This window comes from Bidens hawaiensis, unplaced genomic scaffold (assembly GCF_021521415.1).
Source record: "Bidens hawaiensis isolate Kalapana, Puna unplaced genomic scaffold, B.hawaiensis_p1.1 tig00010780_1, whole genome shotgun sequence".
NCBI lineage: Eukaryota > Viridiplantae > Streptophyta > Magnoliopsida > Asterales > Asteraceae > Bidens > Bidens hawaiensis.
Genome location: NW_027491828.1, coordinates 548793 through 619703, shown reverse-complemented (window position 1 = coordinate 619703; position 70911 = coordinate 548793). Strand labels below are relative to the sequence as shown.

Sequence of the window (70911 nt, the reverse complement as noted above, 5' to 3'; positions counted from 1 at the left end):
TTCATCAAATTATTTAACATATATATATTTTTAAAATTTATTTTGCTTGAATTTGTTTTTCGAGATCCTAATATGTATTTTATTAAAACCCGAGTTCGTACAAAATAAAGTTTTTTTTTTAAATATATGAGACATAAAGTATTGATCTTATTTATCTAAGAATCGGATCCATTAATCTTTATGTTTATATATGCAAGTGAAAATCGATTGAAAGCTGCATATATCTAAAAAGACATAATTGTAACGATTAAATATATATAACACTTGCTTTGTTGACATGGTTTTTAGGCGAGTGGTGTCTCTGTCTTTGGAAGGATGTTCATTACTTACAATGGACGGTTTTGACCCTGTGGTTCTTTCATGGAAAGAACTCAAAAGACTTAGAGTAGTTTCATGTAACAACATTAAAGACAGTGCGATGTCGGCTGGATTAGCGACTCTTTTTTCTGTTCTTAAAGAGTTGAAATGGCGGCCCGATCCGAGGTCTATTTTGTCATTAGGTTTTGAAGGCACCGGAGTCTGGCAGAAAGGCGGAAGAAACTTCAAGATCTGATTTTTTTTTAATATTTTTGTTGAGTTATTAATAGGTCACAACACATAGTATGCTTGTTCTACATTAGTTGTCTTAGGATTTAGAGAACAAGTGTATTACATTTTGTTACTTTACCTTCCACTTATAATTCAAACCTTGACTACTCTTTTTGTTATGATTTACCGGTTGTAAGTTTAGGTCCGATACTTGTTTACGCTCGATGAATCATTGCAGCGTATTTATAGGTCACAGCAATGTTTAGTGTTTCAGAGATTAGGGTCTGTTTTTGTTTAATTACATCGTGTTATTCTTGTTGGGCTCTTTGTTTAGGCCCGGTTTGTTAGTTAAAGTCAAAAGAGGAGACGGTGCAGGGCGGCCCGGTTCTAGTTTTCTTGTTTAACTTATAAACCCAAGTTTTGTCTCTTTATATTTTCAAGTTATGTACTTGTAATCAATCATCCACTCAATAAAGAATACATGGTTGTCACCCGTGGTTGTAGATGCTCACGTTCTCGTTTATTGCTTTCTTTTGTGTTCAACTCATGTGTGTGCAGATCTTTTCTTATACTTATATTATGTTGGGTGTTAAAAGCTTTTAAGCATTAATGTTACAAATTTATGGATAGAATGATGCTACTAGTCAACTCGCCATAAATTTTTTTTTAACTTGAAATGAAAGAAACTGCAGAACTGGAAGCTTTAAGCAAGGATTTCGGCGACTTCAACTTCTCAGATTCGAATGACCATTGTTGTCGAGAATTATTTTGGTTTAGTCCTTGAAGAAGATAATGTAACGGATGCATTTCGGAAACCAGGATATTAGTTGTAAGAATGATTAGAAATAGGCTCCTCTGTTGCAATTTCTTCTATGACTAGGCCTTTTTGCGTTTCAATGAAAAGGAGGTCGATCATCTCTTCTTCGGTGTGTGTTGTTTACCGTTTGGAGTTCATTATGCACATGCAGCGCTCTTTCTCTATCGCCACCTCTAAATAGGTCGGAATTTATTCTTTGGATCCAGGAAAAGAAACAAACTTAAGATGAGTTTAATTTATCTACTGTTTGGTACACACATTAAAAGTCTCAAAAAATCAACCTGCTAATAATTGAAAATCTCAATACTTGCAAATATAGAAAATAGTGAATTAGATAAAGAGTAACTTAAATTTCTAACCATGACAACTTAATACTAGAAAACTCACCGGACCTCATTCATACCGCGTTAACTAACGAGAAAACGTAAAATATAGTTTATGTTGCGCATGTACTCTTTAAGAGTTTATGATAGAAACCTGTTTAAGCAAAATGAACCCAAGATATATGTTAGATAGGAATCAAGTACTTATCATTCTACCACCTCTTATATAATACGAGTAACTTATGAGGGTCAAGTCAAATACTTATCAATTGGGCGTGATATTTTTCTATAAACCCGAATCCAACTTAAAGCATGCTTGTGTATTTGAAGCGAGGTTGAGTACGGAATATAAGTTTACATATTTCCGAGTACGTCACACTTGAGTCGATTTCATATTTTGCGAGCCTAAACTTTATCATCCAATCATTAGGGGATCGTCGTGTTATATGTTCGATCATATATCTACCACAAAATTGGAATAAACTAAGATTCTAAAACAAGAGAACTATTGTTAGATTCATATATTTCAACGAAAGCTAACCTTTTGTTTTTTGCTATATTATTTTTAAAGTTGTACTAAACGAGAAGATATGAAACAAGCATAGAGCATATTGTTAAAAATATATGATTTTCTCAATTTAATATCAAATTCTTATCTAATGACATGGTTTTATTTTTGTTTGTTCCATGTACTTTTCTGGGCTTCTTTCATTGTTCCTGGGGTACTCAAGTTGAACACCTTAAGTTTGTCCAGCCCACTTTCAGTTCCAGACTCAGGCCCATTTACTGCATATTATTTGCTTCCTCCCAAAGTTACTAGAAGACGCTCCTGTTAGCTGTCATTGTGGAATTGATTGAAGATCCCTTGATTATTGGAATTTATTTGTGGAGATTGATTACTTTCCCATTCCATGCTACCTTATGTCAATTATTTAAGCAGGCCAGAGTTTGTTGCAATAAATAAGCGAGTATTACAAATCTCATTCTTCTATTTTCTTGTAATCATTGGATTAGAAATTATCCCAAGTATTTTATCACCCGACTAAGTTAGTCGGTTTTCTTGTTCTCTGTTTCTTGAACCATTGAATCAATAAAATTATCTTATTGTTTTTGACATGGTATCAGAGCCTGGTTAAATTGACCTCTATTTTTAATTCGGGTCTAAACAAATTGGGGGACGCCAATCGCTATTGTTTCTGGTGAAATCAATTCATTTAGTGACCGCTCAAATACTGATTTTGGATGTCTATTGAAGCCCTGGTTGCTGAAATCAGTTGAAGCACTGTCTCACGTTTCTATCTCTTCCGCTGCAACTTTGGTAAATCGTTTCTTTTTCTGCTGAAACTCTAGTAAACCATTGTCTAATCCACTGTAAGTTTTTTTATATAGTATAATTCTTTAAGTTCCGCCTTTAAAACGTTTTTTTTCCATATTTTTGGTTTTTTCGCATTATGGGCACTCCCGTTGGTAATGAAACTTTGATAAGTAAACTTGATGCTAGTGACCCGTTATTTCTTCACGCTAGTGACTCTAGTAATCTAACAGTCATTAGCATCAAGTTAAAAGGATCTGAGAATTACACCGTTTGGTCAAATGCTATGAAATTAGCCCTTCAAGTAAAAATAAAATTGGTTTTATTGATGGCACATGTAAAAAATCTACCACTAATAATGTTTTGGCAAACCAGTGGGAACGATGTAACTCGGTTGTAATTACATGGATTCTTAACTCTATATCTGATGAATTATATATGGGTCAAGTTTTTTCAAAATTTGCTTATGAAGTATGGGACGATCTGAAAGAAACTTATGATAAAATAGACGGTTCTGTGATTTTTGGTCTACATCAAAAAATTAACTCCTTAAGTCAAAACGGAACCTCTGTGTCTGAATACTATCATAAACTTAATACTATGTGGAAACAATTTGATCAAATGGTTCAACTTCCATCCTGTACTTGTCAAGCTTCAAAAGATTTTAATGATTTTAGCCATATGATAAAATTAATGCAATTTCTTATGGGTCTTGATGATGTGTACCAACCGGTCAGGACAAATTTATTAACAAGTGATCCTCTTCCCTCGGTTAAAACCGCTTACTCAATCATCTCTAGGGAAGAGTCGCACTTGAATTCTAAAAATATTTCAAAAAGTCAAACCCAACATGTTGGGTTCATCTAAAAAACTAATCAATTTTCCGAAAACAAGAAAAAGTTTAGAAGTCCTAATCCTAACCTGAAGTGTACACACTACAACAAGTTGGGACATACTGTGGAAAAACGTTACGAAATTGTTGGTTATCCACAGTATAGTAAATCAAGAGGGAATCAGGTTGGTAATTATGGAACCAGATCTGTCACCTCCAATAATTCTGCTTTAAATAATCCTGATCCATCCATTCCCACTCTAACCGCCGATCAAGTTTCTAGACTGTTGGGTCTCTTAAATGAAAGAACAGGTGAAGGCTCAAAAAATGCCAACATGGGAGGTAATATTCTTGATACTTTTTGTTCAAATAGTGACTTCAAACGTGTCTTTAGTTTTTCAAGTAATATTTCTAATACTAGTAGTATAAATTGGGTAGTAGATTCTGGTGCTAACCAACACATGGTCATGACAGAGAATGGTATTTTTAACAAAATTGATGTTTCTGAATTTAGTATTAAAGTCAAACACCCAAATAGTTCTCACGCTACCGTCACAAAAATTGGAAGCTATAAATTAAGTGATAATGTGATTCTGTCAGACGTGTTTGTAGTACCAGAATACTATGTAAATCTTTTGTCCGTTTATAAACTTGCCAAAGATAATAAACTAAAGGTGTTGTTTGATGAGAATAACTGTTATATTCAGGACTCTCTGACAAAGAACACCCTGGTGACTGGTAATCAAGTTGATGGTTTATATTTTTGTGGAGATACACCAAAGACAATGAAGGTGTGTTTTAATAGTCATGATACTTTAAATTTATGACACTCTAGACTAGGGCACCCTTCTGACCAAGTTCTAAATGTCTTAAAAGATGACTTAAATCTAAGAAATCTAACGGGTAATTTTCCATGTGAAGTTTGTCATAGAGCAAAACAACATAGGGCTCCTTTCCCTTTAAGTGATCACACATCCTCTTCCTTAGGTGAACTTATTCATCTTGATGTGTGGGGGCCCTATAAGATTCAAAGTAAAGAAGGGTATAAGTATTTTTTGTCCATTGTGGATGATTACACTAGAGCTGTGTGGGTTTACTTAATGAAAAACAAAAATGAAGTTTTTGACAACATTAGAAGTTTTCACAACATGATTAAAACCAATTTGAAAAAACCATTAAAGTTTTTAGAAGTGATAATGGCACTGAATTTGTAAACTCTCAAATGAATAACTATATTTTAAAAAATGGTATTATTCATCAAACGTCTTGCCCATATACCCCACAACAAAATGGAATTGTTGAAAGAAAGCATAGACATCTTTTGAATATTGCTAGGTCTCTCCTATTTCAAGGGGGTCTACCTCTTAGTTTCTGGTCTGAATGTGTTTTAACTGCTTCATATCTTGTTAACAGGACTCCATCTTCCATTCTGAATGGCAAATCTCCGTATGAACTAGTTCATGGTTTTAAATCCTTCCTTAAGCATCTTCGTAACTTCGGTTGTCTTTGTTTTAGTACGGTTTTATCTAATTCAGATAAATTTGGGAGTCATGCAGAAAAATGTGCCTTTCTTAGGCTACTCAAATAAAAAAAAGGGATATAAATTATGGAGCTTTGATAAAAAACAAGTTATTTTTTCTAGAGATGTCAGATTTTATGAAAATGTTTTTCCTTTTAAACATAATAAAACTCTTTATGAGCATGTGCTAAAACTTGATAATTCTATAAATCATGTAAACTTTTTTGATTTTTTGATGAAACCGAAGCTTATGAAGATGTTAATATTCCCAATGATGAAGGAAGGGTACAAACTGAGTCCACTAGTAATGATCAGCAGCCTACTACTAATGAAACTATAGGCGAGGCTAATGAAGAGCAGCCTAGAAGTGAAAGTAGTAGTTTTGGCGAGGCAGACACTACCGGTAAGAATTCTGATAACATAAGACCTCCTGAGGGAACTAGTGAACCTCCTTTAAGGAAGTCCACGAGAAACACTAATTTTCCAAAAAAACTTCAAGATTTCATAATAGAAGACAAAGTTAAATATGGTCTCGAAAAAGTTTTAAACTACTCAAACTTGTCTCCTGAAAATTTGTGCTTCACCTCCGTTTTGAATAAAAGTGTCGAACCTAGTTCATATAGAGAGGCTGCTAGTGATCCTAATTGGGTTCGGGCTATGAATGAAGAGATGGAGGCCCTTAATAGAAACAACACGTGGCAATTAGTCAATTTACCCGAAGGGAGAAAAACTATAGGATGTAAATGGGTTTATAAAATCAAATATGGGGCTAATTGTGAGATACAAAGGTATAAAGCCAGACTTGTAGCCAAGGGCTACAGTCAGAAGGAAGGTATAGACTTTGAGGAAACCTTTTCTCCTGTAGTAAAAATGATCACGGTAAAGTGTGTAATAAGTTTGGCCGTAGAAAAAATTTGGCCCCTTTATCAGTTAGACATCAATAATGCATTTCTATATGGTGACTTAAAAGAAGAAATCTATATGAGTCTACCAGAAGGGTATTTTTCAAAAGATGAAGCTAAAGCATGCAAACTTGTTAAATCTTTATATGGGCTAAAACAAGCTCCTCGAATGTGGAATGAGAAACTTGTAAGTGTTCTTCTTGATTTTGGTTTTACACAAAGTAAGTGTGATGATTCTTTATTCATTAAATCTACAGATTCCACGTTCCTTGTTCTCTTGGTTTATGTGGATGATATAGTCTTGACTGGTAATGATGTTTCTGAAATTAATAAAGTTAAGAAGCTACTTCAATCAAAATTTTTAATTAAAGACTTGGGTCTATTAAAATATTTTCTTGGAATTGAGGTAATTAGATCCTCAAGAGGCATCTGCCTTTCACAAAGAAAGTATTGTCTAGAACTTTTAGCCGAATTTGGTCTTACTGCTTCCAAACCAGTCAACACCCCCATTGAACAAAACTATTCGGTCACGTCTTTATGTAAACAAAACAATGAGTTTCTAGTAGATATAACCGGTTATCAGAAACTAATAGGGAAACTCATTTATTTATCTCACACTAGACCGGATATATCTTACTCTGTTCAATTTCTTAGTCAATTCATGCATAAACCCTCTAAAGGGCATCTTCAAATTGTTTTAAGACTTTTAAGGTACCTAAAAAGCTCTCCAGGAAAAGGAATTCTCTTTGAGAAAGGGACCTCATTTGATTTGACTGCATATGCTGATTCAGACTGGGCAAAATGCTTGGACTCAAGAAGGTCAGTAACCGGTTTTTGTATTTTTTTAGGGAAATCCCTAATATCATGGAAAAGTAAAAAAACAAAGTACGGTTTCTCGGTCTTCTGCTGAAGCTGAGTACCGTGCAATGTGTTCAGCTACAGATGAAGTCATATGGTTGGTGAATCTACTAAAAGAATTAAATGTTCAGACAACATTGCCAATCTCTTTATTTTGTGATAATTCTGCTGCAATTTCTATTTCAGCTAATCCGGTTTTTCATGATAGAACTAAACACTTCGAAATCGACCTATTTTCTCTAAGAGAAAAAATATCTTCTGGTTTTATTAAAGTCTTCAAAACCGAATCAAAAAATCAGTTAGCAGATATGTTTACCAAAGGACTCTTGGTAAACCATCATAAAAGCATGTGCAACTCGCTTAATTTATTTGATATATTTGGATATTAAATTGAGGGGGGGGGGGGTGTTAAAAATATATGATTTTCTCAATTTAATATCAAATTCTTATCTAATGACATGGTTTTATTTTTGTTTGTTCCATGTACTTTTGTGGGCTTCTCTCATTGTTCCTGGGGTACTCAAGTTGAACACCTCAAGTTTGTCCAGCCCACTTTCAGTTCCAGACTCAGACCCATTTACTGCATATTATTTGCTTCCTCCCAAAGTTACTAGAAGACGCTCCTGTTAGTTGTCATTGTGGAATTGATTGAAGATCCCTTGATTATTGGAATTTATTTGTGGAGATTGATTACTTTCCCATTCCATGCTACCTTATGTCAATTATTTAAGCATGCCAGAGTTTGTTGCAATAAATAAGCGAGTATTACAAATCTCATTCTTCTATTTTCTTGTAATCATTGGATTAGAAATTATCCAAGTATTTTATCACCCGACTAAGTTAGTCGGTTTTCTTGTTCTCTGTTTCTTGAACCATTGAATCAATAAAATTATCTTATTGTTTTTGACACATATTAATAATAGGACCAATGTATTAAAAAAATCTACTTATAGATAAAATGGTCCAAAAATTTATAAAGGAAGAATAACTTGTTGAAAAGAATAATGTGTTGTTAAGAATCATTGAGCATAATAGCATTATATGGTTCAATTGCTAGCAAAAGTAAACCTTTTATTTTATTTTATTTTATTTTATATATTAGAGTGATGATTTTGACAAAAAAATCATAAGTGTCACGAAAATCTAATAATTGGGTTTGTCCGTTTGTGAAATTTGGTCGCAAACAAAATCCATCGAAAATAGGTGTTTGTTTCTTGTATATATAATTACCATTTACAATGTTTATAATAAAAAAAATGTATATTGGTTTTTATTAATCTCAACTATTGTCTTTTGGTCGTTGACGGTCCCAACTAACGTTTGGCTCATGAATGTTCCAACTTTTAACGTATTTGTTCCCAAGACTAATGAAAAACTTTTTGGCCAGAAAAGTCACATTTTTCCTGAAAACACCACTAGAACACCGCCACCACCACCCGATTCTGACGATGGTTCTAGGTTTCCGGCGACCTCAATAATTGGGGCTCTTACTAGAAAAAGGTTCCTAAAGGTTCGATATAAAGTTACAAAGATGTTTGGGGCGAAAATGTTGAGTTTTTCAGGAAAAACTGTAAGTTTTCCGGGCAAAAACGTTTTTCAGGTGACCTGCAACTAACGGCGTTTGGATTCTGTTAGTCGCGGACCGTTGAAAACAGATACGTTAAAAGTTGAGACCATCAGAAGCCAATTCGTTAGTTGAAACCGACAGCGACCAAAAGATAATAATTGAGATTAATAAGAACCAATATATCTAAAAAAAGTAAAGTAAAAAATTAACTAAGATAATAATACATCATTGTTAGACCATGTGATGTCGATATAGTACTAGTGAGTAGTGATAACGATACTATATTGAAAATCTAGTCACGTAAACGACATTTAGGCATGAATATTTTTACTTTTTTAAACAAATGTTATGATTAGTGATAGTGAATGGTCATATAATTTTTTAATCCATTAACTATTTAAAACTATATACATAACTTTTATTATATATGTTCAAACAACTAATAGTAATTATATTTAAACAAGTACTTGGCAACCGAAATGCTGATACTACATGTGTCAAAATTGCTTACGAGCGACCAACATCACTACCACCGGCCATTTTCACGCTACCACCACTAGCCGTCACCACCACTGTATCTGTATTCCTTTTTCTCGTCTTACCCTAGTTACCAAACAATACAAGATTCATTTCATTCTTACATGATAACTAAACTATACGATGAAAATATAATTGTTCATTTAGTTCCTTATCTATTTCATTTACTCATGTATTCCATTCTATCACTCGTTTCATCATACCATAGCAAACACATACCTCTAAATTTATTTGATTTATGATTTGGTGTTAATTTTAATTCATGATTTCCTTTTCAATGTGGTATGGTGGTAGGAAGCTTGGGTTTCTCTATGGAGATCCAAGTTCAATCCTCACTTACAACACTTTGGGTGGACATGAGTGACTAAATGAAGAAAAACTGGGATCTTTGTTATCTCCAATTCGATCCTGAGTGCGTCTGGGATTTACCACTAGTGGGTTTTCCCAGGATGGAAATAACTTAGAGGCGCTTAAAGGCTCCGTACGCTGCTGAGTTGGGCCAGCCGACGGTGACTTTTTATCATTAGGTTACCCGTACAGAAGATCTAGGCATTTAATGTTTGTTGGACGTTAAAAAAATTAATTTATGATTTGATATTCGGTTGTTTCTATGTCAACTTAAGTGTCACAACATGAGTGGTGAACCATGATGCATGGGGATCCAAACATAAGACTGGGTGGCTAAGGTGGTACGTGGTGGAGGCTGCTCCCTACGTGGCTAAACATGGCTCATACAGATTCCTCCACGTGTACACGTTTAATCATTGACATCAACTTTACATCCATCCAAAATTTTCTCATTTTCCCATGGTTTCTTTTTCATAATACATGTTCGCGTTTATGTTCCCGAATAATAGTGCATACCATGACTCAACAAATTTAGTATGTACGTTTCTTAGATATTTTTTTTCTAATTTTGTATAGTATTTATTTTACATATATGAAAAAAAAACATAAAATATAAAAGTGTTAAGACTGAAAATACTAATATCGAAACGAGTAAAACACAACCGAATACTGTACTGATTATAGAGTTTGTAGTTGTATGGTGCCGGTTCATAGCTGGTTGTGAAAAATAATGAAATTGGAGAGTATAAAAGTGAATATTGGTACACCTATCGATGTTTGGTTGGTATACCGATATGAAACTGGTCCATGTTTAAGTTTATAAAAAAAATAGTGAAACTAAAAAGGGTAAATACAAGCCGAATGCCATATCAATTATGGCGAAATGCTACGAGGTTGAAGCTAGTAGTGAAAAGTAAGGAAAAAAATATCGAAAATGACTCGCGACAATAGTGAAAACCATAAAAATAAATATTAGTACTAGTACATACTTTATTTTAAATACAATTACATATTTATTTTCGAAAGACGCACACATGCCTCTTAATATCTACTTCTAAAGTCCACTGTAACTTGAACACACATCAATTTATTAATTTAACAAGGATAAATAGTTGGTGTACTAGACCAAGAGATATTACTCTTCAAATCCAATTTATAATTAGAAAATATAGCATAGAGAGTGAGAATTAATTATGCTACCTTAATATGCAAATTTTATAATCAAATGCTAAGTATTTAATAATTCATCATCATCATACTCAGTATATCCCACCAATAACAAAACTATGATAGGGTCTGAGGAGGATAAGATGTAGATAGTCTTACCTCTACCCCATAGGGATAGAGAGACTGCTTCCGGTGAGACCCCCGGCTCGATAGTAGTTTTGCATCAAGCCTTGGACATAAGGCACATAGCACTCAATCATCGGGACACCGGCTGATCGGTGCATGTACCCTTGTCTTTCGACTATCAACGCCACCACATGATGTCTGATTAACCTTCCGCCACTTTGAACGTTATTTTCACGAGATTAGTAAAATAACGTCAAAATTAGTGCAATTTCACTTTTGCCCACCCAAGGGTTCACACATATATACATTATATGCGCGCACTGCAATATATACATAAGTATTTAATAATTCTGTCTGAATAATCATCAAAACAATAAGAACAAAAGAAAAGCACTTAATAGGTGAATTATATATTAACATATGAATCTTAATTCATTGGGTATTTGGTTTCACATGATACACAACTATCTTTCATTATGATGATGTGGACTTTTCATTTGTTTATCGACAACAATTAAATTTGGACCCCCACACTTTTAAGGAGGAACCATATTCATATAGATATTTTAAAAATAGTGAGTTAAAAATATACTTTTAGAATTTAGACATACATGCCATTATTCTTTCAAGGATTAATTATATATTCTTTAGTGATGCATAATGTATGTAACACCAAATTAATTTCATACCAATTTGTCTCTCACTTTAGCCACAACTACACCGGAACATGAACTATCTTCGACTTTTAACCATCACTGCCTTTTAGTAAAAACTGCTAGATCTAGAGAGTTGAGACGGCGAATTCCAACACCACCATCATCTTTTGATCGAGTTATCGAACTCACACAATTACCCAACCAATTTTCTTATACACTTGTCCATTTCGCAATGAACCTCCTTCTTATAGACCTTATGGCTTCGATAACTTTCACTGGCCCTTTATAAAGAGCAAAGTAATAAGGTGGCGTACTCCCAAGCACCGACTTAACTTTACAAGAGTAAGTCTACCAACAAAATGAATTTTTTTTAGCATTCCAAGTACTTAATTAAGAGTCTTAACATAAGTGAACATGATTTTGTGGTAATGCTCATTCTACTTGACTATCGTTTTTCAAGTAGCTAGAGATTTCTTTTACAGATTCGTACCGTCCCACGGCTCTTTTAGAATGACTAGATGGTTCAAAGTTAGAGACTCTAAAAAACGGTGGTGGAAGGCATCTTCTCATCGAAATGGTGGTTGTTATGGAATTCCAAGAGTGAGGCTGTACTTCGAGCTAATGATCCACGAAAAAAATCTTATTTTACAGACGATTATTCATTATTCTTATCTTTAGATTCGTAAATATCGACGGGACCCAGTAAATGAAAAATCCACTATGTGACTCCTCAATTATGATAAGTTTTCATTGTATACAGGTTAATGTAAATGTTGTTCCTCAATAAGTAAACATGTCGTCATAACTTTAAACAATGAAAACCTTTTTTGTTTTAAAAAAAATAATAATAATAAAAGATGGTAATAAACAACTTTTGGGTAGGATAAGGTATAATAAATGTTCCCAAGAGATTATAAATCTTAAGTGGTCCAACACAAATTTGGTCATCTCAACTCTAGTCCATATATATCCACATGCAAACTACACCACAAATCATAAGTTCTAACGTTATTCCATCCTCTTTGTTTATATATATATGCACCATACATATATATCGTGTAGGACCCGACCCGACACTACCACTTCAAACCAATACACTACTAATTCTCTTTCTACATATATACAATAAACTTGTGTACATCAAAACTTGTATAAGAAGAAGATTTGCTTGTTAGGTTTCAAGAAATGACTCAACGTGTACCGAGTTGGGATTTGGAAGACGGTAACCCGAATCATCACATTTACAAGTAATTAATCTTGTCTTATCTCATGTCATTTATGTCTAGTTCAGTGTTTTATGTGTAGGTTATATGTATTTATATGTTAATAATGCTGATAGTTTAAGATTTACACTGTTTGATGCACGCCTTGAAAAATGAGGTTTAATAGTTTGGTTTAGAGTTTGAACTTAAAGCTAGTCGTGTAAACCTACACATGTATATAATAATGTTCATCAAACGTCTTTATCTGTTTTTAAAAGTATTTATAAGTAAAAGTTTTAACTGTTATTAACGGTTCAAATCATCAAAATGAACCGTTGTAACTGGTTTTGATGATATGGTCAATCTAGGTAATCTAGGCGGCTTGATTTATGTAAAATATATAAACGATTATACATCATAACACACACTATTTTTGTAAACACGACAATTCATAATAAACATTTATTTCTCTTCTGCATCTATTCGTATATTTGTATCATCAGACTTATTTTACAACACGTTATTAAAATAATACTCGAGAAAAGACAACGAATAAGGAAGTCCAAATAAAACGTTTATTGCAATCTTTGCATTTTTTATAGAAAATAATTTATTTATAAATTTATATATTTTTAAATTTAATTTACAGATTAGATTATGAAGTAGCAGAATTAACATGGGAAAATGGTCAACTCGCATTGCACGAACTAGGTTCCCGGCGCGTGCCGTCCAAACCCCAACCGATAGCCTCGTGGGACCCACCACGCGCCGCTGAGACACTCGAGGCTTTAGTCAACCAAGCAACACTCCAATCCTATTGCAAAACCGACAATCCGGTGACCGACGACGAGCTAGTCCCGTGGATGCACCACCGCCACGACACCACCATCGCAGCCGTTAACTTAAATGAATCCGCCCATATGACTTCCGATGCGCTTGTGCCTAGCTCCAACAAGGCAATTAAACGCGCACGTGATGTGGTTTGTTCCACACGCGCCAGTTCATGTAGTGGTAACCCGCCGTTTGTGGATCCTAGGGTGGCGCGTGGTAGTGGAAATACAACGGGCAAGGATGTGAGCGTGAGTGGGACTTTTGTAACGCGCGATACGTATGACGGTGATCAGGGTGGTCTGCGGTTGATTTCCACGTCAACGAGGTCGCCGGAAAATACTAGCTCCGGCCGAGACTGCTCGAACTCAACGTTTCTCGTCCACACTACAGGTCATCGTAGAACCCAGGTAACTTTAGGGGTGTCATTAGTGTCAAGTTGATAGGTTAATAAGTTATCGGTTAAAATGGGTAAATCGAACCCAACCTATATCATTATTCGTTACAAAGATTTCAACCATAATACGCAAACATATATAAAACTAGGTTGACCCGAGCATAATTTTAACCTATTTATCTAAAACTTAAAACGGTTTTTTAAACAAAACTGATATAATTTAAAGTCCTTTTTTAAAAAAAAATATATTGAAAAACGATTAGAAATCGCATGCTTACTTTTTTAAAATATAATAATAAAAGTTTTCTTTAAGTAGTTAAACAAGTTAACGGGTCGACTCGTTTTCATACCGTGTAACCTGAGCCATTTTAAAATTGGATCAATCTGAACGTAACCTGTTTTATAAACAGCTTGTATTAGCCAACCCAAACCTTATTTTCTTAGTCCGATTTCAGTCGCCCATGGGTAACTTAAGCCTTAAGGCAAATACGATTATGAGATGACGTGGATAATTGGTTTTTTGTCCTTTAACACGTGTTGAGTAAAATATGGTTTTAGTGTGTTTTATAATTGATTTATTTATTATTAATATTATTTTTATTTAATAGAGGGAGACAAAAGTTGTAAATGAAAAGGCAAAATCATCAATTTTAAACAAACGTAGGAGGACGGCGGCCGTACATAATCAATCCGAACGGGTAAACAATATTCTAGTATTATTAATAATATTATTCATATGTAACATTTATAACATCTTGTTGCTAACATATATAATTTTGTATTATAAATTTATTAGAAAAGAAGAGACAAGATTAATCAGAAATTAAAGACGTTACAAAAGTTGGTCCCAAACTCGAGCAAGGTACACTTAACTTGTATATTATTAGTAGGGAACCGTGATAATTCGATAATTTTTTTATAAGTGATATAAAAACAGTTATATGACATATGAATGCTGACTTATAGTATTTGACCCTTTAGAATGATAAAGCATCGATGCTAGATGAAGTAATAGAGCACATAAAACAATTACAAGTTCAAGTTAACTCGGTGAACATGATGAACATGTCACCGATGATGATATCTTTAGTGATGCAGCAACAGCAACAACAACTGCAACTACAAAAGTCTATGATGAACCCTATGGGAATCGGGATGGGAATGGGAATGGGAATGATGGGAGGCATGGATATGAATGCCATCGCTCCATCCAACATTCCAACTCGTTTTCACCCATCCGCTTTCATGCAATTGCCTTCTTGGAACAACCAGGCGGACCAAGTCAACACCAATTCTATGGCCGGAGGTGCCATGCCAACTTTTCTCGCATCCCGTCATCAGGTAATCCTAGACTAGTATATATTATAGCTAATTTAACTTCAAAATAAAGGTCTTCGTAGACTAGTAACATATTATAGCTTCTTATCTCATATTATGAAAAAATATGTTGGATAAATGTGTAATATAACCTAAGTCTTAAGAGTTCAAGTCCCGTGATGCATAAATTGTGTGAATTTAGGAGTAGTATTACACAAAGTATGTGAGTTCATTGTCTAAAAAAATCGTTATTAGAGTTTTGTTGCTTCGATAACTAGTACATGACACATCAAAATCTGTACATGTCTTGCAGCCAATGAGCATGGATTCTTATAGTAGGATGGCAGCTTTGTATCAACATACGCAAAATCAACCTTGTGGCCAATTTCCAAAGAACTAATGTGGTGCTAAGAAATAAAATTGATTTATACATCATAATGTTTAGATATATATAAAACAATTTTGTTGGTGTACAAATCAATTATCTCTTTTAATAACTATAGCTTGTATATAAGTACCCGGAGGTGATCTATACACCTCCAAAATATGTGTGGTGTGTGATATCATCTTGGTGATGTACAATTAATAATCTCCTTTCAACTTTGTAGCATTCTCATGTGCTTTATTTGTGCTTGGTCATTTTGAGATGGTTTGGTTTACCTTTGATGTACATATCCTTGTCACGTCTTTGGGTCTGGTTGTAACTTGTTAATATATAGTTTGTTTAACAAAGTTGATTAGATAAACGTTGAGAAAATAGTTAAGTTGTTTGACTGATTAAGAAGTTGTCTTCTAATGTGAAGGAACAAAAATAACTTTTGGTGATTATGTCTTGTAGGGAGGAGATTATATTAGTATCGGATTGTGTCAAATAGATAGCCCGAAGCCTAATAGATTCTCCACTGGGAAACCTTAATATGGCTCATGTCAGGGTTTGCTCTCTCACAGTTAAAATGCCTCCTCTCTTCATCTCTTCCCTCTCTTCTACCTTTCCGCTCCACGTTGGTATCTCATCCCACATGAGACTAAATGCCCTCATCAAGGATGCTTTAGCGACACAAGTTTTCTACTTTATGTATTGATTACAAGAAGTCTTTATAGCAACCTACTCTCTTTATCCGCGTGTTGCAATTTCTCATCAGTATTATCACATAGGTTGCATCAAATTATATAATTGTAGTCTCACAAGTTTGATCAAATTGAAGAAACACTAAGTGACCCGGGGCAGATTATAGATAATCTGGGGGTTAAGTAATGTTTCCCACGAGGATGAGGTCTAGCAGATAAGGTTGTTCTTCAGGGGACCTGCAAAATAGACACCGTAAGCTCGTCAATGAGAAGGGGGGGTTCCTCCTTGTGACTGTAACACCCCGACCAAAGGCGGATTATACATCGGGGCGCCACATATTGTTTCATTACTCGTGACACTATTTGGGTGTCAATATTTAATAAATACATTCATTTGCGCACGCGCAAGGTATACACAAGATAACATAAAGCAACATAATTCATTATATTATAAGGCAAAATATTCGAACAACAATAACTTGTCTTGATACATTTTAATTTAGGTCCAAAAGTAAAAACGTCCTACGTGTCCACAAGCTCCAAAACAGCTACTGCAAACCTGAACATGTGTTAAAATAAACGTCAAACACTTGCGTGTTGGTGAGAAATCAAGTTTAATACAATACATAGATAACAATAAATCTGCGCGCAACATGTGTATGTCTGGTTTTCAACAAGGGTGTAATCAGATCGGGATCAAGTCTAAGATTCATAGCTCATAGTCAATCTGTGCTCCCAATTGAGCATAAAACAAGAAAACTGTGCAAGTGTAAACAAAAGAGAAATCATAAACGATTGTTCTCCCGTGTTCATCTAATGGTACCATGAAAACTGCGGAATAGACCGACAAGACGGTTAATGATCCACACATACAAATAAACAGCCAAGTCTACGTCCTCAACACATGGGATACTGCGCGACTAAAGTTCATAAACAAGTTTAAGACTCTAAGTTTGTATGAACACATGAACATCCCAAAACATTAAAAATAAAAAGGGATTAGGTACGAGATTACTCACTTGATAAACGATGTGAAGATAGGTAAAGCAAGAACCAAACAAGCAAAGTTAACCTATAATTAAAGATTATTGTTTTAATGATTTGATTTAAGTCTTGATTATAAGTTAGCATAATTAATAAGTAAATTATTATATATAATATATATATATTACCGGAAAAGCAGGGCAGAACAGGGAGGAAGACGGAGGCAGAGAGGGAGGCGGCAGAGAGAGCAAGGAGGAGGTTAAATTAAGTGTTTGTGTGTGATGTGTTAAGAAAATAACATTATTATTTATAAGGAAACCCTAGGGAACACAATCCCTAGAAAAGGGGAAAAGATCTCCAAAAAGTAAAAGATTCCAAAAGCAAAAGATATCAAAAAGCATAAAGAAAACAAAAGCAAAAGATATGGAAAGATATGGCAGCTGCAGGGGACAAGGGAAAAGCTGACAGGGAACAGTAAAAGCATGGGCGGTTCAGATAAAGGTACTGGTCAAGCATGGAAAAGCAGATCTCAAAAGATAATGTCAGTCACTTTTTCTGTTAACCAATGGGGTTGGTGCGCATGCTGCGCCGAAAGTAACTTTTCAGACATAAGATAGGTTAGGTCAACAGCACAGAAGATAAGACATCACAAAAGCAAACGGCTAGATAAAACAGAAGAAAAGATACAAGTCTAGCGCGAGAAAGCTAAGGCGCGCCGCGGGAAGAATCACATTTCTTAGCGCGCCGTGGGAGGAACTACAATTCCTAGCGCGTCGCGGGAAGAACTATAATTCTTCGCGCGTCGTGGGATGAACTACGATTCTTAGCGCGCTGCGAGAAGAACTACAAATCCTTAGCGCGTCGCGGGAAGAACTACCGTTCTTAGCGCGCTGCGAGAAGAATTACAATTCTTAGCGCGCGGCGAGAAGAGTTCGTCTCGCGTATCGCTGGAACAGCTGGTCATCACGCAGGCTTCCTTGTAAGGAGTCTGGCGCGTGGAGCTGCGCAGACAACCTTAGGCGGGAAGAAACAAAGGACAAAAATAAGAGAAGGGGTTCAAGGCTTAAGGGCGGGACGGCGACAAGAGAGAAAGAAGGCGGAGAGAAGAAGAGGGGCGGGACGGAGGAAAGGAAAAGAGCGGAAGAGGCGGGAAGGAAAACATTATCATTAGAAATAAAGTATAAGTATAAATAAATATTAAATCATAAAAGAAAGAGATCGGATCGGAGAAACGGGTACCTGGGTCGGGTCGGATCGGGGCAGATGTCACAGTCTCCCCTACTTTAAGAAATTTCGTCCCGAAATTTATCTCGAAGTAGGTTGCGCAGAGAACAGGTGCGGGTACTTGATCTTCATTTGATCTTCCCTTTCCCATGTAAACTCGGCTCCGCGCTTGGACTCCCAGCGAACTTTCATGATAGGGATGCGACTGCGCTTGGTTTGCTTAACCTCGCGATCCATAATCTCAACAGGCTTCTCAACGAAATGCATAGATTCATCAACTTGAACTTCATCAAGTGGAATGTGAAGGTTCTCGTCAGCTAAACACTTCTTGAGATTGGATACATGGAACGTTGGATGCACATTGCTGAGCGCGGGCGGCAGGTCAAGTCTGTAGGCAACTTTTCCCACACGCGCGAGAATCTTGAATGGCCCAACATATCGAGGAGCAAGCTTACCTTTCTTCCCAAAGCGGACAACACCTTTCCAAGGCGACACTTTGAGGAGAACAAGATCACCAACTTGAAATTCGAGAGGCTTTCGCCTGCGATCTGCGTAACTCTTCTGTCGGCTTCTGGCAGTTAGCAGATGATCACGGATCTTGGCGATTTTATCGGTTGTCTCTTGAACAAGTTCGGGTCCTGTGATTTGAGTTTCACCCACTTCGCTCCAACAAATCGGGGAGCGGCACTTACGACCGTAAAGTGCTTCAAATGGGGCCATACCAATACTGGAATGATAGCTGTTATTATAAGAGAACTCGATCAAAGGCAGGTGCGAATCCCAATTACCTCCAAAATCAAGAACACAAGATCGGAGCATATCCTCAAGAGTTTGAATAGTTCGCTCAGACTGTCCGTCAGTCTGAGGATGATATGCAGTACTCATGTCCAAGCGAGTTCCTAGCGCAGATTGGAGAGATTTCCAAAAGCGAGATATAAAACGGCCATCGCGATCGGATATGATGCTCAAAGGAGTACCATGGCGGCATACAATTTCCTTGACATAAAGCTGCGCGAGATGCTCAACACGGCAGTTTTCACGAATGGGCAGAAAGTGAGCAGACTTAGTCAAACGATCCACTATTACCCAAATGCTATCATGTTTGCTTGCTGTCAAAGGTAACTTGGTAATGAAGTCCATTGCTACACATTCCCATTTCCACGTAGGAATTTCTGGTTGTTCAAGCAAACCAGATGGGCGTTGGTGTTCAGCTTTTACTTTAGAACAAGTCAGGCATCTAGCTACGAACACAGCAATATCCTTCTTCATACCGGGCCACCAATAAGTAATGCGCAAATCCTTGTACATTTTATCGGCGCCAGGATGAACGGAATATCGAGATTTGTGCGCTTCACTCAGGATATCAGCGCGAAGATTCTCATCAAAGGGAATCCAGATGCGATTAAGATAGCAGAGAATTCCACTCAGATTAGGGACAAAGTGCGCTTCCGCGTCACACGCTAACTCGGCGCGAAGGTTACCATTACTGATGGATGCGCGCTGCGCGTCGCGAATGCGTGATTCAAGATTGCTCTGAATCGGCGCAAAGTGAAGCTGCGTGCGCGGCAAGATACAGTTAAGCTGGCAGGGTTTTCGGCTGAGCGCATCGGCTACCACATTAGCCTTACCAGGATGATACCGGATCTCACAATCGTAATCGCTGATGAGTTCGTTCCATCGGCGTTGCCTCATGTTAAGTTCCTTTTGGTCAAAGATATGCTGAAGGCTTTTATGGTCAGTGTAGAGGATGCACTTAGTACCATAAAGGTAGTGTCTCCAGATCTTCAAGGCGAAAACAACTGCGCCTAGTTCGAGGTCGTGAGTTGTATAATTCTTTTCATGAACCTTGAGTTGCCTTGATGCGTAAGCGATAACCTTGCCTCGTTGCATAAGAACACAACCGAGACCTTGGTTGGATGCATCGCAATACACGACAAAATCATCATTACCCTCAGGTAGCGCAAGAACAGGAGCTTCACACAACAAACGCTTGAGCGTCAGAAAGGCTTCTTCTTGCTTCGAGCCCCAAATATACGGTTTACCTTTGTGCGTCAGAGCTGTTAAAGGCAATGCGATCTTTGAGAAGTTCGAAATGAAGCGCCGGTAATAACCAGCTAAGCCCAGAAAGGAACGGATCTCGGTAGGAGTGGATGGCGTAATCCAGTTCTTGATTGCTTCAATTTTGGATGGGTCGACATGAATACCCATCTTGTTCACAACATGGCCAAGAAACTGTACTTCATCCGACCAAAATTCACACTTGGAGAGCTTGGCAAAGAGCTGCTCGGTTCGAAGCTTTTGCAATACCAATCGGAGATGTTGCTCATGCTCAGCCTTGGTCTTAGAATAAATCAGAACGTCATCGATAAACACAATCACGAATTTATCCAAGAAAGGCCTACACACCCGATTCATTAGATCCATGAAAACGGCGGGTGCGTTGGTTAAACCGAAGGACATGACCAAGAATTCAAAATGGCCATAACGAGTTCGAAAAGCAGTCTTCGGAACATCTTCATCGCGGATGCGCAACTGGTGATAGCCAGAGCGGAGATCAATCTTGGAAAAACAAGAGGCACCTTGGAGTTGATCAAAGAGGTCGTCAATACGCGGTAAGGGATACCGGTTCTTAATGGTGAGTTTGTTCAACTCGCGGTTTACCGGTTTGCGGAGTCCGGGATGGTGATGCTGGGGATGAGCCGGGTGTGGAAGGCTGCGGATGCGCATAAGATCCCAATCGTCCTCGAATACGGTTCGAACTCTGTTCCTTACGGTATGCTTTCTTTCTTTTTGTTGATTTAGAATCTCTTCTAACTTTTTTCCTGTTTATTTTAGAGGGGAACGACTTGCAGTCGCTCTTGAACCCGCGGGAGGCTGACGGTCCCGCTCGGATGGGTACTCGCGCTCTAGACGAGAACGAGTTGCCCATCCTAGAACAAACGGCGGATCGGTTCGTGGAGGTCTATCCGCTAAGCCATGAGATCCTTAGCGCCCGTCGGCCAGGTAAGGCGCTATTCGACCCTCGACCCCTCAATGTTGAAACCTCTGCTGGAATTCCTCTAATCTTATGTTCTGATGAGGAATCCGCAGATGGTCCTCCGTTGGTGCGGAAGAAGAAGGCTGCCGGCGGGAAGGAGAAGGAGAAGGTGGCCTCCACTGCCGATCCGGCGCCTCGGTCTGATTCGGAGACCGAGAGCGAAGAGATGGCGGGGAATCCCGGTGGTGATAAGACTTCCGCTCCGGAGGCTGCAACTGTTACCTCCGGAGAGCCCAAGAAGACGACGGTAACCGGCGCAAAGAGGCCGGCTCCATCGGGTTCGTCCCCGCCTCTCCGTACCTTTAGGTTCAAGAAAACCCGTAAGTACAAACTTCCTTTAGCTTTTATCTTCATAGCTTAATATCATTTAACACTTATCTTCTTTGTGCAGGCGTGGATGTTGACGCATTCCAGGGTGGAGCGCAGAGGAGTACCTCTCCGCCCATGACGGTAGGCTTGGTCAGCCTACCTGAGGCGACGACCCAGGCGCCTGCGCCTGCCCCCGCTGGTTCAGTTGCTCACTCTTTTGAGCTGACTGTTCCAGCCGAGTTGACGTCACCGCCGGCTGTGAGTGCCATTTTTACGGCATCTTTCACCGAGCCGGCGGTTACTTTTGCTGCGGATTCCGCGGCGGCGACCGCGGCGGCTGCTACCATGCCCCCGTCATCGGCAACGACGGTCGATCCATCAGGTACGCATGGGGCTTCACGCCAATCTCTGCCACCTTCCCATCTGCCTGACCTCTTGGATGGATTTCCCTTGGGTTCAGGTGATGGGTTCGGCGGCTATCGGCCTGTTATTGACCCTACAGGTGCGTAGGGTTCTTTTGGCCCTTTTCATATTATTATTATTTTTTTTTATATCATCTTTTCCTAACTGCTTTATGTTTTTGCAGTGTCGGATTTCAATGAAGTGTATGTTCCACGATGGAACATTCGCCGAGGAACAACCCTTCGAACCCCTGTGGAGTGCGTGGAATGGGCTCGTCACGCTGCTCCCAGTGGTGCGTTGGGGGAAGCCATGGCTAGCTACCAGGAGGGTAGGCTAACCAATGAGCTTCGGGTTCTCCTGGCCCGGATGCAGCCGCGCGTCGAGCTGCTTTGTCGTGAAAACGACAAGTTAAAAGCAGCTCGCCTTAAAGAAGTGGCTCAGGCGCGGGCTGTCCGGGAGGAGAACCAAAGGCTTTCCGCATTGGCCGCGGAAAAGGAGAAGGCCTTCAAGGCCCTCGAGGTTGAAGTTCAGGCTCGACTCGAGGCCCGTTCCAATGCTGCCCAAGCTGTTAATGAACAGCTTTGGCTTGCGAAGGAAACTGCGAGGAACGCAACCGAGAGGGCCACCAAGGCTGAAGCCGTTGCTGAGCCTCTACGCGTGGAGAATGAAGAGCTTAAAGCCAAATTAGAGGCTCTCCAGCAGGCTCATGATGCCTTGGCGATGGAAGACGCCAAAAAGCTCCAGGAGATCTTGGACCAGAGGGGGGTGCTTGACCATACTGAGCGGAAGTTAAAGGGCGTCGAAGAGGCTACTGCAAAGGAAGTGTTGCTTGCCAACCTCAACAAGAGTGAAGCCGAACGCGCCCGTAACGAAGCTCAAGCTGCCCTCCAAGAAGCTCTGGTTGCCAAGGAATGGCTTCTTCGAGAAGCGTTGTCTCAGGTAAGCGTTCATGTCTTTACGCTTTTCTTTGTAAATAGAAAGGATTCTGATACTTGTATATTTTCTTGTAGGTTGTGCATCGGGTCTTCTCAGAGACGTCTTATGACGATGCTATGAGCGCAGCCCTCAACGCTTCTCATGAGGATGGGGAAAAGGCCGGCTTCCTGCTTGGTCTAGGGTTCGTTGAGAAAGGCATCCCGCCTTCCAACTTCCCTTTGTACAATGTTGATACTGAAGCTGTTTACGACCAAGCAGTGAATCAGTATGCCGCCTTCCCGCATCCGGTGGTGGAGAAGGTGAACGAAGTCGCTGCTGCTGATGATGGGCTTGCTATCCTTAAAGCTTTTCTTGAACCACCACGCTCTACTGATGGAGCGGGTCCAAGTGGAAGTGGTCCTGAAGCTTGATTCTGAAGATCCCTTTCCACCACTAGCGTAGATTTTTGCTTTTGTATAGCTCTTTGTAATTTTTGAATTTTGATGAAATAAAGACTGTGTTTGTTCTTTGCCTTGTTTATTTTACGCATGTTTTGATCTAACTTAGCAATTTCTTTAGTACTTAGATAAGTTAACTTTTTAACGTGGTAAATTATAAGTTTGTTTCGCTTCCTCTTTCATGATTGTGCGGGTATGACCGTCACTTACACTTAGTAGGATGGCTTAACTTTACTTATATCTGACCTGCGTGGAAGTTTTCCTCATCTTTTCCTTTGAAATTTTCTAAGTGTTCAGAATAAGTTAACATTTGAACGTGGTAGATGATGGGTTGAAGTTTTGCTTCCTTGTTCGTGATTGTGCGGGTAAGACCGTCACTTGCACTTACAAGGATGGCTAAACTTTACTTACATCTGACCTGCGTGTAGGTTTTCCTTAAAACTTTAAGATTTTTAGCGTTGTGTTTATGCGGGTTTTGCCGCCTTCCACACGTAACGACTTACTTCTTCCCCCATTTATGCGGTGAATACCGGCACATCAGTGTGGGAAGTTCATAAGTATAAAGGTAAGGCTATCAACACATTGTGAAAGGAGAATCATTTCCATTAGAAGTGGCTCTAGGCCTTTTCTTTACAAGTTTGGAATTGATCTACATATAACATTTGCGTAATTGAGCTCCATTCCATGTTCTTGGGATGGGAGTGCCATCGAGCCTTTCGAGCCGGTATGCGCCCTTTCCCAGGACTTCTTTGATGATGTATGGCCCTTCCCAGACCGGGGCCAACTTTCCTGGGCGTTCTTGGTTCGAAGCCTCGTTGTTACGCAGTATGTAGTCTCCTACTTTGAAGTTACAGAGTTTTACCCGCGTGTTGTAGTACTTTTGCATTTGTCGCTTGTAGTTCTCTTCACGCACTGCGGCTAAGTCTCTGCGTTCCTCGGTTAGCATAAGGTCCAACCGTCTTTCAGCATCATTGTCTTCTGGCTGAATCAAGACCCTTGGTGAGGGTAAACCAATTTCGACCGGGACCATGGCTTCCGTGCCATAAGTGAGGCTGAACGGGGTTTCTCCCGTACTGGCCTTCTTCAGCGTTCTGTTTGCCCAAAGGACGTGCGGAAGCTCGTCCACCCAGCCGGATCTGTGTTCCAAGAGTCTTTTCTTTATGCCTTCGACGATGCTCTTGTTTGCTCTTTCCACCTCACCATTACCTTGCGGGTGTGCCACTGAGGTAAAGGTGTGGGTGATTTGAAGTTCTTTCAGCCACTGTTGTAGCTTCTTGTCAGCAAAGTTGGTGCCGTTATCGCTCACCAAATTCTGTGGAAGTCCAAAACGACAAATAATAAATTCCCAAATAAATTTTTTGATATGTTTCGCGGTTGTTTGGGCTAAGGGTTTTGCTTCTATCCACTTGGTGAAGTAGTCGATGGCTACCACTAGGAACTGAACATTTCCTGCTGCTGTAGGAAATGGGCCTGTCACATCGATGGCCCACTTCTGAAATGGCCATGAAGAGGTGACTGGAACAAGTTCATTCTTCAGGATGGCGCCAATGAAGAAACACTAAGTGACCCGGGGCAGATTATAGATAATCTGGGGGTTAAGTAATGTTTCCCACGAGGATGAGGTCTAGCAGAGAAGGTTGTTCTTCAGGGGACCTGCAAAACAGACACCGTAAGCTCGTCACTGAGAAGGGGGGGTTCCTCCTTGTGACCACCATCCGGCGTGAGAATCAGACTAGATTGCTCTGAATATAAGTGTATATTAAGAGATTGCTAGATAAGATTGAGATATCCGATGATGTCCTTACCATTCCAAGGTGTTGGAGTATTTATAGCCGAAGGTAGGTTTCCTAGAAGGTACAGCCGGCTGAATAATATTCCTGTTCTACCAACAGTGGACTACGCACAGGCCATGCTGGTTGGTGGATAGGCTACGGCCAACAGTAACAAGGTCGGCTGTATACTGTTCCTTTACTGCCGGCTACGCACTGTTCCACCAACTGTAGGCTGCGCACGTCTCATCGTAAGGGTTGGTGAGTAGGCAGCGGCTAATAGTGACAAACAGTACTAGAGGGTGCTCCTCCTCGTATTGTTGTCGGTGAGCTGTCACCCTGTGATTGGTTCATGGGCTGCTCTGGTCAAATTGTCTGTTCCGCCCATACCTTAGTAGGTATAGTACGAAAGACCTTCCAGAAGCATACGGACTGGCTCATTTAGGCGGGAGTATTCCCGTCTTGCTCATTCCTTCATGTGACTACTGAAGTAGCGAGTGCCTTGTGCGTGTAGCCTTGCTGTTAGTGCGGGTAGCATTCCCTGATGGCTTGTATCCGCAGCTGCGGGAACAGGCGGGGTACTTCACCATTGGGAGGCTTTCCCTGCGGGTACAGCTGGCGTACTGCGCGTAAGGTTCTCTGAGCATGGTGGGTCCTGCTGGAGCAGTTGGTCATTGCGCAGACGTCCCTATTCACGGTGAGTCTTGCGGGTCCAACTGGGCTCTGCTGGGACCTACCTCTTCACAAATGTATATATAAGGCGTCAAAGACTTGTTAGTTAGGGTGCTGATACATAGTTGATCCAAGAGAATGGACTAATAAATCATACCAGGATTGACTAGCTAGAAGTAGACGGGTTAGAGAAGAACCAAGCTTAAAATTGGCAAGCATTACATTATGTTTCAAGTTACAAAACCCATCAGTAATGGACGGAAATGCTTCTTGTTTGGATCATGTGACAAACTGCCATTGACCTTGACCCTAACTTTCAGACACGAATTCCATCATTTGGAGCCACTAATCAAACTCAATGAGTTTTTTTCCAAATTTTAGCAACTTTAAGTTGCTTCTCTTTTCATTGTAAAAACGCTTAGTGTTTGATATGTTATTTTATTCGACTATTATGTAGTTTTTAATTCTAAACAAATTTCAATTTGGAATTTACCCTATTAAAAAAGGGATGATGTAATTCATTACGTTTAAGCTTATTATCCTTAAAAATGGGCTTGAAGAAACTCTTTTGTAGTGTGCGTTGAGGCTTTCTCAAATCTCAAGTATCAAAGGGGCTTTGGGTTCAAATAGTAACATTGGAGGCTTGCAAGAATTGGGTCATTTAGTTATTTCTTGACTGTTAGAATCAAATTATAATGTTCGTTACCATGCTTGTAACTAAAATATATACTTTAAATTACAGGCGTCAATCAACTTTTATTTGTGTAAAATGCATCAAGCCTAACCCGCAAGGACATCGTGTAACCCGAACACAACTCACTTAACTCAATCATTTACATGTTTCAAACAGGTTAGCGGCTAATAATCAAGTTGTAAGTGTGCTAATCAGGTCGATGGGTTGTAAAAAATGGATTAAACGAGTTAGTGGGTCAACTTGTTTAACAAAACACATTGACGGGTCATCATGCTCAACCAAACAGATTATAAACTCAAATGAAACACATGTTGTTTGATTAAACATGTTAATCCAAACACAACCTTTTCTTATTAGGCTAAACATGTTAGCCCAAAACCTGATTTTTCTATGACGTGTTAGAAATTACCACACATGCTTAGTATTAAGCAATAAGATGTAAAAAAAATGTGAAATGAAGACCGAAGAGTAACCTTACCAATTCAAATCTAAATTGAGATAAATTAATCTCCCGTTATGAATATTCAAATTTTGATCTAACATTGTAACATATGGCTTCATAAAACACATAATCATATAATAACCAAAACCTTTTAATAAACAAAGCATGTAAACCAAAATCAATAATGTAAATCCACATTAATTAAAACCTAGTAAAGTACAACAAAACCTTGTCACATAAAAGACAAACTCATATTTTAGGGTTGTTCTAAAATAATGAGATGCACAGCTGGAATGTCTGTACTTTACCATGTAAACCTCAAATCTCCCTCTTTCCTTCAACCTTCCATTTGTCAAGTTCTTCCCCCTTAACTCAACTCTCTACCAACTCTTTATGCATATAAATCATCACTAATCTTATTATTCCAAATCAAACATATTTACACATAAACACGCACTTTCTAATCCATAATATCATCACAATTACTTATCATAATATCATCAATGGCCATATCTCCAAGAAAGCTAAGAAATGATGTGTATTCATATTCGTACCAAACGTCAAACCGCCCTTTGGTCATATCGGTTCTTGCATCTTTAATCGAAAGAACTTTGATTAGAAATGAAAGAATTGGTAGAAAGTGTAGTTCCACTTCCACCATGTCAAAGAAAGTTAGGATGTTTGATTGCCATGAAATACCGGACATGTCGATACAATCGTATCTTGATCGGATTTTTAAGTACACGAAAGCTGGACCGTCGGTGTACGTGGTGGCGTATGTGTATATCGATAGGTTTTGTCGATCGATACCGGAGTTTAGAGTAACTGGAAGGAATGTTCATAGGCTTCTTATTACAACTATTATGGTGGCTTCTAAATATGTTGAAGACATGTAAGTTATTTTTAATTATTAACTAGCTAGGTTTATTTTATTTTTCTAAGTTTTATTAAAAAACTCATTTGGACTTATCATATATTATTAACAAAACATAATCGGGTTCAAACATCACTAAGGGTATGTTTGGCAAAACTAGCTACTAGCTGTAGCTGGTGGCTTGAAGCTGATAGCTGTAGTTTTTTAGATATATTTAGATGTTTGACAAAATAGCTGAAACTTTTAATAAAATGAAAATTACTAAAATGTGCATAAATAAAAATAATAATAGTAAACGTTTATATTTTGGAAGGTTATTTAAGTAAATTAAAATAATAAAAGCTTGTAGCTCTTTCTAAACGTTACTAGTAGAAGCTTTAAGATTTTCTCATGATCTAAAAGTTTCAAGCTCCTTGAATTAAACAAAACTTTTAATTGAGTATGAGCTTTTTCTTAAAAGCTAGAAGCTCCTAAAAGTTCTCTGCCAAACATACCCTAAGTAAACATCTTGGATGACAATCGTTGTTCAAATATAAAATAAAATAATTGTTTTGACATGTGTTATATATATGATTGCAGGAATTATAGGAATTCATATTTTGCAAACGTTGGTGGAATAACAACAAAAGAAATGAACAACTTGGAGCTTGATTTTCTAATGTTGATGAATTTTAAAATGCATGTGAATTTGAGTGTTTTTGAGAGCTATTGTTGTCATTTGGAGAGAGAGGTGAGCATAGGAGGTGGTTACCATATTGAGAAGACTTTAAGATGTGCAGAAGAAATTAAGTCTAGACAAAAAGAACAAAGAGGATTTGATAGAGTAGCCCGAATTACTTTGTAATTAAATTAACTTGTTTTATATTATGATGTGGAGGATATAACATATGTGTATAAAAATAGCTAGCGAGAAAATGTTGAGTATTTCTTTATTTGTTTGTATTTTTTAAAGTTGAGTTTACTTGAAATTTATTATGAAATCGGTGTTTTTGAAGGTATGAATTTCCTTGACATGATAAGACTAATTTCGTGATGCAAGTCGTGTTGGGTTGACGGGTTAAGCGGTTCACAATCGATGTATTTATTTATGTCAAAAATATTAACATTAATTTGAATTGAAAACTGAAATATATAATGCAAATATTATCTGAATGTGAGTGAGCAAAAATGTCCCTAGAAGAAATACGTGGACAAGTATATATTAACATTAATTGGTTTTTTATAAAGTTGTGGATTTCTTACATGATACAAAATCTAAAATGAAATTCACTTGTTCGGATTTAATCCAACAAGACCGGATCAGTCGCTTTCAATTCGGGTTTAATCTCACAAATAAAATATATTTAGCTAACCATATATCATATTCGGATTAACCAAGTAGGCTGGCCTAGTGGCCTATTTACTTTTACATTTTTTGTTTTTAAAAATAATTATATTTGAGCTCAAGGCCGGCTTAACGATTTTGAATGCCTAAATCGATTAGATTTTTTTGCCATTTCATCGCAATTGTGAATCATAATAAAAAATACCTACTTAGAGAGCAGATCTCGAACAAATAACCAACAACTAAGCAGCACAAACACCACCAGAGGTCAAAACATAATTTTGAATTTACTCTGTTCATTATAATATATTTCTATATAATATTGTTTTTGGGATTTGAGGTAGAGGTACACATAATACCCGGTTCCGACCCGACCTGGTGTACCTCACCCGGAACTAGTTCTTACCTGGTTTTGGGCTTCTCCTCAGACATGTACCCCCTAAAACCGGTTCCACCTTGACACAGTCAAAACCCGACCCGACCCAAAAGTCTAAAGCCTAAAAAAAACGCGGTCAGATACCCGATTATACCCGGAAACGAGTCATACCCGACCCGGTTTTGACGATACCCGTTATCGTTTCTACCCGGTTTCGGTTCCTGAAAGTACCCGGTTTATGCACCTCTATTTAGAGGCTTCAATTAAATGAAGCTCTAAAGCCCTTTTATAATTTTACTAGACCCACGGGCCGGTCTTGTTCGGACTGAATTGTTATAAAATTAAAGAAATACATAGTTGGATAAGTTATAAAATAATAAAAATAAATAAATAAATAAATAAACGTAATCATTAATTTTAAATTAAGTTATATTAAGTAATATACCATATTGACTAATTGTTTGTGTCGGTTTTGCGACGAAAGGGGAGATTTTGTTTAACAAAGCATGGTTAGGTGGGGTACAGAAAGAGAAAGAGGGCAAGCTGAGTTGTATTCCTAACTCTTAAGTCAATCCAATCAACACAAAGATTAATAATCCACTTTTAGCTATAATTAACCTATTATCGAAAACCAATCGATAATAACCAAACAAAACTGACGGTTTGATTAAGTGAATTTGGATTAACTGATCATTTAGTTATCGTTACAATTAATGTGTCTTCAGTAATCGACTTTAACTGAAAACGAACCTTGTATGTTTGTACTTTTCCAAATTATATCTCTATTTTTATTTTTATTACGTTCATTTCTAGATTAAAACATTTAAATTTATGTTGCAAATGTTTATAACATAGCCAATTACATCATAACAAAACTTGGAACCACTATATTTCATGTTCAAATCATCATAATTGAGTTGAACGTTATAATTGAATCATTTTCAACTGAAATAAAAGAAGAAGAAAAAAATGGCTTGGGCAATTGATCGAACTTAACCAAAGCTGACTCATAACTAATTGTTAATCGACAATTAAGTTATGGTTATGATTAATCCCCCGTAACTGAACCGAACCGAATTTGTATGAATTCAAAGTCAATGGTTTGAAATGTTTGATTTATAATGTAGTTATTTGTAACTATGTATGTGTGTTAGCCGACCAATGAAGGAGTTATGATCTTAATTTGATTCCATTAATCTATAATTGTCTTTAACTCATGTCCGTGTCCCATATCTTGTACTTCTTCCCTTCTCCTTCTTGAGTAACATGTTATGTTCTTAGGATACTCTGATTAGTTTTAACGTATAGAATTCATATGTGCTCACCAACAAACAAAAATTAATTTCTTTAATATGAAACTTAATTTAATATATACTTTTTGTTTCCTGTTCAAAACTCTGTTATCGAAAAACTTTCGACCTCCCGTTAATACCTTAATCTTCAAAGGTTAATAGTAGAAAACGAGTGAAAGGTGGATACTTGGATTCGAAAAAAAGATATATGTTAGATATGCTAATGCGTTTAAAATTAGGTCAGCTTCTAAACAAACAAACTTTCGGTAGTGTTTAGTAAATATGAATGGAAGACGAAATGGAATGATATATTTCTCCATAACGAGAAACACACACACATATGTGTGTGATATGTGTGTTAACCATGTAAAAATGAAATGGACAATTTCAAAATGAGTGTGATTAATTCCATTATAATGATTTTCATTTTCTTATGGTAGGATTGTTTTTTTCTCATTCATTCAAGACACGGATTGAAAAGCTTACATTTTATTCCAACTTTATTTTACTTTGAAATTTATAATAACATAAATCCTTACTAGAATAATAGTTTTAATTGAAATATGGTTTAACTTTTCATCATCAAGTTGGATTATATTTCAATAAACTTATGTAAATTCAAGATAGATTATATTTCACCATTAATACATTTCTAGTTTATTGTTACTTTGGGGCTGGTGGTGGTGCGTTTTGTCTATGGTAAGTCGTTGAGAGAGCGTATGAGAAGGGGCATGGAGCTTGGCAATTATAGCTTGGAAGTTGGATTCGCAAGGGATAATTAAGTCGGGACAAACTGTCTCTGGTATCACTTGTTACGGTATGAATAAGAAGAACGAGAATTAAAGGAAAATAGTAAGATAATTCATAATTGAGTAAGTATTTTGGAATTCAGTTGATACCCATATTGCTAGTGACTAGGGCTGTAAACGAGCCGAGCCGAGTCGAGTCAAGCTAGAGTGTGCTCGAGCTCGACTCGTTTTCTTTATCGAGCTGAAAAATCGAGTTTCTATCACTTTGGTCCCAAGTATTAGGGTGCATCTAACCCAATGTGCACCATGTTGCAAGCTTTTTATTACTTTTGTTACCTTTTCTCTTTTTTATACTGGCATTAAGGTTCCAATTTCTCCGTATCTTTTTGTATTACATTAACATATATGACAAATATACTTCTTTGTTTAAATTACTTAATTTGGGGAGAGAAAATGTATTAAATATTAATTCAATCATGATTAGCTACGTGTAGTGCTTATCTTGGTGAGGAATTGTCTTTTCCTTCATATTTATATGGAACTAGTTTTGCACCCGCTGCTTTGCGGCGGTGCATTAGTATGAACTCGGTTGTTATGAGCTAAGTTAGTTATTATAGTGACACTAATTTATAAAAAAAATAATAATCAGGTCGTCAAATGTAGAAAACAGTAGTGACATTTTTAGCTTCGTTATGATACTAAAAGAATTAAATTAATAAACGCCCAGAAGTTCATTACGGCATCAGAACTAAAACAAAAGAAACTCATATTGCTTATGAGAAAAATGTAACATACTTAAAATGACAGTTATTCGGTCAGTAACACCCGAGTATTACAGTGGCGCTTCGTTGCCAACTCGATCGGTTTTGGTTATATTTGTTACGGTATATGATACAAAAGAGTAACATATCTAAAATGAATTTTATCGATTTTGGTCACGTTCATTACGGTCTATGATAAAAAAACATATTTAAAATGACGTTTATTCAGTCAGTAAAAATTAGGTGTTGCAGCAGCGAGTCAACGTGAATACGTTTAATTTTGATTACATTCATTACAGACATTAAACAAATTACATGTTTAAAGATTAAAATAGCAATTAAACAATAAAAATATAAAAAATGCAAAAAAGAAAAATGAAAACCATTAAAAAACATGTATGTGATAATGGGTGAAAAATTGGTACAACATGATAAGCTTGAAGAACAATTAGGAAAGCACAATTCTCCCAATTTTATTATTATATAAATGTGGATGGGAGGTAGGAACAAGTGAACAACAATAATATTGTAAAGTTTTTTACTTCTTTACAGAAAATACCAAATGTATTGGAACTTTATTTATAAATAAATAAATACTGTCTTGTCTTATGTAACACATCTATAACACGGTCTATGATAAAAAAACATATTTAAAATGACGTTTATTCAGTCAGTAAAAATTAGGTGTTGCAGCAGCGAGTCAACGTGAATACGTTTAATTTTGATTACATTCATTACAGACATTAAACAAATTACATGTTTAAAGATTAAAATAGCAATTAAACAATAAAAATATAAAAAATGCAAAAAAGAAAAATGAAAACCATTAAAAAACATGTATGTGATAATGGGTGAAAAATTGGTACAACATGATAAGCTTGAAGAACAATTAGGAAAGCACAATTCTCCCAATTTTATTATTATATAAATGTGGATGGGAGGTAGGAACAAGTGAACAACAATAATATTGTAAAGTTTTTTACTTCTTTACAGAAAATACCAAATGTATTGGAACTTTATTTATAAATAAATAAATACTGTCTTGTCTTATGTAACACATCTATAACAGTCAATTATTTATTATATAGTTGTCACATATATCTTATTATATTATTTGGTTATGAAAAGAATGTCACTCAACACAATATATGTGTCTCTCAAGGACAACTATCTTTCGTTTGATATTAGAAAAAGTACAAAATTTGAATATAAATTAGACAAATATATTTTACTAAGCCAAACTATATGTCCTATAATAATCCATACCGGCAACGAAGCAATTACTCTCATAACTTTCACTTTCCTTGATAACAACTCACTCCGGTAAAGTAACTACGTCTTCCCCTAACTTTCATTTATGCCGTTTCAAAACAATTTATAACATTCCGATTGAGATAAGAAAAATTCAATCAGTTGTTCATTGTAGCATACGAGGATATTTTTTCGTTAAAGTGAGATTGTGCTTAACAATATTTGAAAATTAAGAGTATCATATGTTAGTTTATTATGATTATCAATAAAACTATTAAAAAGCCCAGTGAAGTTCTGTGATACTGTTTGACAATTATGGGCTTTATTAAACCGTACTATTTGCTTAGAAGTTAGAACTTAGAATGATATCATTAGACCCAAATTAGTTTTTCAACTACTTGTCATTGGAATAGCAATTCTATTTTTGATGACTTATAACATAGCTAATTCTTATAATATGTTAAACTCTAATGCTATGTGTAGTGGATGGGCTATAAAATAAGACGTTTTACGTCATGTGACGCCCAGTCAACAAAGGGTATGTTTGTTGTAGCCCTACACACACACATAATAATATAATAATATATGTATATACAAACAAGCCGGCGATAAATACCTTCCCCACCTCCCCACCCCCTTATCGCCCCACAATTCGGCCCTGGGGAGGGGGGGGGGGTTCTCCCCCTTCCTCGCCGTTTGTCGCCCGGATTCGCTACCCACTACGGGTGGCCTTAGATGTGCCTTAATAAAGAGAGGCACATTGGGATATATGATAAATCTATCAAAATGTTTTTTAATTTGACATTTTAAGGTCACTGGTATTCTTTGACGCAATATTACAAAAGATAGTTGGTGTTTTCACACCGGTCATTTTCAAGATCTTTGATATTGCTTGACGCGCAACCATATGTAGTAAATTTGTTTAATTGTGTTTTACAATTTACAATTTGTAAGACCGGCAGGGTTTCTTACGCGCTATTATGCTAAGTCGCACGCCCCCTTCTTTTTCCTATTTAACTCATTTCTCATATTGTGTCACATTGACAATCAATTATCAATAAACAGAATACAACCGAAATTGATATATTTTTGTAGGAATAAGTTGACATTTGAAGCTTTAACAATAAACATTAAATGGAAGAAAGTATGAGAATGTGAACAAGTAAAAGATGCATTTTTCAAATTATTGAAGAATACCATGGCTTCTAAAGGCCTATATCTTGCGAGCAAAGACTAACTACATCCATGTGTAGTGGCTAGTAAGGCCTAGAATTTGTGCTTCACTCATGAATCCATCATAGTGGTTAATAAAGAAAAGTATAAACATAAATTATTACAATTGTTCGAGCATTTTTAATGGATTCTCTTACGATGAAGTCACGTTAGTGCTGTTAAGATGAATCGCACGAACGTTGACGACCACACCCATGACTTCCCTTCTCATGTTCTTACCATCTTCATCCATAATAGACGTTCACCCCTACAAATACACTACTATTACAATTTACAAACCACAAGACACGACATAGGTGTTATTTTTTTTTCTCTTTTAATGTACATTTAATTTAGCCATTTGTCTAATCTCTTTATTTAAATGACTTTTAAGTGTATAAATTTAAGCTTGCATTTATGTCAAGAGAAATAAAGTTGAACTGAATAGTTGACCGAACAATTACTTGAAAAGTTGAAAAGTTTGATTTTTTTTTGCCTTTACTTCTTTTCACAATAAAGTTTTGACACCAATATAAACTTCATAAATCATAAGTCAAAAGCCAAAAGGCCAAAAGTGAACTATTAAGCATTCACTAGAGGTCCATGGCTTTATAGCCTAGTGGCATCTTGGTGGTGGGATAAGGCTTAGGGACCATAAGGTCCTAGGTTCGAATCCCACAAGGGGATTTTCCCAAGGTTTATTGGGGTTCCTCCTGAATTGGTGGTTGGGCATCATTGCCTAGTGGAGATGGATATGATCGCGTGGTTCTGCTGGTGACACGATGATACTCCAATGGTCCGTGAGTGATCCTAATTTGCCGTTCAAAAAAAAAAAGTATTCACTAGTCTATTATCATTCAATAATCTAACTTTCAGTTCTCCACTATAAAATGTAAAAATTCAACTCTTATACTTTTTGAATAACGTTCTAATGTTCTATTATCTAATCGTCGTATACACTATATTTATTTTATACGAGTCATTTATTAGTTTATATGTAACTTAAAATAATGAAAAGATGATTTTCTTGTATCATGTTCGAGTTAAGCCGGTTCCAAATAATAAAACAACTTAAATTAGCCACTGCCAATGTAGGAAAAAAACAACTTAAATTGTTACATATATTTAATAAACTACTATATAGTCTATATATTCGCAATACGATTACACGAATATGCATCTATGATCTAATTGTTTATACGAGATATTAGGATAAGTACTACTTGTTCATATTATACATATATTTAATATGAACAATTACAAATACATAATATGGACATGTATGAAATTATATAAACGTATGTGCAAAAAGTACATATATGTATATGAAAACGACATATGTAATATGAACACTTACATACATGTAATTTGAACCATTACACTTACATACATGTAATTTACATCACTAAAAGCTATTGTACGATCTGAAAGTGTGTTAGTCACATATTATATGGATGATATTGGGTCGTAAACACCATCCCCATAGTGTGTTAACAGCTTTTTATGGTTTGTATAGATAGGGGTTATACGAGTCACAAAGCCCTCACATGACTAACTAATGTACGGATGGTAGCTTTTCCAGTCTATACGGATCGTATAACCCTATACGAGTCGTATAAGCTTCAAACACTTGTCACTCTCTGACACAAAATGACAAAATTTTGCACATATACGGCTCGTTTAGCCCCGATACGAGCCGTATAGGCGTATATGATGTCCAAATAACCTACGTGGTGTAAGAATAACATATGTGTTGATATTTTGTGTTGAATATCAATTTGTAACCCAAGTAGTAATATTATCTAACAGGTTTAAAATATTTCACCTTAAAAATATAAAACATAGGAGATATGGGAGATATGAGGGATGACCCTGACTTGTCAGGGTTCGAGTCCTGATCTCACCCGGTTTTACCGGTTCCTCGCTGTCGTGCCGTTTGGCGGGCGTGGGGGTCGGGTTTTATCCGGTGAATCCCTCAATAGGTGGACCGCTAAGGGCTCCGTCCGTCGGGACTAGTGGCCAGCTCGGGCTACCTTTAGCCATTGGGGGCCGTGTACGGGGTACCCGGCGTTACTTAGTTGGCCGTTCAAAAATATATATATGTATATATATATATATATATAAAATACATTCTATTTAAAGACACGAAAACCTAGTTAGTTCGGCTGTCCAACAAGAGTCTCACAAGAAATGAAACTAAGTCGTTAGATCATGATTGAAGCATGTGAAAGAGCAGATCAGATCTGACTGACATCACCTGATCGCACACTTACTCGGTGTGTAACTCCATCTCAACAGATACTTTTAGAATTATATATATGCCACAAATAATTGGAAATATAAGGAACTAAATACACAAATCACAATATAAATATTTTAGTTATTATAAAGATTTTTCATTCTTACTTTTAAGAACTTATAGATTCAAACTCTAAGCAACACAATAGCCTATTTTATTACTATCAGTCTATCACAAACATACATTAAAAATTTAAATTCAGTAAGAAAACATAAAATCCCCCCCTCAAAATTAATAATAATAATAATAAATAAATAAAAATCAAGTTAGATTAATATCGGCTAAGGCTATGTGTAGCGGAGATAATACAAAATGAGATGACTTGCGACATGTGACGTGCGGTCAGCCAATTGTGAGTTTTTGTTTTAGGGTTGTAATGGTGTTGTAGCTCATATATATATACACACACACACATACACACTATAAGCTAATGCCTTAACGCGTACGATAGGTACGCGAGACGCTCAAAGGCATAAAATTAACAAAGGAAAAAATACTAAAACGCTCAGCTGAAAACCTAAAACACATAGCCAAAAACTAAAACGCTCAAAAACGGTATTCGTGAATAAAAAGTAAAAAATTGATCGATTAACGATCCAAAATTGTTTATTTCGGTGAACCAATGATTAATTGGATATATATTGACGATTTCAAGATCTTGTGATGTGATTTCATGGATCGATTTAATGAAATATAAGTATTATTGTACGTTAAGAAATTATTGCATCGTATTATCTCTCTCTCTCTCTCTATGTATGTATATATATTACACACACATATAATATAATAACAATAAACAAACAAACACACTCCGGCGACAAAAAAAAGCAACCCCCCCCCCCCCCTCGTCGCCCCATTATCTACCGGGGGTGTTCCATGGCAAAATCACCATAATTTACACCCACTACGCATGGTCTAACCGATAATGATTTGGATTATAAAAATCCAACTTTTCAAACAATAATCACTCATTTCAATTTGTTCACTTACTTTTAAAAAGTTGTATTTATTATTTATAGAAAACTTATCAATAAACATTAAAAATTGAGTATTTTTTTTACTATAACACTAAAAAAAATGAAATGTTCGTTGTCTTTCAACTTGTTATGAGTAACCACCAAACTTGCTGGAGCGAGTCACCATGGACCAAACCCATTATTTCCGGATCATCACCGTCGGTGAACAACACACTCCATACTTATATATCCATGCACACACGTGACCTGTTTGGTGTGGGTGTACATGCTTTAGCTAATTATATATAACCTCTTCATGTAACCATTTTTTTTACTAGGGGAATTTTATATTTTGTTTTGTTTTGTAAAAGCTATTAATTAAATATTTTTGAAACTGTGTGTTAAACTATCTATTTAATTTTAACACTTATTTTAAATTTGTCCATATGGTATAATGAAACTATTGTTATTACTACTATCAATATTTTTCTTAATTATATGTATTTGTACAATGGAAATTTTATATTTTCTTCTTTCTTAAAAGATATTAGTTAATTATTTTTGAAACTGTGTTATCTTATCTATTTAATTTAACTCTTGTTTTGAAACTGTGTATCTGATATAATGAAACTATTGTTATTACTACTATTAATATTTTTCTAAATTCTATGTATTTATACCATGGAAATTTTATATGTTGTAAAAGATATTAATTAAATATCTTTGAAACTGTGTTATCTTATCTATTTAATTTAACACTAGTTTGAAACTGTGTATATGATATAATGGAAATATTCAATTATTTTAATAGTCAAAGTAGAGCATTAATTCTAATTAATGTCATTGTTATCAACTTACTTTTATAATTACTTTTGTTAATTACTTTGGTAGTATATTACTCTACTCTTGGTAAAGGAATGCTTGTCACCTACTCCTTTAAGTTTCAACACACTCTTTACTTAAAACTTCATTCAAACCCCTAAATCACACACTCATCCATACATACATACTTTTAGTAAGAAAAATATATTGTACAAATGGAGTACAATAAGTGCAAACTTAAGCCAGCACCGTCGTCGTCGTTTTCTTCAGCTGCAGGAACAAAAAATGAATTGTCTAGAAATGTTACGGTCCGGAAACGATCCAGACGGTTTCGGAGACATGAAAGCTCATGGTTTGGTGATCAACAACATTTTCATGAAATGAAACCTATAAAAAATGATAATGAATCTTCAACACCCGAGCCGGTTAGTTCGATCTCCGATGCTTCACCAGAAGAAGCTGTTGCATATTGTTTAATGATGCTATCAAGAGATAAATGGACTGATGATGAAAAAGAGGCGTCTGATTCCGAATCAGATGAATCATCTGATTCGGAATCAGTTACAAAAGTCAAAAGACTTTCTAGAAGAAACTGTTACAAATGCCAAACATGTAACAAAATCTTTAGATCATATCAAGCACTTGGAGGACACATATCAAGTCACAAGAAAATTAAACCGAATAACCGGTTTCATCATAATATTAATAAGTATCATCAAACACGAGTTGAAAGTAAAATACATGAATGTCATGTGTGTTTCAAAGTGTTTGCTTCCGGTCAAGCTCTTGGTGGGCATAAGAGATCACATGCTAGTGCTAAACATGTTGTGAAAAAGAGAATTAATATGATTGATCTTAATCTTCCGGCTCCGAGTGATGCTGATGTTGATTATTATTAATCTGAAGTTAGTCAAAGTGAAGATTGTAGTTCAGAATTTTACTAAAGGGCCTTTGGATTAGCGGTATCAAGATGTTGGATAATATTTTGTTTTTTATCAATGTGGCGAAGGGTTCAAATCCCGTAGATGGTTTCAAATCCCGTAGATGGTCAAACAGGTTTTTTTTTTCCTTTCAATTCCAGAAGTTGTTTATCTGCCAGTGTTACAGCTTTATTTAAAGAGATGTAATTAATGGAGAACTTTAAATTTTATGCTTAGTTTTTTTATTTCTTTTGAATTTGTGTTAATTGTTGAAGCAATACTATGACAATTTACAGGGGTGTTTGGATGTGTGGTTAAGATAAATCAGGTCTTGCTTGTGATATGATGATGTTTTGATTATTTACTTAAAGATAAGTCAAGTTAGTTGTAACTGATTTAAACCATTTAATTCTGACTTTAATGTTACACTTGGTCAGATTTCAGACACCCATGTTTAAGTTCCATGTATCACCAGGAGATTGGTTCTCACTACCAATGTTGTGACTTCCATTTGCATTATGAATTTCAATAAAAAGTTATCGTATCCGTAATGATTCCACCAAAAAGTTAAAAAAAGACGGCAATGTCATGTAGATAGAAAAACTTTCAAAACAAAGATGAAAGACAAGTAATGGTTTTAAACTTTTACTCCACCATACCACATTATATATAATAACGTTTAGATTAATATAAAAAGTAATTACAAGAAAAATATATGTATGATGGTGATCGGGAAAGTAGGATTCAAAATGAGGCAACTCCGTGCCTTTATTGACGCTTAAAAGGGTAACACCCATTTTGTTGAAGTGTAGAGGTATATTGGGGCGTTTTTTTTTTGTGACACGTAGGCTGACAAACGCCCCATTATAAATAGCCTTATAGGTTATAAACTTCACTAGGTTTTGCATTATAAGTTCATCTGTCCATGTGGTAAGTTGTATCGACCTCATGCTTTTTCAAACTTTGAGTGCTCACTTTATAAAGAAAACCTCTAGCATGGTGATTTTATTCTTATAGGGGGGCTGATTGTGTTTTAAGGAATATATTATCTTTTTATATTATATAGTACTTTCAAAATATAAATATTTGAAATAGTATTTAAGAATCATCTATATGTATTTGTTATTTTTAAGAAGACCCAATAATTAAAAATTAAATTTGTTTTTTTTAAATATATTTTAAAACACATTCTAAAAAGGAGTAAATATGAAATTTAGTTTATAAGTATATGAATACATGTTACAACCCCTATTTCAATTTCACATAATTCACCACTCTAGTATTGGTTGAGTACTTCACCTATATGGCTATATGCACCCTTCGGTGCATCTAATTCATTTTCAAATGGGACATTGGGACCCCAAGAGCTTAGCTAAGGTCCATATTATTGGGACCAAGTAATGGGAGATTTATTCCAAATGCACTTTGCAAATATTAAAAACATATATGTATAGTGAAACCATCTAAGTATAAGCCCATGCGGTGTACCCCACAAAGCTCGGTAAGGTTAAGGTGGGTCCGGTGGGATGAAGGTCCCATGGGAAACACCATGCCGAGGGCTAAGGCCATCTATGGCTGGCCCCACTAGGTGGAAGGCCCGTTGGTTGTGACGTGAGAGACCGAGTCTCATTACGCACTTTTTGGAGAAAAGTTAGTCAAAACCCCGCAATGACTAACTTTTTTGTTTGTTTAGTCGTGTTTTCATTGTTAAGTTGTTTCGTGCTGGTCTCTTAACTTCATATGATCTAATACTATCCTTCTCTATTTTATTTGGAGGAAGTCTACAAAGATTAAAGTTTCAAACCGTTATAGCAATCATGTCTACAAACTCGGTGGGGCAATCATCTAGCGGGGAAAACGTATGTTTTGTGCTTTGAGTTTTATTTAATGTTACTTTTGCTGAATTTAGTGTATGTTGTTGCAGTATAAATGTTCAGTTTTAGTGAAAAATCTACCGTTTTTTTCAGCAAACACTACTGTGTAAGTTTTTTCAATACCTTGAAGTGGTTATGTTTTTTTTTGTTTTTTTTTTTTTTAAATTGGATAGAAGCTTGATATGAATCTTACAGGAAAAGTTATTTTAGTGATTTTGGCATCGTAAAACAAGTTCGATTCATACATAAAGACGGTAACTATACGAGGAGTGCAGAAGTAGAAATGGAATTATCAGAATCGGTCACAAAGGTTTAATTCTTCTTTTGAATAATCTTTTCTGATAAAGTTGTGTTATCTTTATATCAGTGTTTAAATATCTTTAACTTAGATTTTGGAAAAAAAAGATCCGCATATTGTTGATGGGAAACCGATTCAAGTAATGAGTTTTCGTGGGTAAGCTAATAATTTTAGAATATATATATATATATATATATATATATATATATATATATATATATATATATATATATATATATATATATATATATATATATATTGGTAACCAATGTTTTGACAAATCGTATTAACCGTGGTGGCCATTTTCTTAACAGGAAGGAGGTACATGAAAATGAGTTTGTTTTAGGAAGTTACCATTTAAACTTTGAACGCTTGTTCGAGCCGGGTCCCTTTGTAAAATCTAACAGGGAGGACAATAACAGATCAGCTCAGACCGTAAGTTTGTAGAAAGCCACTTTCGACATTGTTTACAATTTTTTATGTTTTCTTTTAAAAAATCATAATTGTCGAATATTGGTTACACACAGGCCTATATAGAGCTAGAGAACGCATTTCATCAATTTGAATACACAACAATTAGCGTCTTGCATAATCGAAATGGTGTTTATGACGGGTTTGTATATCATTATTATTTTCTCAAATTATTTGTATATAGCTATGTTTTGTGACTTTTGTCCAGTTGGTAACGTTTAACTTTCTATTGTAAGTAAGTTTCAAAGATGATGAAAATAAAGATGAGATTCTGAGAATGGCTAATGAAAAGTTTCCGGGCTGCCTTAAAAATTCAATACTCGGCCCATGTAGCTACTGAAAAGTTCCTAACATGGTTCAAGACGGGCATTTTAGTTTGATAGTTTGTGTGTTCGTTGAAGACATCTTTTGTTATGGTAAAAGGCGTATGATTGTGTAATGACTTTGATATTCCGCAACAATGTTTAGAGCTATGCTTGTTATGTGTAAGGATGATTATGTAATGACTTTGATATTTTGCTGCAATGTTATAAATGAAATTAGGATTTTAGAGCTATGTTTGTTATGTGTAAGTCAATAATCCACAAGACTTGCAAATAATCCACAAGAACACTAGAGACTAGGAAACTGACGCAAATTCGAGCTCAAAAGCCTAGTTCGTGCTTGTAAAGGCTCAACTTCAATTCTTATTGAGCGTTCGAGACTTATAAAATACATGTAATTTCAAGCTTGTAAAGGCCCATTAATCATCACATTCGCCCTTCACTAACTCGGGTCTCAACTTGGCCGACAACCCTTTCGACAACATCTCTTCATCGTATTTCCTAGCCATATCAACCATACCCTTTTCCACCAACGCCTCAATCAAAGCATTATACGCAAACTCATTCGGACTCAAACCCTGATCTTCCATTTTCTTCCAAACGATAAAAACCGGCCGAAGAAAACCCCACCTCCCAAATTTCCTTATAAGCATCACATACGTGTCAAGAGTCGGACTCACACCACTCTCGATCATCCTATCAAAAAGCGCTAGAATCTCATTCGGCTTCTCCAGACACCTGAAAACACAATGATAAGAAATAACATTCGGCGCACACTTTCTCTTATACATCTTATCCAACACCTTGTACGCCTCTCTAACCCGTCCATTTTCACACAAAAGCTTAATAATAATATTATACGTCACAACATTCGGTTCACAACCCAACTCGACCATCTCACGACCAAGATTAACCGCTACGTCAACACCTTCCGAAACACCAATCGCCTGAACAACAGTGTTATACGCCACCACGTCCAATTTAATCCCTTTCCTCGTCATCTCTTTATACAACTTCACCGCCTTCCACGGCTTCCCACTCTTGCATTGAACATCCATATATATCGAATACGAATACAAATCTTTACGAATCCCGTCTTTATCCATTCGTTCCCAAAACTCTCGACACTTTCCCCACCACCGCATTTTAAACCACCCGTGTAAAATCATATTATAAACTTTCGTACCCATTTCAAAACATGTAATCCCATCTTTTCCAAAACATAACTCTTCCGCCTCGATAACATGCTTATACTCGCACAACGCGTCAACAAGGTTCAAGAAAGACGTTTTGTCTTTCAAATTAAACTTTCCTAAGATGTTAAAACACGCGAGTGCTTCGGTAACAAGGTGTGCCGCAGCGTAGCGTTTAAACATGACACGAAACGTGGCATGGTCTCTTTGGGGCATTTTGTCGAGCAGTTGGTGTGCAAGATTGAATTCGAAGAATTTACCCAGGATGTCAATCATGTGGTTGTAAGTTTCGGTTGTGTGTTGGAACCCATGTTCGGATTCGACCCAATTGAAGAATTCGATTGCTTGTTTCCAGTCGTTGGTGTAACATGTTAGTGTTTCGAGTATGGTGGTCTGGTTGATAATGGGTTGTGAAGTGTGTAATTGGTGGGTTAATGTTGGTCGGATTTTGTATATGATGAAGTGATTGATACGGGATGTTAATGGAAGCATTGAATTGAATTTGGTGAGGTGATGAAGACGAAGTGTGGCTTCTGGTCTCTTGTTCAGGTTTTTGTTATTATAATCTATATCTATATCTATATCTAGATTTAAGAAGGACAAAATGGTAATTAACACTTTTTCCGGTGAGACACCGTCTCCGGTCAGGTGCTCCGGTTAAATGAATTGCTGACATTTCTTATTGAATGATTGGAAGGACACTTGAATTGAATGCTACACCTCTTCAATGCCTCTGTGATCTTAAACCTCAGAGGCACTTTCAATTACTATTAACAATCTTCAATTAACATCCGTTATCCCTTCAAAAGTGAAACCAATTGTTTAACTTTTGTGGAATCATTGACTGCTATTGTGGGTTAGGGTTGCTTCTTGTCGGTTTCGTCTGCGACAGATGAAAGGTAATTACTTTGCCCATTGTGGTTGGAAGAGTTGGTTTATAGTTAAGGTTAAGGACCTGTGCTGCAATTCAAATACATATACACTTGTTGATGTTTACCTCTCATGGGATCAATAAAATATGGTATGTAAATTACTAAATTTATGTCGTGATTACACAAAAGAATTGACATAATGTTTACTGTTTATTCAGCTGGTAAAACAAAGTGTTTGTAGGTTGGTTGGTTCACTAAATTACTTTGAGATTGTGGTTTATGTAAATCCGAATAATCTTTTCAACATCCATTTCACTTTATTTGCAGGACTTGATGCTGGTGAATAACCCACTCTTAAATTTAAGGTACACCGTCATTGTAACCACTAGAAAGATTATTTAATTTTACAACTTCAAAAAATAGAAGCACGTGGTTTTAACTTATGAAATATAGGGATACATGGTCGGAAATGGAGTTATGGATGAAACGTTTGATGGCAACACACTTGTTCCATTTGTACACAGGATGTGCCTCATTTCAGAAGATATATATCAGGTAAACTTTGACTTTTGAGGTCAAATTAGTTACTTTCTGTGTTAAATATTTTATATTAGTATATTTTCAATTTTTCATCCATGTTTCCTTTAGTAGAAAGTGGTTTCGAAATAAATAAACAACATGGTTTCATATAAAGTCGTTTGACTTTCGTATCATATTTGAAAGACTTCTGAAGAAACACTAAATGACCCCGGCAGATTACGGATAATCGTAGGGTTAAGTAGATGTTTCCCACGAGGGTTAGGTCCGGCAAAGATGGTTATTCTTCTTGACCTGCAAAACAGACACCGTGAGCTCGTCACTGAGAAGGGGGGGGGTTCCTCCTTGTGACCACCCTCCGGCGTGAGAATCAGACTAGATTGCTCTGAATATAAGTGTATATTGAGAGAAATAGCTAGAGAGAAGATAAGATGATGATACCGTTCCAAGGTGTTGGAGTATTTATAGCCGAAGGTAGGTTTCCAAGCAGGTACGGCCAGCTGTATAATATTCCTTTTCCACCAACTACGGGCTATGTACGTGCCACGATGGGAGTTGGTGGGTAGGCAGCGGCTGATAGTGACATTTTGTACTGGAGCGTGCTCCTCCTCGTATTATTGTCGGTGAGCTGTCACCCTGTGATTGGTTCATGGGCTGCTTTGGTCAGATCTTGTCTATTTTGTCCATACCTTGGCAGGTATAGTACAAAAGATCTTCCAGAAGCGTACGGACTAGCTCTTTTGGGCGGGAATACGCCCTGCTCATTCCTTCTTCAGGTGACATTACTGAAGTATTAAGAGTTAGTGCCTTATGCGTGTAGCCTTACTATTAGTGCCGGTGGCCTTCCTTCTTGGCTTATACCCACAACTGTGGGGACAGGCAGGGTACTGTACCAAGGGAGGCTTTCCTGCGGGAACAGCTGGCTTACTGCGTGTAAGGTCTTCATCTCTCTGAGCATGGTGGGTCCTGCGGAACCAGTTGGTCTTTGCACAGACGTACCTCTTCAAGGTGTGTCTTGCGGGTCCAACTGGGCTTTGCGGGGACCTAACTCTTCAAGTTCCCCCAGTCCATTGTTCCTCTCATGAATTGTTAATAAGTGAGGTGAACTTTTGGACTTTAAGCAAGGGGTTTTAAAGAGGAGTTTTTGTTTTCTAAGGTTTTCCGCGGGGATTCTTCCCGCAGTTTTCCTAATGTCACTTGCAGAAATTCCCGACTTTTCTGCCTGATCTTTGGTTATGATGCGGGTAGGTGTTTAACCTCTTCGCAAGTCGGGAGCGTTGAGTTTCACTTGTACAGATTCTTCACGAGGTTTTGGTAGTTTTGGACATAGTGATCAGTTATGTTAAACCACCAATTCCACCTTGAAGCTTCAAACAATCTAGTTCTCAACGTTCCCGCCATGCGGAGGTGTTATTTCCCTTTTCGCAAGCATGGCCCATAAGATCCTTCTTGGCTTCAATTCCCTGCAAGTGCTAAGTATGTGAATGGTTTCGCCTTGACACTGTACCCGCGCTTGTCTTACGGTTTTTTGCTTCCCAAGGTAAGGGGGTATATTCTCTCTTATTTTTGAATCTTTTTGAATCTTTTTGAAATTCGAAGAGTTGGTGAAAAGTTAAGGGCAACCCAAACGGTTGAAGTGACGTTGGCGTCTCCTGACGGTTTCTTCTGACGGTTTCAGGACGTGCATGAAGTTATGACGACGTGACAATATGTGGTCAATCCGGACGCTTTTTCAGGCGCGTGGGCGCGAGTTTTCAGGGGCGTGGGCGCAAGTTTTATGGCACGCGTCCTTTTGACAGCTGTTGCCAGCTTGCTTTATCCACGTGTCGCCGTTTCATTGCACCTGCGTTTTCTCTCCCCTCCGCATTAAATTCATCGCATTCATTGCGATGAGTATATAAGGGGGAAGAGGGTGTATCCCATTCCATACTTCATTTCACTCTTCTTCTTCTAAGCGATTTCCGACGAATACTCTAACTTTTCTGTCGAGCATTCTCCTGAAATCACTTTCTTTAACATCTAAAAAATGTCTTCTTCTACACATGATCCCGAGGTTACTGTCGAGGAGTCCGATGTATACCCTGAGAACCCGACGTCCACGTCTGATAAGGACGATAAGAGTACTGCTGGCGAGTGCCAGTGTACTCTTTCTGTCGATTTATACCACTATATCGTCAAGAAGTTCATGCTCGAGCCTTATGAGCCTGAGTTTCCGGAGCCTCACCAGACGGTGTACGATGCCCCTAAGGGCAAGATAGGGGTCTACGCTTCGTTTTTTATATATGAGAATCTTAGATTCCCATTAACGAAATTTGTATACCGTGTTTTGGAGAAACACGGTGTGCATTTGACGGAGGTGCACCCGATGGCGATTGCTAAAGTTTGCCACTTCGAATGGGTGTGCCGTATTCTGGGCATCGAGCCCCGCGTTGACCGCCTGATGAACTTCTACTCCTGGAGGTGCATCCAAGGTTGGTATACCCTGGTCACTCGGATCAAGGGGTTGAAGATCTGCGCTACCGAGCGTAGTCTTCGTTCTTGGAAGCGGGAGTTTTTCTTCATCTCCGCTCGCGTCGTCCCCATCGCGATGACGTTCAAGAACGGGAGGGCGCTCACTAGCCTTCACGCCTCCAGTTACCAGGAGGCGGAATGGTCGCCAAGATCTCCCAGATCCAGACTCCGGTTTATCGCTTCGTGGAGTCTGGGATGGTAATGCTCGGCATGAGCCGCGTGTGGAAAGATGCTGGGTCCGGGACGCCGCAGATACCAATCGTCCTTGAATACGGTTTGAGCTCTATTCCTTACGGTATGCTCCATTTTTTGTGTTGATTTAGGGTTTTTCAACTAACTGTTATCTTTTCTTATTTCAGAGGGGAACGACTTACAATCGCTCCTGTATCCGCGGGAGACTGGTGGTCCCGCACGGTTGGGTACTCGTGATATTGACGAGAACGAGTTGCCCATCTTGGAGCAAACTGCGGATAGGTTCGTAGAAGTCTATCCGGCAGGTCATGAGATCCTGAGCGCCACTCGGCCAGGTAATAAGTTCTTCAACCCTTGTCCTCTTCATGGTCAAACTTCTGCCGGCATTCCTCTGATTTTGTCATCTTCTGATGAGGAATCCGAAGATGGGCCCTTCTTTGCGAGGAAGAAGAAGGCTGCTGGCGGGAAGGGCAAGGCGAAGGTCGCTTCCGTCGTCGACCTGGGGAATCAGTCGGATTCCGATACTGAGAGTGAGGAGGCGGCGGGGGACCTTGGTGGTGGGGAGACCATTGTCTCGGAGGTTGAAACGGTTGTCACCTCCGAGCAACCAAGCGTTGCGACGGTGACTGGCGTGAAGAGGCCAGTTCCATCGGGTTCGTCTCCGCCAGTCAGGTCTTTCAAGATTAAGAAAACCCGTATGTATAATTTTTTACCTTTCCCGCATTTCTTTTCGCCATTGTTTTTAATGTTTTGTTCTTTTTTGCAGGGGTGGACGTATCTGCTTTTCAGAGCGGTGCGGAGGGAAGCAGTTCAGGACCCACGACGATAGGTTTGGTCAACCTATCCGAGGCGATGACCCAGGCGGCTGCGCCTGTTTCCGGTGCTGGTTCAGTTGGCCCAACTGTTGAGGCAACTGTTCCAGTTATGACTTCATCTCCGCCGGCCGTCAGTGCCATCTTTACCACATCTTTCACTGGGCCAGCGGTGACTTTTTCTGCGAGCTCATCCGCAGCGGCGACCACGGTTGTGAGTTCATCTCCAATGAGTTCACCTCTGATGGTCTTTACCACGGTGGCTTCTACCATGCCTCCTCCGGTGTCAGCGACTACCTCGTCCATGGCCGGTTCTTCAGGTATGTTTGGGGTTGGGGCCTCTAGCCAATCTTTGCCTCCTTCCCATCTCCTTGACCTCTTGGATGGATATCCCTTAGGTTCGGGTGATGGGTTCGGCGGCTACCGGCCTGTTATCGACCCTACAGGTGCGTGGGGTTATTTTGGCCTATTATCTATTTTTGTCATTTTTTTCCTAACTGTTTTTTGTTTTTGCAGTTTCGGATTCCAATGAGGTATACGCTCCACGGTGGAATATTCGCCGGGGAACGACCCTCCGAACGGCTGCGGACTGCGTCGACTGGGCGCGCCACGCCGCCATGAGCGGCGCGTTGGGGGAGGCAATGGCCAGCTACCAGGATGGTAGGCTGTCCAATGAGCTGCGAATCCTCCTTGCCCGGATGCAGCCGCGCGTCGAGCTACTTTGTCGTGAAAACGACAAGTTAAAGACGGCGCGTAGCTTGGAAGTGGCTCAGGCGCGAGCATTGCGGGAGGAGAACAAGAGGCTCGCTGCCACCGCTGCGGAGAAGGAGAAGGCCTTCAAGGACCTCGAGGTCGAGATTCAGGCCAGGCATGAGGCCCGTTCCAAGGCTACCCAAGCTGTTAACGAACAGCTTAAGTTGGCCAAGGAAACCGTGCGTAATGCGACCGAGAGGGCCACCAAAGCTGAAGTCGTTGCTGAGCCTCTGCGCACTGAGAACGAAGAGCTCAAAGCCAAATTAGAGAAGCTTCAGCAGGCTCATGATGCTTTGGCTTTGGAAGATGCCAAGAAGCTCCAAGAGCTCTTGGATCAGAAGGGTATGCTTGATCGCACTGAGCGCAAGCTTAGGGGCGTTGAAGAGGCTGCTGCTAAGAATGTGTTGCTTGCCAACCTCAACAAAAATGAAGCCGAACGTGCCCGCGATCAAGCTCAGGCTACCCTCCAAGAGAAGCGTTGCCGCAGGTACGCGTAGCTCCATAATTTCTTTACGCTTTTCTTTATACTTAGAAAAGTTCTTATATATATATTTTTTTTTTGTAGGTTGTGCATCGGATTTTTGCGAACACATCTTATGACGATGCCATGAGTGCATCCCTCAACGCTTCTCATGAGGATAGGGAGAAGGCTGGTTTCCTGCTTGGTCTAGGATTTGCAGAGAAGGGCATCCCGCCTTCTAACTTTCCTTTACACGATGTAGACACTGAAGCTGCCTACGACCAAGCTGTGAACCAGTATGCTGCCTTTCCGCATCCGGTTGTGGAGAAGGTGAACGAAATTGCGGCTGCTGATGACGGGCTAGCTGTTCTCAAGGCTTTCCTCGAACCGCCGCAGACAACTGATGGTGCGGGTTCGAGTGGGTTTTGAGGGAGTGGTCCTGAAGCTTGAACCTTGAGATCCCTTCCAACCGTTTAGGATAGATTTGTATTTTTGTAGGCGGGTAGATACCTAGCCATTCTTGTAATGTTTAAATTGTTGTAAATATAAATATTTTGTTAACGCCTTGCCTTGTAAACATTATATGAATTGCTCATGCATATTTTTAGTTTAACTTAACAATTTTCTAAGTGTTTTGAATAAGTTATCCTTTCGACGCGTGTTGGATTATAGGTTACTGTTCTGTTTCCTCTCTCATGATTGTGTGGGTAGAACCGTCACTTTCACCTAGTAGGATAACGAAACTTTACCTATATCTGACCTGCGTGAAGGTTTTCCTCATCTTCCCCTTAGAAATATTTACTGTTTGTGTTTTTGCGGGTTGTGCCGCTTTCCACACGCAACGACTTACTTCCTCCCACACTTATTTATGCGGTGAATACCGGCATATCAGTGGGTCAGTTCATAAGTATTGTAAGGCTATCAACACAATGTGATAAAAGAAGAATCATTTCCATTAGAAGTGGCTCTAGGCCTTTTCTTTACAAGTTTGGAATTGATCTACATGTAACATTTGCGTAATTGAGCTCCATTCCATGTTCTTGGGATGGGGGTGCCATCGAGCCTTTAGAGCCGGTATGTGCCCTTTCTCAAAACTTTTTTAATAATTTATGGCCCTTCCCAGACCGGGGCCAGCTTTCCTGGGCGCTCTTGGTTCGAAGCCTCGTTGTTACGCAGTATGTAGTCTCCGACATTGAAGTTGTAGAGTTTTACCCGCGTGTTGTAGTACTTTTGCATTTGTCGCTTGTAGTTCTCTTCACGCGCTGCGGCTAAGTCTCTGCGTTCTTCGATTAGCATAAGGTCTAACCGTCTTTCCGCATCATTGTCTTCTGGTTGAGTTATGACTCTTGGTGAGGGTAGGCCAATTTCGACCGGGACCATGGCTTCAGTGCCATAGGTGAGGCTGAACGGGGTTTCGCCCGTGCTTGTCTTTTTTAGCGTTCTGTTCGCCCAAAGGACATGTGGAACTTCGTCCACCCAGCCGGATCTATGCTCCAAGAGTCTTTTCTTTATGCCGTCGACGATGCTTTTGTTTGCTCTTTCCACCTCACCATTACCCTGCGGGTGTGCCACTGAGGTAAAGGTGTGGGTGATTTGAAATTCTTTCAGCCACTTTTGTAGCTTCTGGTCAGCAAAGTTGGTGCCGTTATCGCTCACCAAGTTCTGTGGAAGTCCAAAACGACAAATAATAAATTCCCAAATAAATTTTTTGATATGTTTTGCGGTTGTTTGGGCAAATGGTTTTGCTTCTATCCACTTGGTGAAGTAGTCGATGGCTACCACTAGGAACTGAACGTTCCCTGCTGCTGTGGGAAATGGGCCTGTCACATCGATGGCCCACTTCTGAAATGGCCATGAAGAAGTGACTGGAACAAGTTCGTTCCTCGGGCGATGTGTGGAGGGTGCGTAGAGCTGGCAGGACCTACATTTTCTGATGTAGGCCAGTGCATCCGTATGCATCCCCAGCCAAAAGTATCCCGCGTTGTTTAGCTTAGCTACAACTGCGCGTGGACCTGCTTGTACTCCACAGATGCCTTCGTGTACTTCCCTTAGGAGGTAGTCGGCATCTTGGTCGTCCACGCATCTGAGGAGTGGGCCAAGAAAGTTACGCCTGTAAAGTATGTCATCAACAAGTTGATAGTTCAGTGATTTACAGCGTATCTTTCTTGCATGGGTCTTCGACTCTGGTAGTATACCCGCTGCAAGGTAATTTATGATTGGTGTCATCCATGTTTCCGTGCCGGTTTGGATGACACAAATTTCCTTGTGCGGGACTGACGGTGCTCCAAGAAGTTCAACGCGGATGTCCTTTCCCAAGTGGGTGAAGGCTAACGATGCAAGCTTGCTTAACGCATCCGCAGATTTGTTTTCACTTCGCTTGATGTGCATAACTTTGCAATCGTTAAAATCGCGCATAAGGGTTTTTGCTTGTGCGAGGTACAGGGCCATTGTGTCGTTCACGGCCGTGTACGTCCCGTTTATCTGGTTGGCTACTAACATGGAACCCACGTGGGCTTCCAAGTTTTTCACCCCCATCTTACGCGCAATTCTTAATCCGGCCAAGAATGCTTCATACTCCGCTTCGTTATTCGTACTTGGGAAATCCAGCCGAATAGCGTAAGTGTATTCTTGGCCTGCTGGGTTAGTTAGTTTCAACCCTGCGCCTGAACCCTCGTTATTGGCTGCTCCATCAGTATAGAGTCGCCAGACATCGTTAATGTCTTGTGCTGGAGATGGTTGAGTCTCTTCCTGGCACTCTTTCTCCCGCGATGCGGGGACTTCCGCAATAAAGTCGGCCAAGACCTGGCCTTTTATGGCTGGTCTTGGCTTGTACTTTATCGCGTATTCCCCCAACTCAATTGCCCATTTGGCTAGGCGTCCCGACAACTCGGGTTTGCCTAGAACGTTTGCAAGTTTGAAGTTGGTGAGAATGGTGATTGGGTGGCCTTGGAAATATCGTCTTAGCCTGCGTGAAGCCTGTACAAGCGCTAAGACTAATTTTTCCAAGGTAGAGTACCGGGTTTCTACATCTGTTAAGACGCGGCTAACGTAGTAGATGGGCATCTGGATGCCTTTTCGTTCTACTAGTAGGACTGCCCCGGTTGCTCTGTCTGTGGCGGAGAGGTAAAGAATTAGTTCCTCCCCTACTTCTGGTGCTGTGAGTGTTGGGAGTTCGATCAAGCGTGACCGAATCTCTTGAAAAGCTGCTTCCGCTTCTGGTGTCCAGCGGAAGTGCGTTTTCTTTAAGCAATTTCTCAATGTTGACACGAATGGGAACGATCTATCCGCATGGTTTGCCAAAAAGCGGTTAAGTGCGACTAGTCGCCCATTCAGTGTCTGAGCTTGTTTGATGGTGGTAGGTGATTCCATTTTGATAATGGCTTCGTCCTTTTCAGGGTTCGCTCTGAAGCCATCTTTGGTAACGATGACTCCTAAGAACTTCCCTTCTTCCATTCCAAAAGAACACTTGCTCGGGTTGAGCTTCATGTTTATCCGTCTGAGCGTGTTGAAAGTTTATTCGATGTCTTTCAACATCGCTTCTGGCTCAAGGCTTTTGATGACCAAGTCATCCATGTAAACTTCCAAGTTCCTCCCGATTTGGGCATGGAACTCTTTGTCCATCAGGCGTTGGTATGTGGACCCGGCATTCTTAAGTCCGAATGGCATCATTTGATAACAAAATGTGCCATCGAGCGTCCGAAATGCGGTTTTGTCCTGATCGTCAACGGCCATGTGGATTTGATGGTATCCTTTATACGCATCAAGGAAGCATTTAAGGCGAAACGGTGCCAACGAATCTACCTTAAGGTCAATTTCGGGTAACGGGTAACAATCCTTGGGGCATGCTTTGTTTAGGTCTTTGAAATCTATGCACATGCACTATTGTTTGTTGGATTTCGGTACCATGACGGGATTTGCAACCCATGTTTGATATTTATTAACGCGTACGATGCCTGCGTCAAGGAGTTCCTTGACTTGGGTTCTACACGCGTTAGCCTGTTCCGCATCCATTACGCGACGCTTTTGTATGACTGGCGGAAAAGCCGGGTCACATTTGAGCTTATGCTCCGCCTTACTTCGGGGTACACCAGTCATGTCAGCTGGTGTCCACGCAAAGATGTCAGCGTTTTTTTGCAATAAGCGTTTGAGTAAGGTGCGTGTGGGATCAGTGATTGTTGGGCCAATGGTAACGGCCTGGTCAGGGTATTTGCCATTGAAGGCCCATTCTTCTGGCTCGGTAATGGTTGGTTTAGCCATCTTTGGTTTGGGTTTAGATGAGACAGATGCGATACATACCTGGGGAATACCCGTGATCATCGCGACACCCTCAGCTGTTGGCCATCCCATTATGCCATGGACTGAAGACACCACGGCATTAAATCTTGCCATCCCATCTCTCCCGAAGAGAATGTCGTATGTGTGGTGTGGCTTCCTCATTACGACGAAGTCCACGTCTTCTGTGCGGGAGTGCTTCCCGTCCGTGAGAGTGACGGGGAAAGATAGGATACCCAAGGGGGTGTTTGTGCTGCCATCGAACCCTTCCATTGAGGCGTAGACCGTTTCTAGGCGTTCTTTGTCTTCGTCGTCTAGCTTGTCGAAGAATTGCCTATACATGACCGTTGACGAAGCGCCGTTATCAGCAAGAGTGCGGGAAGTGATGTAGTGCCCCAGCTGGCTTTTGATCACTATGGGGCCTTCTTTTTTGGGCCCTCCTGGTACACGCGGGAAGCGCACTTCAGCTTCCTTCCACGCACTTGGCTCTGTCATTCGTCGTTTTCTTCCTCTGACGTTGCCATGAACCATGTGGATGCTGATGTCGACAGGCTTTCGTCCGATGCCCTTGTACCGATTGTCATTTCTCCCTCCGTTCTTAATCGATGCCACGAGGTGTGTAAGTTTTCCATCTTTGACGAATGTTTCGACAATATCCTTCAAAGACGTACACTCCTCTGTGGTGTGGCCTTTGGTCCGTGGAAGTTACAGGATTTGCTCTGATCAGCGTTATGACGCTGTCGGATTATTGGAGCCTTTGGCCATGGGAGTTTCTCGGTGGCAAATATCTCGGTGACGCTTTTGGTGAGTGGCGTCCATCTGGGATTCCTGTTTGATGAGTGCGTGTTGTCCCTTCCGCCTAAGAGAGGGCAAGAGCTGGATGAGTTGTCAAAGTTTATCCTTGACTGCCAAATACCATGCTTCCTCTTCTTGTTTTGTCGGGCGGTCCGGACGTTATTTTCTCTTGTCCTCTGCGTGTAGAGGTTTGTGCTCTGGGGAAGATTTCTACCCAGTTGCTTCTCCGTCTCGGCAAAGCGTTTAGCTACCGTCATGATGGCATCCCACGTGGATGGCATGCCATCTTTACCCGTCAAAGTGCGGATAAGCTCTGGGTACTCGGCGCCCTGGATGAAAGCGGCGCGAACAAGATCTTCGCTTATAGTGCCTAGACTTAGCTTCTTTGAGTTGAAGCGAGTGATGAAGTCTAGCAAAGACTCGTCTTCCTCTCTGACGCAATTGAGGATCGTCCACTGCTCTTCAGTATATTTTCTTTGTTGACTGAAGTGCTGGCTGAACTTGTGCTGGAAGTCTGCCCAATCATAGATGTGGTGGACCGGTAGACGATCAAACCACGCTCTGGCTGCCCCGACGAGCGTCATTTGGAACATGTAACACCACGTGGGTTCCGTCCAATTACTGACGGTTGCCCCCGCTATGAATCTGTTCAGGTGATCGTCTGGGTCGGATACGCCATCGTAAGTGCCTATGTTGGACATCTGTTTGGCACTCTTTGGAGCGATTGCTTCCGCAATGTCTCTCGCAAATTTGGACGTTCCCGCATTTGCAACAGGCGGTCTGAAAGTTTTGGAGAAGTCACGTGGGTTTCCCCCCACGCTCTTTGGCTTGAAAGTTTCCCCAAAATTTCTTTTCGACGGAAGTCTACTTCTTTACGCTTCCCTTTCGCCTTATGGCGAGGGTTTGCGTCACTGTCAGATTCTTCCCAATCATCATCCGAATACTCGCACTCATTGCTCATGTTGAGCTGTTGTCGAGTGTTTACGAATTCGTCATTGGCCTGTTGGAGTGAACGTAAACGTTCATCCAACTCAACTTGGAATTCTTTCTGACGTGCTTCCGCCCAGGCCTTAACTTGATCTAGTGTTTGGCGGAGAAGCCTTGTCTGTTGCTTCTCTCCCTGGGTATCGATGAATCCCAGGGGAGGATTGTTTACTGCACTTGCCCCGGCTTGGGTAACCGGGGTAGTGTTCGTAAAAATCGTATATTCACCGGTGTTCCCCCCAGTAGCTGGGGTTGTGGTTACCGGAGTTTCTTGGTCACTCGGTGGCCTTGGCATCGGAGTAACCTTGACCATCTTTCCAAAAGTTTGAAAAAACTGAGAATTAGTTCTAGCTTAATGCACGGATGGCGCCAATGAAGAAACACTAAATGACCCCGGCAGATTACGGATAATCTTAGGGTTAAGTAGATGTTTCCCACGAGGGTTAGGTCCGGCAAAGATGGTTATTCTTCTTGACCTGCAAAACAGACACCATGAGCTCGTCACTGAGAAGGGGGGGAGGGTTCCTCCTTGTGACCACCCTCCGGCGTGAGAATCAGACTAGATTGCTCTGAATATAAGTGTATATTGAGAGAAATAGCTAGAGAGAAGATAAGATGATGATACCGTTCCAAGGTGTTGGAGTATTTATAGCCGAAGGTAGGTTTCCAAGCAGGTACGGCCAGCTGTATAATATTCCTTTTCCACCAACTACGGGCTATGTACGTGCCACGATGGGAGTTGGTGGGTAGGCAGCGGCTGATAGTGACATTTTGTACTGGAGCGTGCTCCTCCTCGTACTATGTCGGTGAGCTGTCACCCTGTGATTGGTTCATGGGCTGCTTTGGTCAGATCTTGTCTATTTTGTCCATACCTTGGCAGGTATAGTACAAAAGATCTTCCAGAAGCGTACGGACTAGCTCTTTTGGGCGGGAATATTCCCGCCCTGCTCATTCCTTTTTCAGGTGACATTACTGAAGTATTAAGAGTTAGTGCCTTATGCGTGTAGCCTTACTGTTAGTGCGGGTGGCCTTCCTTCTTGGCTTATACCCACAACTGCGGGGACAGGCAGGGTACTGTACCAAGGGAGGCTTTCCTGCGGAAACAGCTGGCTTACTGCGTGAAAGGTCTTCATCTCTCTGAGCATGGTGGGTCCTGCGGAATCAGTTGGTCTTTGCGCAGACGTACCTCTTCAAGGTGTGTCTTGCGGGTCCAACTGGGCTTTGCGGGGACCTACCTCTTCAACTTCATAAGTAAAATAGTATATACTCAACCTCTCTAATCTTTAACTTAATGTGTTACTTTCCAAGTTAAACATTTTCATATCAGTATTGTTACAAAAGTTTCATAAAGAGCCATATGTTTTTTGTATTGCATTTGAAGTTAAGAACAAGCCAATTTGACTTAAAAAGTCAAACGCCATATACTTTTCGTCTATGTTGGCTCTTTAACTTTAAAGGTCAAAAGTCAAATCTTTTATTTTCAAGTTCCTACTTTATAGGAAAAATTTGACAGATTGTTAGTTGTAACATCCACATTGATCTTTGTGATATAATGTTATAAAATTTAATATGGTTAGCAAATTGTTACGCGTTGCAACTTTGACTTTCAAAGTAAAATATATTAAATACTTTTGCTTTAAGTTTCTAATTTAAAATGCTTTCCTTATAAATTTCAAACCCATGATGATCTTTGTAAATTTTTTTCATAAATCTTAAAATGTTATGAAGCTGAGGATTATCATTGGTTTGACTTGAAAAGTCAAACTGCATCTTTATGAACAGAGGTTTACCACAAAAACATGTTTGATGTTGCCAAGAAATGCCAAGGAAGCTATTACATTCCATCAAACGACTCTTGTCAAACCAAGCTTTCAAAAGTTGACGACGTAATCTTCCTACCGTCTTATATTTCTCATAAATTTAAACTTGAATTAAATAAATAATATCTTTACATATCCTGAATTTGCACTTCTAATTTCAGACCATTGATGGCATAAACACATACGACATTTTGGAAATTGTGATAGTTCAAGTAATATTAAACTTGAAAACTCAAAGTTGCTTGCTAGCTTCAGGAAATTGAGTGAGACCAAACAACCCTTCCCGGTTTGAACCAGAGGCCTGGCCTTGGTTAAGGCTGGTTATGTGTCTTCTTGGCCCGAGCTTCTCAACAGTGCAGAAAGCGTCTAGTGTATTGTAAGTCTTCTTATTCTAATTATGTTCATCTGAATTGTGTTTTACTGATAACGGGTCAAATAGATGTGAACAAGTGGGTCAAACAGTTTAAAGGTTGTTGAAACTATATTCAAGTATGTAAAATAATAATATTAATATCGTATATTCTTTTTTAAATTATCTCTGTCTTGATTTGTATACTATTGAAACAGTTCAAACAGTTTGTTGAAACTATATTTAAGCACACGATTTTTTTAGTAATGATAATATCTTTTTTCTTTAAAAGTTATGTCAATCTTGATTGTATTTTATCGATAACGCGTCAAACCGTTTAAATGACGTGAAAGTATATTTCAGAATTAGTATTTACATCTCATAAATTACTTTATTTTTTTTATAAAATCATCTCTCTTATTTCTGTATATATATTTTTGTAGGATGATGAAGTAGCAATAATATGGCTAAACAGGGAAGCAGTCTGAAAGGTGATTCATGTAGGTCACACAAAGCTTTCATTATTTTATATTGTAATAGTGTACAAGTCATTTGTTTGAATATTCCGTTCATGAATCGAAACCAAGAAAACAAATTCTGATTTCTGTTTGATTATTTCATTCATGATTATTACAGTATTACGAAGTTTTATATAATTTACTGTAAAACGATTACAATAAAGTGGCAGGCAAACGGGCAACAAGCTGCGCCGCAGCCCCCTTTTGAATAGCAAAGCCAATCCTGCTAAAAACGAAGCTTTGGGACATAGAAGCTGAAGAGGTTCCGTGTACGACGCGCTGAACCCTACTCAAAAATTTCACAGCCTCTGGAGCCAGAAAACCAAATGTATCAAAGGCAAATGGTAGAAAGACATGTTGATTATCTAAACAAGCTTTCTTGTGTTTAACAACTTTGCCCGATTCAGCCTTCAACGCAGCCTGACCCACAACAAACCCACGGTCCCTGAGCCCAACAAGAGGAGACACTCCTGTAAGATCCACACAGGCGTGTTTCCCCCCTGCCCACCGGAACACAAGAATATCAGTTGGTCGTAAAGTAGACCTCCCTTCAAGAGGATCCGTGAGAAAGTTAACAGGGGCCTCCTTTTTAGTAGAAATCCCTGCCCGTTTAAGAACATCACACAGAACATCCCTAACCAGATCATGTCTGTATTTAAAGCCAGGCAATTCTTTGCAATGCACCGCATGGTCACCAAAAGAATCCAAACAAACCTTGCGACAAATTGGGCAAGGTTCATCCGTCGGGAACATAGGGATCATTAACCGGTACTTAAGGATAGCCCGATACTCTAAACCCGACATACGTTGGCCTAATCCTTCAATGGGGATGGCCGTTAGAAAATCCTAAGCCCGAGGAGCCCGAAGGCATTCAAACACCTCCTTTTGGCGAGGGGATAGATCAAACTTCACTTCTAAACTCTTGACGATTCCACTAAATAAGGCACTCGCCACAACATGTTGGGCTTTAGGGGGGGCGGTGTCCTTATTAGAGAAGCCGCTAAGATCAAAATCTGGAAGTGAAGTACGTATACGATCCATCGCACACCTATAATCAGAGTCCAGCCCATAAATATCACAACCCCGAAGAATATGGTCTTGCAAACACCACGACTGTGCTCTCGAAGCCACAAAAGCGTATGTAGATACATCCTCGGCCGAACAGAGACCCAACCCCCCATAACGGATCGGAAGTGATGCCAACCTCCATTGGAGATCCCCAAAGAACGGACCTCCACAAACCACGATGTCCTCAATCGCCCTTCGAAGACCATTGTCAAAAAAACGAAACATAAAAAACAGAACCGATCCTTTATTCGGTTTCTTATTTGTAAAACCACTACGCGTTTTTTATAAAAAAAGTTAGTGAGAGTCCTTTGTGGCAGTGACATGACGAAACATTATTCACTTTTTAGTTAAACCACTACACATAGTCATGTATTAATATAAATATAAAATAATCCTTATGGTTATGTTATTGTTATCTTCTACCTTGTTAGTTATTTTACATCTTAGACTGTCTAAAGGGAAGGATGCTATTGGGAAAGTTAATAATAGTTAGGTAAACCACATAAACAAAGTTTTCAACATGTTTTTATACAGCCATACCCTAAAATATGTTATTTAGTCATGATTACAAAAAGTAAAAATTGTTTTGACTACTTGCAGGAGGTTAATATATTGTAGTAAAATTTGTTTTAACTACTTGCAGGAGCCATACCCTAAAAACAATGTTAACCGTTCATGTTAATACTTTATAGGCAATAAGATTCATTGTCTGAATGGTTTAGATGTTGTCTGACCCATGGGTTACCCATGAACTGCAGTATTTGGATCTTATACTGGACCAGGTTTGTACTTGTTTCTGTCAATATAAGTTATAACTTTGGTTTATCTTATTTGATTTGATATGCAAACAATTGATGAACAATAACAAAACCTATGAATTTGATGAACAATAAGGAATTTGTGTACTGATATGAATTTGACTGACTTAGGATGACTTAGGATCGGGGCCTAAGTTTCTTAAATAACTAATGCCTTAACTCATGCTTAGAATAACTATATTCTCATCACTACTTGTTTTATTTTTAAATAAGAAGAAATTTAAAATGTAATACGAGTTTCTTTCTTATTTTTAGTACATTGTCGGTGATCTTACAGGCTAACCAGCCTATGGGGCAGAAGATAGCATCACGCTTTAGCGTAGGGATGAGGTCGGGATGGTACCGGTAACAACTGGTGGATCTATAAAATCCCGATCCCGAAAATTTGAAATTGGTACAGGTACCGAAATATTCGGTTTGGTACCGGCATTTCGTGCAAAATTTAGGAAATAACCGTGCCAGAACGACAATACCAAAACTTTGGTGCCGAATACCAATCGGTACCGGTACCCAAAACGCTCATCCCTACCTTAATGTGTTCCCTTAATATTGAATTTAAATGACTTAATGAGGGGTTTGATTTAAATATCCAGTTGAATCAAGTGTAATTTTATATGTTATTTAATTTTATTTTTATTTTTATTTTCTTAAAGCATCCCCTAAAATCTGAAATGAGGCATATTATTTTTTCCTCGAAGTTTATAAGAGTATACTGTATGAATAGAGAAATGATTACTACTTCAATAAGTAAGATAATTTGTTAACTGAGTGGTGGCAAGAAAAATCAACACTAACAGACTATCCCATTTATCAGCAGAGGAACCTTTTGATCAAGATGATTGGGAGAACAGAAATCTGTGAGCACTTCAAATTGTTTGTGATGATCTCCTCGTTTGGGAGCATTATACTTTATGCAGTATTCATTTTTTAATCTGTTTGTTTGAGTGTAGTTTGTTTGAGTAGGCAACCAAGGAGTAACAATTTTTGTCTAACATTTCAATTCTAGGCGAAATACAAATTTTATTTACGCAAATGTCGGTAACAGAACAACCCGCTACTAACTGAATCACAATTGTTTTCCCGCCGCAACGCGCGGGCACTCTTACTAGTAATAATTTATTAGTAGGAAGTCTGGGTTTTTTTAACGGAGATTCGGTTTTATCTCTACATACAATATTTTAAGGGCGTGAGTGATTTAATAAAGGAAGACTATGATATTTGTGAATTATGTTCTCCGGTTCTGTCTCAAAGGTATCCGGGTTTTACTACCAGTGAGCTTTCTTCGGAAATGTAGAACTTAGAGGCGTTTGTATAGATGTGTTGCGCCAACTGCTGGTGATCTTTTGTCACCGAGTCACCTGCACGGAATGCCTTGACAATTTTTCTGTTTGTTGACGACTAAAGAAATAATAAATTATTAAAATATAAAAAGTGCTTATTTAAATGCAAAACGAGTAAAAAAACATTACTAAAAACATCACAAGTAAGTTAAAATGGGTAAATATGCCATTTTTAAAGTTTTAGGTGCTGTTTGTTTTTTCAGATGTAAAATGTCTGCAGTCTGCGGACCATATCTGCAGACATCTGTAGCAGAAGATGTGGACCAAACATCTGCAGACAGCAACAAGAAGATTGTTTGTTTTTAGCATCTGCAGACTGCAAACATAAACTGAAATTTAAATAAACTGACATTTAAACAAATTTAACCGAATCAAACGCTTACGACTATAACTGGCATCTAAAACAAAAAGGTAACAACAGGAGCACAATGCAACTTAATAGCATTAACAAGCAACTCTGTTAGTTCAATATCCTTCCTAAATTTCAATCAACATAATCTGAGTAATAATACAAAACTAGTTCATCACACACTATCGCTATATACAAATTAACACGCAACACTGATTAATAATAATTAATTACTCCTAACTTCTGTTTTATAATTTTCTGAACCAAAACAATAAACCTAGGACAATAAATGAATACAAAACGCTACTTTCTGAACGACGGACGTTTACGACTACGACCGACATCGGAATACGACGACGGTTGCTCCGGCGGAGGCGACGGCTTCTTTTGAGACATAATTACGGCGGCTTTGACCGTACAACTATGTCGATTCCACAACTGCTGCTGCTGTGGAGAGAGAGATGCGGCGGCGGTGGAGGGTGGAGGGTGGGTTTGAGAGGAGAAGGAAAGTTGTAGTCTGATGAAAAAATAAGAAAAAGAGGGGAAGAGGTGGGAAGTGGTTTGAACATTGCTTCTAGGAGAAGAGGATGTCACACCCCTGTCTAAGGCCTAGGAGTGCGACCATAAGTTGGTATCGTGTTTGTAAATAAATCAGATTTGCATTTATTTGCGGAAGACTTATAAAACTTCAATGATCAAAAGTATAATTTTTATTTACATTCAAGACGGGATTATGAACACCCGTTTAACAAAAGATTATATGTTTATAAATACAAACCACCATGTTAAGTTTACAAAAGAAATCCGAGCCATCGGATTTATATACAAAGCACTTCGATATCCCAAGCACTAAACTTGTTCACCTGCAAAATGTAAGAAAATACGTCAGTAACAAATGCTGGTGAACACGCTGACGCAAAAATATTTTCTTTTACTTAATTACTCCTCGAGGCTACGCCTGCTTCGGCCCAACGTGGCTTAGAAATAACCAAGTCAAATAACACATTATAAATACGACCTCTACGCTAGGTCACCTCAACAAACACCGCAGCATTCGACTTAGTTAAGTACCCGTATGCTCTCTTTATAATTAGCAACATGGCATAATGGTGCCCACAGTTGCGTACATATTTCCTGCAAAGCAATGCTCTTTTGGATATTCTGTCCGTACATATGCACAAAATTAATTTATAACCAAAAAAACCCAACCCAAAGCAGCCTCTAACCCAAACCCGTGTTAAGGCATTGGTTTGGTCATTGGGTTGATTTCTGAACTTTGGTGGTTCACCGGAATAACCCGAGAACAATTGCTTTAGAAATCCTGAAACAATATAGGTAAGTTGTGTTTATAATTTGCTATTAACCGGCATTATCATGCAGTTATTTAATATATATTTCAGTAGTGGAGCAGCCCATTCAGAATAGACCTACAGTGTTACGATCAATCTTTCAATTGAATTTGATTCCAAGTTCCATGGTTGTTTGATTCAAGATACTATTTTTATACTTAATAATCAAGTAACATTAATTCATATCACTCGATCATAGCTCTATTTCTTATGTTCAGTTATTAAAATAGTTTTTGTTGGTCCGTATTTTACTAATAATGTATTAGATGTTGGTCCATATTTTACTAATAGTGTTGGTCCATATGTTCATCTTTTTCCATTAACAAACATAAAAGTGTATGAATTGTGTATATGAATTAAATTCCAAATTGTATATCTTTTTTATGTCAGTTTGAGTTCATACCAGTGTTTGAATTTCATTTTATAACTTTGTTGAATGTGACCTACCGACCTGAAACCCAACCTGTATTAACCAGACTCATTCCACCTAAAACTCGAACCCACTTATAAAGGGATCGGTATTCCATTATGTCCCAAGATGAAACCTGAAAAATACCCCAAGAACACCCTTGACGCGCTAAAATCTAAACAAATCATTCCTTAATTAACCACAGTCCTTTATGAATGAACATTTGAAAGGAAATAAGAAATTAACTCACTTCAAATTCAAACGCAAATTTCAACTGCTAGAAATAGGTAGGAACGGACCAAGTTGAGTTGACATGAGGCTCTTTGTCCATAATTTAGTAGCTAAAATAGGGGGGTTCGGTCAAACAGGCTGGTAACGGGCCAGAATATTGTTGGCGCCAATGTCGAAACACGAAATGAATCTGACCTGATCCATGACGATGTTTCCACGGATTTTCGAGATGAACGAACCACGTCTGATCTTCTTCATCAGCTGCTGGTGACCTGCGATGGCTTTTTGGGGGTGTGGAGGTGACTGCTAAGAAATCCTGAGGAATCTCTTGTTTACAGACACAAAAAAGTGGTGGTGGCTCTTATTGAGCATGACCCCTTGATAAGGAGGTGGAGACCTCCTTATATAGAGAGTCTCATGGCCACCATCATGGTACCCTAATGGGCCTAGCCCAGTTAGGGTTACCTCCACAAAACCCCCTCAGCCCAATAACATTGTATTAGTCCATATAATAAAATAAGCCAAACATAATAAATTTAGGATCGTAAAACCGGGTTTAGTACCATACCCCTACAAGCCCCCCCAAGTCCAGCGTTGCTCCTGGGCGCGCAAGCGTCTAGGTGGAGCGCTGGACTTTATGAGGTGTGTTAGGCTATGAGGCGGTTTTTTCCCTTTTCTTTGGCCTTGTCTTTATTGTCTTTGAGTTTTAGGAGGTTTTCTTCATGATGGTGACATGTTGCGATCCCTATGATGATGATGGTGCCCTGGCTTAAATAAGATATGGCACGCATCATAGTGGCGCGAGGCCTGATAAAAGATGGGGCGCGCATCTTGATAATAATGTAACATAACTTGCGCGCGAGGCAGCTTATGAGTTATGAGAATAATAAAGCTTGCGCTTGAGGCGACTTACGAGCTATAAGAATAGTAACAGCTTGCGCGCGAGGCGTCTTATGAGCTGTATGAATAATAAAAGCTTGCGCGCGAGGCGTCTTATGAGCTGTATGAATAATAAAAGCTTGCGCGCGAGGCGTCTTACGAGCTAAAAGAATAATAACAGCTTGCGCGAGTTGCGGCTTACGAGCTATAATAATAATAAAGCCTGCGCGTGAGGCGGCTTACGGGCTGTAATAATAATGGAGCTTGCGCGAGTTGCGGCTTACGAGCTATAAGAAAAATAAAGCTTGCGCGAGTAGCGGCTTACGAGCTATAAGAATAATAACAGCTTACGCGCGAGGCGTCTTATGAGCTGTAATAATAGTGGAGCTTGCGCGTGAGGCGTCTTACGAGCTAAAAGAATAATAACAGCTTGCGCGCGAGGCGTCTTATAAGCTGTATGAATAACAAAAGCTTGCGCGCGAGGCGTCATATGAGCTGTATGAATAATAAAAGCTTGCGGGCGAGGCGTCTTATGAGCTGTATGAATAATTAAAGCTTGCGCGCGAGGCGTCTTACGAGCTATAAGAATAATAACAGCTTGCGCGCGAGGCGTCTTATGAGCTGTATGAATAATAGAAGCTTGCGCGCGAGGCGTCTTACGAGCTAAAAGAATAATAACAGCTTGCGCGCGAGGCGTCTTATGAGCTGTATGAATAATAGAAGCTTGCGCGCGAGGCGTCTTACGAGCTATAAGAATAATAACAGCTTGCGCGCGAGGCGTCTTATGAGCTGTATGAATAATAGAAGCTTGCGCGCGAGGAGTCTTACGCTATAAGAATAATAACAGCTTGCGCGCGAGGCGTCTTATGAGCTGTATGAATAATAAAAGCTTGCGCGCGAGGCGTCTTACGAGCTAAAAGAATAATAACAGCTTGCGCGAGAGGCGTCTTATGAGCTGTATGAATAATAAAAGCTTGCGCGCGAGGCATCTTACGAGCTATAAGAATAATAACAGCTTGCGCGCGAGGCCTCTTATGAGCTGTATGAATAATAGAAGCTTGCGCGCGAGGCGTCTTACGAGCTATAAGAATAATAACAGCTTGCGCGCGAGGCGTCTTATGAGCTGTAATAATAGTGGAGCTTGCGCGTGAGGCGGCTTACGAGCTACTTTATGTCCCGCGCCACGCGCAGATGTTGCATGCGCGTGCGCGTAGACTTTGGTTTTGTGTTATGCGCCATGCGCAGATGTTGCATGCGCGTGCGCGTAGGCTTTATGTCCCGCGACGCGCGCAGATGTTGCATGCGCGTGCGCGTAGACTGTGATATGTGTGAGCATGTGATGCGTAAGCATGTGTAATATGCGTGAGCATATGTGATGCGTGAGCATATGTGGTGCATGAGCATGTGGTATGAGGATTCCCAACCCTTAAGTTTGGCGCGTGTCCATATGAGATATTATGAGGATTCTCAACCTTGAAGTTTGGCGCGTAGCCATATGGGATATTATGAGGATTCCCAACCTTGAAGTTTGGCGCGTAGCCATATGGGATATTATGAGGATTCCCAACCTTGAAGTTTGGCACGTAGCCATATGGGATATTATGAGGATTCCCAACCTTGAAGTTTGGCGCGTAGCCATATGGGATATTATGAGGATTCCCAACCTTGAAGTTTGGCGCGTAGCCATACGGGATATTATGAGGATTCCCAACCTTTAAGTTTGGCGCGTAGCCATACGGGATATTATGAGGATTCCCAACCTTTAAGTTTGGCGCGTAGCCATACGGGATATTATGAGGATTTCCAACCTTTAAGTTTGGCGCGAGGCCTGACGCGCGCATGCACGGCGATGGAGTGGTGACTCGTGAGTGCGCGTGCATGGCGGAGGTCTCTTGCGCAAAACCCAGATGGTGGTTTCCGCGGCGGCACGTGCACGGCTGCGGAGTGAGAATCCGCGGGCGCGCGTACATGGCGGCGGAAGTCTGGTAATTTCTGGATCTGCAATTTTAGAGTCAGATCTGCAACTTTAGACCTAAAATCCAGGTCTGTAATCTAGACCTAGATCTGTAAATCAGACCTAGATAGATCTGAAGTTCGGAGCAGATTTAAAACCATCACAGATCCGGAGACCTGATCATTCGAATCAGGCCGTTTCTTTTTGCACAGATCTGGAAGCCTCTTTTTAGATCTATGGATCTTTTTGAGCTTTAATAGAACAAGCCTTGAAGCCTTTTTCTGTAAACTTCCAGATCTGGGTTTTTCCTAGGAGAGATCTGACAGCCGAGATGAAGATCGAAGGGTAGTTCGTTGCCGTCCCACGGATGGCGCCAATGTCGAAACACGAAATGAATCTGACCTGATCCATGACGATGTTTCCACGGATTTTCGAGATGAACGAACCACGTCTGATCTTCTTCATCAGCTGCTGGTGACCTGCGATGGCTTTTTGGGGGTGTGGAGGTGACTGCTAAGAAATCCTGAGGACTCTCTTGTTTACAGACACAAAAAAGTGGTGGTGGCTCTTATTGAGCATGACCCCTTGATAAGGAGGTGGAGACCTCCTTATATAGAGAGTCTCATGGCCACCATCATGGTACCCTAATGGGTCTAGCCCAGTTAGGGTTACCTCCACAAAACCCCCTCAGCCCAATAACATTGTATTAGTCCATATAATAAAATAAGCCAAACATAATAATTTTAGGATCGTAAAACCGAGTTTAGTACCATACCCCTACAAATATATAACTTTGTAATCAATTAAGTCGAAATTTCCACCTGTAATAACTGACTTCATAGTTAACGTAATTAGTATAAAATTAACCAAGAGAACATGTAGCTGCAAAACCGATGCTAGATACTTCTTCACCAGCAATGTGCGAAAAGGATAAAGCATTTTGTAGTGGTGCAGATTGCAACGCAAATTAGTACTTGTTGCTTCAATTGACCACAAACAAAGACATTTACAGTAACACAAACAAACCATAACCAAATCATAGATATTTTGTGTTCACAAATGCAGTTGTTCATTTATAAGTGCACAAATCAAACCCAAAGATACACATTTGCCAATTTTGTTATTGAACCAAGAAATAATTTAACATTATGATTTAGAAACAAAACTGAAGACTTAACACAACCAAAGACTCACAACCTCAATTCACTAACTAAAGTCGGTTGTAACATAAAAAAATATATATAATTGAACTGGATAACATATTTGGTTGTATTTAGATTCTAAAAACGTCCAAAGCTTTTGTAAAGTTTGATATTAAAACCCGTTATTAGGCATAATTAAAAATACTTACACAGGCCTTATAGGTGCTACATCGAAAAATTACGATAACGCCTTAGCATCAAGAAACCCTAAGCTAAGTATAGACCACACCTTAACATGAAATCGAAGAATTCTGAATAAAAATTACTAACCTTAAAAAATGAGCACTCAATAATGGCGATGCGGATGAATCGAAGACTGATTTGAGATTGAAATTGAAATCATAACGAAGAATTAGAAATTGATTTGAGACTGAAACTGGAAATCATATATCCAGATTCAATTCGTTATATGATGTCCCGATTATTATTGAGAATCCAACTATTAAGAATTAGGGGCTTGCTATTAGGAATCAAGATGAAGAATATGAATCACGTAATTGTGAGAAGGGAGTGCTGGATATAATGAATTTTGTAATATGAATCACCCGTAGAAATTAATGAACCCAAACTAAATATGGGCGGGAAAAGTAATTTTTATTCCTTATTAGAGAGGGTAGATATAACTGATAATTATTTTATTTTATATTAAAATTCATGACTTAACAATCCCATTGACATACACAAGCATCATTAGACACACACGTTCCCGACCCCGACGGCCCTCTTCTTTGACAGCATTGATTCATACAAATATCAGGAACACATGGATAAAGCCTCCACCCTTCAGTACGACACGCTTCACTCATCATCAGTGTGCTTCCTAAATTAGTTAGACATATATAGAGCCATACAAATAAGTAATACGTTAGCACAATCGTGTTACTTGTATATAGAAAGGTTAGAAGTAAAAAACATGAATGGACGATAAGCAATAAGTAAAGTGTAGCTTACCGGCAAATACAACTATAAGTAAGATTACAAAACAAGACTTTATAGTAAACATGTTTATGATATTTTGATGTATTAAAATAAAATAATGGTACAGTGAAGTGCTCCTTTTATACTCGATGAAATCTGTTGATCTCATTAATAAAGTATATTATGATATTGAATTACAATAGATGTATGATATTATATTGCAATGCATGATATTTAATATGAATGAATAACAATAAATACCTTGTTTAACAACTAACAATAAAGATTTGATATTAATAAAGGATGGTGAGCATGTGCTACCCAACGTTATCTGTAATCGAAGGTGGCGAATTTTCCTCAAAGAAAAAGGATGGTGAGCATGTGCTACCCAACGTTGTCTGTGATCGAGGGTGTATGAGTCGCCTTTGCCATTATGTTACCCCATATATCGGGGCTTTATTCGTTGATATTAAAAGAAAAGTTTGCTTAATTAACACTGGGATTGTGTATTGTATGACACCACATTGATTTCACCATAACATCACAAGGATTTACATAACGGCACATTAAGTTGTGATGTTATTTTAGTTTGTGTGTTATACTAACATATTGATCATATCATAAACACATTAAATTGATTCTATAACATCACAATGATTTTTGCATAACATCACATTGATTTCTATGTAAGCATCTGTAATTGCTTATGTTCTTCAATGAATTCATTAATTTCATACAACCTTAAAAAGAAATATGCCAATTAGCATACACAATTTTGCGTTAATGAAAAAGAAACTCAAAACAACAACAGATGTGATCTTCGTTGTTGCGAGTGCTAGCATGTTACAAACCGTCAAGGCTTAGGGCCCCGATTTTGGCTATTAAGAAAAGCAGGAATCAGTTAGAGAATGAATCGATTTTGAATGACAGAAATCGATTGTCTTTATTTATTTCTAATTACGGGTATTGGAACTAGACAAAATATGAAAGACAGATGAGTTACTTTTTTGGCAAGTTTAACAAGTCATATATCCATAAACTCAATTTTTTGATGGCTGGAGGATAGTGGATATTGTTGCCAATGCCAATAATCTACTAATGTTTCCAAATCAAATAATGGAAAAACGTATAAGAAAAACAAAGAAAAAAACTAAATAACGAAACACAAATAAATAATATCTTAGTAAAAAAACACCATAAGTAAATTAAAAAGGGCTAAATATGTTATTTTTAAGGTTTTAGTATAAGTAAGTGTAAAATAGTCATCATATGAAATAGCTTTAATAAAATAAATCAAAATAGGTAAAATTGCAA

At 38.8% G+C, this 70911-nt stretch overlaps 4 protein-coding genes and 1 pseudogene across 6 annotated transcripts in view; 4 read left to right on the top strand and 1 right to left on the bottom strand.

Moving 5' to 3' along the window:
* The window catches only part of LOC143536332 (F-box protein At5g51380-like), a 2382-nt gene extending 1535 nt beyond the window's left edge, over positions 1-847 (top strand). The window contains exon 2 of the mRNA XM_077030353.1: positions 289-847. Coding sequence (XP_076886468.1) covers positions 289-553 — 265 coding nt within the window. The 3' untranslated portion in view covers positions 554-847. The remainder of the gene's footprint in view (positions 1-288) is intronic.
* Positions 848-11792: 10945 nt separating this feature from the next.
* Positions 11793-26316, top strand: LOC143536330 (transcription factor UNE10-like). Of its 3 annotated transcripts, none has more exons than XM_077030350.1 (6): positions 11793-12739; positions 13344-13932; positions 14528-14617; positions 14716-14781; positions 14901-15260; positions 16075-16166. In XM_077030350.1, exons 1-6 carry the CDS (start codon positions 12678-12680, stop codon positions 16150-16152), a joined length of 1245 nt encoding a protein of 414 aa, XP_076886465.1. In that variant the 5' UTR covers positions 11793-12677; the 3' UTR covers positions 16153-16166. The 3 variants fall into 3 exon arrangements, with proteins under 3 accessions (XP_076886465.1, XP_076886466.1, XP_076886464.1); XM_077030351.1 differs by lacking the exon at positions 16075-16166 and adding an exon at positions 26235-26316 and having other exon boundaries at positions 11795-12739; XM_077030349.1 differs by lacking the exon at positions 16075-16166 and adding an exon at positions 15550-15883 and having other exon boundaries at positions 11796-12739.
* Positions 26317-27277: 961 nt separating this feature from the next.
* On the top strand, positions 27278-29151 carry LOC143536331 (cyclin-U2-2-like). Its single transcript, XM_077030352.1, has 2 exons — positions 27278-28102; positions 28664-29151. Exons 1-2 carry the CDS (start codon positions 27714-27716, stop codon positions 28926-28928), a joined length of 654 nt encoding a protein of 217 aa, XP_076886467.1. The 5' UTR covers positions 27278-27713; the 3' UTR covers positions 28929-29151.
* A 10027-nt stretch (positions 29152-39178) lies between these two features.
* On the top strand, positions 39179-40150 carry LOC143536308 (zinc finger protein ZAT9-like). The gene has a single exon (XM_077030331.1). The coding sequence runs from the start codon at positions 39342-39344 to the stop codon at positions 40023-40025; it is 684 nt and encodes a 227-aa protein (XP_076886446.1). The 5' UTR covers positions 39179-39341; the 3' UTR covers positions 40026-40150.
* A 2327-nt stretch (positions 40151-42477) lies between these two features.
* LOC143536307 (pentatricopeptide repeat-containing protein At1g80550, mitochondrial pseudogene) lies at positions 42478-44765 on the bottom strand (annotated as a pseudogene).
* Between the last annotated feature and the right edge of the window lie 26146 nt (positions 44766-70911).

Excerpts from the sequence above, each read along its gene's own strand:
- LOC143536330 (XM_077030349.1), top strand. The coding sequence starts at position 12,678 with ATGACTCAACGTGTACCGAGTTGGGATTTGGAAGACGGTAACCCGAAT. Across the intron at positions 13,933-14,527 it reads CAGGTCATCGTAGAACCCAG|AGGGAGACAAAAGTTGTAAA; the intron begins GTAACTTTAGGG and ends TTTATTTAATAG. Across the intron at positions 15,261-15,549 it reads TTCTCGCATCCCGTCATCAG|CCAATGAGCATGGATTCTTA; the intron begins GTAATCCTAGAC and ends CATGTCTTGCAG.
- LOC143536331 (XM_077030352.1), top strand. The coding sequence starts at position 27,714 with ATGGCCATATCTCCAAGAAAGCTAAGAAATGATGTGTATTCATATTCG. Across the intron at positions 28,103-28,663 it reads TCTAAATATGTTGAAGACAT|GAATTATAGGAATTCATATT; the intron begins GTAAGTTATTTT and ends ATATGATTGCAG.
- LOC143536308 (XM_077030331.1), top strand. The coding sequence starts at position 39,342 with ATGGAGTACAATAAGTGCAAACTTAAGCCAGCACCGTCGTCGTCGTTT.